General features: G+C 42.3%; 6 protein-coding genes across 7 annotated transcripts in view; 5 read left to right on the top strand and 1 right to left on the bottom strand.

The window, feature by feature from the left end:
* Nucleotides 1–4,225, top strand: part of drd4b (dopamine receptor D4b) — a 15,863-nt gene extending 11,638 nt beyond the window's left edge. The window contains exon 4 of the mRNA XM_070834113.1: nt 4,023–4,225. Within this exon, the coding sequence (XP_070690214.1) occupies nt 4,023–4,225 (203 nt within the window). The remainder of the gene's footprint in view (nt 1–4,022) is intronic.
* Nucleotides 4,226–13,669: 9,444 nt separating this feature from the next.
* On the bottom strand, nt 13,670–18,030 carry sirt3 (sirtuin 3). 2 transcript variants are annotated; one of them, XM_070828754.1, is made up of 8 exons: nt 17,609–18,030; nt 17,472–17,517; nt 16,458–16,634; nt 16,125–16,357; nt 15,923–16,023; nt 15,338–15,499; nt 15,032–15,241; nt 13,670–14,263 (listed from the first exon to the last, which is right to left on the bottom strand). In XM_070828754.1, exons 1-8 carry the CDS (start codon nt 17,685–17,687, stop codon nt 14,240–14,242), a joined length of 1,032 nt encoding a protein of 343 aa, XP_070684855.1. In that variant the 5' UTR covers nt 17,688–18,030; the 3' UTR covers nt 13,670–14,239. The 2 variants fall into 2 exon arrangements, with proteins under 2 accessions (XP_070684855.1, XP_070684864.1); XM_070828763.1 differs by having other exon boundaries at nt 17,975–17,994.
* An 82-nt stretch (nt 18,031–18,112) lies between these two features.
* Nucleotides 18,113–25,243, top strand: psmd13 (proteasome 26S subunit, non-ATPase 13). The gene is made up of 13 exons (XM_070827780.1): nt 18,113–18,291; nt 19,109–19,187; nt 19,590–19,624; nt 19,726–19,781; nt 19,964–20,007; nt 20,619–20,705; nt 22,043–22,214; nt 22,296–22,375; nt 22,465–22,590; nt 23,198–23,260; nt 23,905–23,985; nt 24,173–24,289; nt 24,899–25,243. The coding sequence occupies exons 1-13, from the start codon at nt 18,191–18,193 to the stop codon at nt 24,992–24,994; spliced, it is 1,137 nt and encodes a 378-aa protein (XP_070683881.1). The 5' UTR covers nt 18,113–18,190; the 3' UTR covers nt 24,995–25,243.
* A 3,885-nt stretch (nt 25,244–29,128) lies between these two features.
* On the top strand, nt 29,129–42,468 carry jph3a (junctophilin 3a). The gene is made up of 5 exons (XM_070832486.1): nt 29,129–29,510; nt 35,922–36,702; nt 37,960–38,084; nt 39,490–40,736; nt 42,388–42,468. The coding sequence occupies exons 1-5, from the start codon at nt 29,129–29,131 to the stop codon at nt 42,466–42,468; spliced, it is 2,616 nt and encodes an 871-aa protein (XP_070688587.1).
* Nucleotides 42,469–49,847: 7,379 nt separating this feature from the next.
* LOC139205253 (zinc finger protein 319) lies at nt 49,848–53,309 on the top strand. The gene has a single exon (XM_070835420.1). It carries the CDS (start codon nt 49,916–49,918, stop codon nt 51,692–51,694), a length of 1,779 nt encoding a protein of 592 aa, XP_070691521.1. The 5' UTR covers nt 49,848–49,915; the 3' UTR covers nt 51,695–53,309.
* A 1,226-nt stretch (nt 53,310–54,535) lies between these two features.
* On the top strand, nt 54,536–69,068 carry csnk2a2a (casein kinase 2, alpha prime polypeptide a). The gene is made up of 13 exons (XM_070846195.1): nt 54,536–54,764; nt 58,221–58,600; nt 59,483–59,594; nt 61,145–61,246; nt 61,451–61,501; nt 61,691–61,750; nt 63,320–63,403; nt 64,507–64,617; nt 64,710–64,811; nt 65,517–65,617; nt 66,433–66,581; nt 67,376–67,463; nt 68,599–69,068. Exons 2-12 carry the CDS (start codon nt 58,494–58,496, stop codon nt 67,447–67,449), a joined length of 1,053 nt encoding a protein of 350 aa, XP_070702296.1. The 5' UTR covers nt 54,536–54,764; nt 58,221–58,493; the 3' UTR covers nt 67,450–67,463; nt 68,599–69,068.
* The last annotated feature ends 1,367 nt before the right edge of the window (nt 69,069–70,435 follow it).

Here is a 70,435-nt window from a genome sequence, read left to right as displayed (position 1 = left end):
GAAACTCTCCAGTTGCGTCTCGGAGGAGAGCAGCACAGTTTGCACTCAAATATTTATCGTACACTCAGGGTCGTACTGTAGCGCTTATTTAAAGAAGAGTACATATTTATCGTACACCTAAGGTCAGAAAGCTACAGTCTTCAGTGGGAACCGCGTGGGCAAATAAGCAGCTGCGCTCTGTGTCTAAAGCAGAGAGCAAAAGGTTAATCACAGCAGGTTATTAGATGGTTAGAGTGAGGATAAGACGTCAAGTATCGGTGTAATCATGTTGAAAAAAACCACACGATTATAACAGGAATCTCCCTCAGTGAGCCGCATGTGGTGTTTCAAATATTTATCTGTGCTGCAGCTACTAATAAAGCGGTTTTAATTATAAAAAGAAACATTTATAGGTGTTGCACAGTGTGTTTCTTTAGGCTGCACGAGGCGTAAATACAGTAAATTATTCAGGTTTTCAGTGCTGTAGATAATATTTGAGATTTTGCAAACAATATTCTTATGCTAAAAGAGGCTGTTTATCCGTCCGGCTGCAACTTTAACAGTTTAGTTTACTGTCAGCGCTCTCATAGCGACGTCTTAGGCTGCAGCCGTAGCTGTTTTAGGAAAAAATATATACACACTACTCACTAAAAGTTAGGGATATTCGACTTTCAGGTGAAATATATGGAAAATGTAAACAGTGAATGCTACAGTGATATTATATCATGAAAGTAGGGCATTTAAGTAGAAGCATGCACTGGTGATTTTATTCACCTTAAACAATTTACTGAAAGAAAATCTACCAACAGTGGTAGGTATACCACAACAAAACATGTTCAGTGTCTCAATAAATTGGGACGTGGCCAAAGGACGTCCACTCCTCTCCTTTCTGTGACTCTTCCAGTCTCTGTATCACTGTTCCAACCTCCTGATGACACTCTGTGACCCTCTAAGCTCAGTGAACACCTCCGTCTGAGGACTTCCTGTTTGAAGCCTCCAGTGTTGAGGTGCTGCTGATCAACTGTTAGGTGTCGTCTTGGTCTCATGATGTCAGAATGTGAACAGCAGGATGAGGAGGACTGTTTAAATACCAATTCTAACTGAAGCAGGAAATGTATTGGTGGATTCATGGATCAAACCTGTTGTGAATGTTGCTGTGAAGCTTCTTGTTAGAGAACAGCAGCTGGTGCAGAAAGTACTGAGACACTGAACAGTTGGACATGTGCATTCAAAGGTTTAGAGAAGGTCACATTAAGTTCACCTGGAAAGGTTAGAATACATTTTAGGTTCATCCTGAAACTTCACCTGAAAGCTGAACATCCCTGACTTTTAGTGAGGAGTGTATATACATCCCACTGTACACTTCCCATTCAGCTCCCTCAGGAGTTGGAACAGACCAAAAAAATACAGGTCTTTGTCACATGAACACGACTTCATATTAATGTCAACGTGAACAAATTGATTAGGCGACACTGTGTGCACACAACACGCGCTAACGTTAAAACAAAGTTGTGGTAAACGTTACGGTAAAAGGTTGTTGAGTTGAGTTACCCTCTAATTTGTGGACGTTCACAATGTCCCACTCAGGAGCAGCTAAATTATGTGCAACACCTGATGATAAAATTTGTATTTACTACTATTTCCCAGTGTGGAGGCTTAAAAACCTTGAACACAGACAAATGAAATCTCAGAAAGAGCAGCAGAGGAGGGATCCCTCTCCAGGACTGAAAACTATCACATACAAATAAAGTTTACATTTAATTTGCCTTACTGCAGAGTTTTGAGCGCCGACACGTATCCCTACATTTAACAGCATTATCAGCGCTGGCCTGAATGCATCTTATGAATAAGAAGTGTGCGTGGCGGACTACTCACAGCAGAGCCGTGGCGTATTATGCAAAGTCCTCCAATCTCCTGGAAAGAAAGACATAAATCCCATCCATCAACCCAACACAAAGCTAATAAATCGCCCCGGATCCGGTTTTATCACCAACATGAGACGACACCTGAGACAAATGGCCTCAGTTTGATTCAGTGACACGGTTATTCATAGTCCCCACCGATCAAGGAAACTAAGCTTATTAAGGTTGGTTATCATTTCCAGCTCAACTGCCTCAACAGAGAGCTCACGGGTGTTTGTTCAGGCAGGGAAGGACCTCGGGGTAGTTAAAGGAGAGGCTCTAAATCATGTTTCCACCATGACGTCTCAAAAACCGACCAGCAAAAGCAGAATAACCTTCCTGTCTCTGTCCTTGTGTGGTCAGGCTGTGTATTAAAGTTTATGGGAGTCGCTTTCTTGTGCTTCTGCATCTTCATCCTCTCCGTGAACTTGTCTTGTGAGGGAGCAGAGCAGAGCAGAGAGTCAAAGAATCCAGAATATATCGAACCCTCCTCGGGCGGTAATGTCTTGAGTTATGAGACAGCAGGCTCGTACGTTTTCCTACTGTGTCACTAATGAGCTCGGCCTGGTCGTGAATCACTTACAGTCACAGTCACACCGCCGAGTCGCCATGAAACACGTCACGTATTTGACGCCGTCCTGCTTTTCAGTGTGGATCTTTGGACGGGACAGAGAAGTAGAAACAGATGATGATGAGCACAGGAGCTAGATTTATTTTTCTATTGGCTTTTGATGCTAAAAAAAAAAAAAAAAAGTTTAAACATTTCTGAGTTGTGGTTTTTTTCTAATAGGTTTTGTTTCAAAATGCACAAAAAAAAATCAATGAAGAACAGTTTTCTCGACAAAGTGATCCTTATAAGTACGTAACTAATTAACATGGCTGAACTTAGTTGGAGTGACGTCGTCCAAACACCTTATTTTTGTCCCCAAATCATCATTTAAAAAAGATTTTGTTCTTTAAAACAAAAATCACACTGCTGTCATTTTAAGGCTTTTAGCCCTCTGACAGGTCACGTTGCTGATTTATTTAATTTCACTGCTCCTTCTGGCAAAAACAAGTGTGATTGGCACAAAAGAAGAAATACCAGCTCCCAGATGCACACTGTCACATTTTTGTGACACATTGAGAAATATCGTGTCACAATATTTTGCTATGTCCCTGTCACTCAGAGGATGCAGGCAAGACACAAGGAGTTCTGCACAGTAGTGAATCTGTCACCAAGTGTTAAAAACAAGGGTTTTACAGTCTAAAGTTGTGATTTAGAGGATAATTCCAGTATTTTTAAACATTTTCTTTTACATATTTTGGGTTCTAAATGATTTGTAGGTACAAAAAGTGTTGGAACTGGTCCGGTAGATCACCTCAGTCAATGGCTGTAATGTCAATCCTTTGGGACAACTGCACCTGATCAAAGTAGATCCACTAAAAGTGCTTGTTTTAGCCACTCACAGGCTCAGAGTGTTATTCTAAGTGTGTGACAGCATTATGGAAAGGATCCCTACAGAGAGAGACCTGGAAGATCCTTTTGGTTTAACCACAAACAGCCGTTATATCGCTCTCGGCACACACACCAGACTCCATTGATAAAAACATTAATTTTATCTTACAGAACAGGTGCTGCACACAACTCCTTGCTAGTCTCGTTGCAGTGATTTTGGTGTTTTAAAGATTTCATTCAGATCATAAATAACTTCTAAAATCCCCCAGGTCACATAATAACCTAAACAAACTAACTGATTGAGGCAGCGGTGGACCAGCAACTCCTGTGCTCTGTGACGTAAAATTACTGTTTTTGTCAATGTAGTCTGGTGTGTGTGCAGAGAACGATATAACGGCTGTTTGTGGTTAAACCAAAAGGATCTTCCAGGTCTCTCTCTGTAGGGATCCTTTCCATAATGTTGTCACACACTTAGAATAACACTCTGAGCCTGTCAGTGGATCAAACAAGCTCTTTTAGTGGACCTACTGGTGTGGTTGTGCAGCCATTTAAGCTCTTTCATGGCTGCTGGCTGAGCCTCTACTGGACCAATTCCAACACTTTTTTACCTTCCAGTCATTTCAAAACCAAAATATATATAAAAAAAAAAAAAAACAGGGCCCTTGATGACTAATGCTCATCTCCCTCTCCATATTTCCATGCAGGCTGCTTCTTGTTCTGCTGGACGCCGTTCTTCGTCGTGCACACGACGCGAGCCGTGTGCCTGACGTGCGACATCCCTCCCAGTCTGATGAGCACCGTCACCTGGCTGGGCTACGTCAACAGTGCTCTCAACCCCATCATCTACACCATCTTCAACACCGAGTTCAAGAAATTCTTCAAGAAATGTTTCCGCAGCTGCTGCTGACACCAGATTTCACCTCCGCGGACACTTAAAGGGAGGAACTGGGGAGATGGAGCCCGCCAAAGACATTTTGGATTTGGTTGGATTAACAGCAAACAACTCTTGATTGGGGGGCGTCCAGTTTAGCCACAATCAGCTCCTCTCTGGGCTGCCAGCTGGATGTGGATGACTGATAGTATCTGGCTGAACACACTGAAATACTGAAGCAGTTACTGGGGGATGACCTGTTTGGGATAACGGCTCAAACAAAGTGATGATATTGGAAAGGAAAGCCGCATAAAGCAGTTCAACATGGAGGACACAAACTGAAGTGTCTCAAAGGAGATTTTCACCATTGACAGTCCGTCTGTGCAGCACTTTTTCTTTTCTCTTTTTTTTTTGAGCGTGCTGTACATCAGGCTGAGTTGAAGTTATGGTCTGCCAGTTCCAGTGAACGAGGTGGGATTTGTACTGAGCCTGGGCTGCCTGAAACGAATCAGGGCAAGAAACGTCCGCAGGATGCAGAACGACTAAATAAGCTTCAAAAGACCAAAATGTCAAACAGCTGAAAGCAGCTTCATAGACTCTAAAAATCCTCTGAAACACCCGCTGATCCACACTTTCTTATACAAGCTTGAAGGGAGTCTGACATTTTTGAGAAATGCCGTTATTCGCTTTCTCGCTGAGAGTTAGATGATAAGATCGACACCACTCTCATGTCCTGTGCACTAAATGTGAAGCTACAGTCAGCAGCCGGTTAGCGTAGCTTAGCATAAAGACTGGAAATGGAGGGAAACAGCTAGCCTGGTTCTGTCCAAAGGGACCGGGATATTTTTGTATTGTATAGTTTTTGTAATTTGCACAAAAAACGATGTGTAAAATCATTTTTTTTGGTGGCAACTTCCTGCAGTCTTATCATCACCTCGAGGTTGCCAAGCATCCAGTAGCCATTTTGCAAACACAAAAAGGCCAATCGTTGTGTCTGTGTACGCCATTAATCAAAACACACTCAGTCAGTCGGAGCGTACGCACAAAAAAACGTAAATAATCCTGCATATTGCCAGATCTCCTGAGAGAAAACCACCAACCAGGTGAAAGGAAACAAGCCCAAAAGATGCGAACTCGGCTCCAAAAACCCGACCTGACCTTCCACAGTGTGAGAGAAAGAGGCCACTTGCTTTATATGCAGTATATGTAAGAATTTATGTTCTATTTTACATTTTAGACACTGTAACTTATATTTTTTTTACCTCTAAACAAGACAAACAAAACCAAGTAGGCGACAAAATGCAGAAAGAATGAAGAAATAATCGCATGAAAATAAAGTGCTGCTGCTTGAAGCGCACAAATTTCACCTGCTGTACAGAATCGGACCACCAATCCGCTCTTTTTCCTACTTTTTGTTGTATTTTTATGTCTGTATTTCATCCATTTAGCTCCTTAGCATTGTTAGCAAAGTCCATCTATTATATTTTTATTTGAAACCTCACCTGTGTGTGTCTGAGGGGGACAAAATATGAAAAAAACGTGCCAAAGTTTTTTTTTTTTAAAGATTATTTCTTAAGTGTTTTTTGATTTATTAGACCGGTACAGTGGAGGAAGCCCAAATAAGCGACTACAAACCCCCCAAAAAACCTGCGAGTACCAATAATTCAACGTGAGGTTACAGGAAAAAGCCAAAAGTCGCTTATAATAAGCAGCCTTTGCAAATGTGGTCCTGAATGTCACTTCAACAGTTGTTGTTTTCAGGTAGATTAGCCGAGCGCCTCAGCTCTCCTGACTGGAGGAAGACTCCCGGCTGTACAAGAGCAATATCGATCTTTTCATCCAACTCTCAGCAAGACGGAGCGAACACAAGCGTTTCTTCGGATGCTGACCTATTCCTTTTTTTTTTTTTTAAATGCAGCACAAAAGATCACAAGTCCTGGCGCTGCTGAGGGCCAGAAGACGTCAGCATTTCATCAACGTTTCTTAAAAAACATCTGAAACATCCGACTGATCAACGAGACGGATGTGAGGCGAAGAATATCAAAACAGGATCCAGGAAGCTGGATGGTGATGTGAAGGAGAGCGAGCGGATGTGGAGGATTTCTCTCCTTTTCTGTTTTTGAAGAGGAGCAGCAGGATTTGCTGCCAAAGCGAGCTGAGAGGAACTTGACAGATCAGCTGTGTCCATTCAGCACACGCTCCGGACACGGACCACTGACTGGAACTCACACGGCACGGCTGAAACCAGCTCCCCATAGCCGCTTGAATTCATTAAAACATGTGTGCTGTTAAAAAAAACAAACAAAAAAAAACATTCATACAATACTGAGTAGGAATATGCCTTAAATTCAAAAGAAGTACTGTTTGATAGAAGTTATAGCGCTCAAACCCTCAAAATACTGAGGAAATTCCCTTAAAAATCATCTTTAGGTTCTCAAGAACATATTTTCTCTCTGATTTCACATTTCAAACTTCTGTCAGTATGTTGTGTCTGTTATTCACACAAAATGTCTCATCAACCACAAGTAAACACCGAGGGTCTCGACTCAACTCAACAATGATGCTTTCTCTGATTTAATACGAGTCATTCTAGTGCTGAGAGGACGACACGCCTACAATAATATAATATAATAATAATATAAGTTATGATTAACATATTTAGCCTCACAATTTAACTTTTATATATCAATTTATATATCAATAAAGAAAAGTCTAAGTCTATAGTGATTATTCTCCTCTGTTACTCTGGAAAGAAGAAAGTTTGTTCGTTAAAGGATAATTCTGTTATTTCTAAACCTGGTCCTTGGTTTTACATAATTATCTTAGGTTTGAAATGACTGGTAGATATAAAAAGTTTTGGAACTGGTTCAGTAGATCGCTTCAGCCAGCAGCCGCAAAACAAGCTGAAATGGCTGCAGCATAATAAGTGCTTGTTTGACAGGCCACTGACAGGCTCAGATTGTTATTCTAAGTGTCTGACAGCATCATGGAAAGGATCCCTACAGAGAGAGACCTGGAAGATCCTTTTGGTTTAACCACAAACAGCCGTTATATCGCTCTCTGCACACACCCACCAGACTCCATTGACAAAAACAGCAATTTTACCTCACAGTACACAGGAGCTGCTGGTCTGCTGCTGCCTCAATCAGTTTGTATGTTTGTATTTTTATGTGTCTTTGCTCTTTTAATGAATTAGTCGAGCTCCAAACTAATGTGTTAAAACACCAAAGTCACAGCAACAAGACCAGCAACTCCTTTGTTCTACAAAGTAAAATTACTGTTTTTGTGAATGGAGTCTGGTGGGGAGCGATATAACGGCTGTTTGTGGTTAAACCAAAAGGATCTTCCAGGTCTCTCTCTGTAGGGATCCTTTCCATGATGCTGTCACACACTTAGAATAACACTCTGAGCCTGTCAGTGGATCAAACAAGCTCTTTTAGTGGACCTACTGTGATCAGGCACAAATAGCCATTATATAGCGCTCCCTGCAAACACACCAGACTCCATTGACAAAAACAGCAATTTTACCTCACAGTACACAGGAGCTGCTGGTCAACTGCTGCCTCAATCAATTAGTTTGTTTGTATTATTGTGTGTCTTTACTCTTTTAATGAAATAGTCCAGATCCAAACTAATGTGTTAGAACACCAAAGTCACAGCAACAAGACCTGCAACTCCTTTGTTCTACAAAGTAAAATGACTGTTTTTGTGAATGGAGTCTGGTTGGGAGCGATATAACGGCTGTTTGTGGTTAAACCAAAAGGATCTTCCAGGTCTCTCTCTGTAGGGATCCTTTCCATAATGCTGTCACACACTTAGAATAACAATCTGAGCCTGTCAGTGGATCAAACGAGCACTTTTAGAGGACCTACTGTGATGATTTCAGTTGCCCCAAAGGATTATTTTGCAGCCATTTGACGGAAACAATCTACTGGACCAGCTCCAAAATTTTAGAAATATCAGATTTATGCTTCAAATCGAAAACACTAGAAAATTCTGTTAAATATCCCTTTATCACATGATAAGGATGTCTGTAAATCTAATTTCCAGCTCTGAATATCTAATTTCTTTTCTGCTACCTTAAATACATCTACTCAGACTGATCGATAACACATCAGAGGAAGCCTCATCACAAAAACATCTCAAAAAGCAGCCACACAGTTTAACAGAGTGGTGAACGTCAGATAAAAACGTATGTATGATGCTGAATGAAACCTTTAGGTTGCTATAATAGGAAAGTGAACTGAAGTGAAGTGTTTCCAGACTGTGTCTTCATAGTGTCTTTATTCTCATGTCAGGTTTTGTGAAAAAGTTGTTTTTACGCTCCAAATCTGAAAGTATTCTCGACTGCACGATGGCTTAAATTTGAGTGACATTGTCCTTTAAGCCATTACTGCCTGTCACTGCATGTGTGTGTGTGTGTGTGTGTGTGTGTGGTTACTGACTGTGCCTACTGTATGCCATATCCACGTTTTATGTGGAGACGTTTCTAATAAAGTGTGTCATCTTTCTAAAGCGGCTCAGTTTGTTGTAACAAAAGACCCCGACAGGATTTTAGATGCTTTTCATCGATAAATAAATAAATAAATAAATAAATAAGACTGAACCACAGTTTGAAGCAGGTTTAAAAATCACACTTATGCACGAACGTATTATGAGACAAAAGCCTTTTGCATCAATTTTTAGTCATTTTTAATCTCTTTTTTGGTCTTTCTATCTTTTTGTAGTCATTTTTTGTCTCTTGTTGGTCATTTTGCATCAATCTGTAGTCAGTCTGTGTCTCTGTCATCACTTTTTATCTCTCTGTAGTCATTTTCTATCTCTTTTTTGGTCATTCTGTGTTTCTTTGTAGCCACTTTGTGTCTTTGTAGTCATTTTTTTAATCTCTTTCTGGTCTTTTTGCATTTCTTTGTCGACGTTTTCTTGCCTCTGTAGTCTTTCTGTGCCTCTTTCTGGTCATTTTGTGTCTCTTTATTGTTACTTTTTCTCTTTCTGGTCATTTTTTTGTCTATATAGTAATTTTTTGTCCCTCTGCAGTCTCCTCTCATCTCTCTGTAGTCCTTTTCTATCTCTTTTTTGGTCGTTCTATGTTTCTTTGTAGCCACTTTGTGTCTTTGTCGTCATTTTGAGCATCTTTGTAGTCATTCTGTGCCTCTTTCTGGTCATTTTACATCTCCAAGTATTCATTTTTGTGTCATTTTGCATCTTTTTGCATTTCTTTGTCGACGTTTTTTTGCCTCTATTGTCTTTCTGTGCCTCTTTCTGGCAATTTTGTCTCACTTTGTAGTCATTCTTTTGTCTTTCTGGTCATTTTCTCTCTCTTCTTTGGTCATTTTGTGTCCATTTCTGGTCATTTTGCATTTCTTTGTCATCGTTTTTTGCCTCTTTGTAGTCTTTCTGTGCCTCTCTCCGGTCATTCTGCATCTCCAAGTAGTCATTTTTTACCTCTTTGTTGTCATTTCTTCTCTTTCTGTTCATCTTATGTCTTTGTAGCCATTTTGCATCTAGACACCCCTCTCCAAAACTTCCTGCTGCAGCAAACCTCTGCGCAGATATCAAACTGAATACTACAACACATAATGTACAATATGACCCCCTCAGAGACCTCCTGGGCCCACTCAGTAATCCATCCGTGCATTAAAGAAGCCGTGTAGTGCAGGATTTTCTGCCTCCCTGAGGGAAAGCTACACAGTACAAGACTTTGAGATACAGTTGTAAAGGACTAACAGTAATGCTGCTGAATTAAAAAGGGATTAATGAAGCCGGGAAACCATCTACCACTGAATGAGAGAAGTACACCTTGAATAGGCACCCAGCTGAGATGTGCAAATTGGACACGCAGGGTCTGCACAGTCTAATTACCTCCTACTCAACTGCTATTTTCATCCATCTATATTTCTACTGCTAACAGCAAGTCAGAGTGACTGTGAAATAACTAACCAGCTGCCCAGCAGCCACAGCTGTGTTACCTGTTCCCAAATTAAATTTAGAAAAAAAACACACAACCGAACAATCTAATCAAGCTCTTCTACCAGAAGAACAAAGCTGGCTTGTTTAAACGGCTCCAGAGGAAACAGCACAGCGACAGTTCTGATCAACCGAGACTTCACTCAAGGTTTGGTTGGATTCAGGACAAATAAAACCTCCTGGTTAAATTACCAAAACTACATCACCACAAGTCAGTAGCTGCAGGAGGAGTTTGTCCAGTTGTGACCGCATCATTTCTTTTTCTTTCTGTTTTTTGAGCACTTCAAAGGACGTCTCTAGTATTTTTAAACCTGTTTTTATATATTTTGGGTTTGAAATGACTGGTAGTTACAAAATGTTTTGGTCCAGTAGATCGTCTCAGTCAGCAGTCACAAATGGGCTGCAAAATAATCCTTTGGGGCAACTGCACCTGATCACAGTAGGTCCACTAAAAGAGTTTCTTTTCTCCACTGACAGGCTCAGATTGTTATTCTAAGTGAGTGACAGCATCATGGAAAGGATCCCTACAGAGAGAGACCTGGAAGATCCTTTTGGTTTAACCACAAACAGCCGTTATGTCGCTCTCTGCACACACACCAGACTACATTCACTAAAACATTAATTTTATCTCACAGAATCCAGTAGTTGCTGATCTAACGTTGCCTTGATCATTTAGTTTGTTTGTGTTATTGTGTGTTACACAAATACTGCGTTGGATTCAAACTAACTGTTTAAAACACCAAAATCACACATTAACACAAACAAACTAATTAAGTGAGGCAGCAGTAGACTAGTAACTCCTGTTTTCTTCAAGGTAAAATTACTGTTTTTCTCAATGTAGTCTGGTGTGTGTGCAGAGATCTATATATAACGGCTGTTTGTGGTTAAACCAAAAGGATCTTCCAGGTCTCTCTCTGTAGGGATCCTTTCCATAATGCTGTCACACACTTAGAATAACAATCTGAGTTAGAATCAGTGGCTAAAACAAGCACTTTTAGACTATGGTTTCCCCAAAGGAAACAGGAAATCCCTCAATCAAATCACTTGTTTAGTGTTTTTATTTTAGTGATTCAAACAAGACTAAGACCCTGCAGCCATGGCAGCAGCTCAGCGAGACTGAACTTTGGCTCCGTGGCAGTGGACCAGCATCACCACTATTAGGGTCACGCCGCTAGAGGGTCTAAAGGTCTAAAAATACAGGTTTAGATGCCGATTTAACCAGTGGATCTCATGTTCAACCCAATTCAAACAGCAGCGTGACAGTCTCAGTTATTAACATCAATAGTAATCCTTTGACAACATGAAAAGGAAAGGTGGGGCAAAAATAAGAGACAGTGACGTGGAGCGCACAGACAACAGGAACATTATCGTTTCTTTGCAGTAGATGAAATGCTGCATGTGAGAAAATAAAACTTCTTCTTGTCACAGAGATGTCAGCAGCACCCTTTAAACACCTTCCCTCCGTGACGAGGGGAAAAGCAGAGGTGAAAATTGGAGCGAGGTGTCGGCTCGGAAAAAAAACGAAGCTTCTGCAGGATCTGATTAAAACTGTAATGATGAGCTCTCAGCTATCAGGTGTCACATTTTTAACCAAACAATCAATGGATTGATGGAGAAAATGATCAGCAGATGAATCCAGAATGAGCGACTAGTACATTTTCAGTGCAGGAGTGTTTTTACTGTGTGGTTTTAGTATTTTCACATAAGTGAAGGACCTGAATACTTCCTACGTATCTATGCATAAATAGAAAGTCACTGTGGCGTCACAGGCTGCAGGAAACAATCCTCTATTTTAAAATGAACAACCAGCCCTCTACAGATGTAGGTGTGTCTTTGCTTTCTTGTTATATGTAAGCATGGAGAAATATTTCAGAGTTTGTCGTATTAATGTTGGTTTAAGTGAGAGGGACTAGCTTCACATGGCTGCACAGGCTGCCGTCTGGCTCCCTCTGCTGGTAGAGAAGTCTTCTTACAATCACCAGAAAAGAGAAAATACAAAAATGTGTGTGTTTCTTCCTCCTCTGTATCAATCGCGGTCAAAAAACTATTAAAAACACATCAGTGAGCCTCAGTGCTGCACAGGCTGACATGCTCCCTCATCACCATGAACACACACACACACACACACACACACACACACCTGTCTGTAAAAGGACTCTACACGTACAAAACAAACGCACAAAACCAAATGTTTGGAGCTTAAAATATGTTTTTGCACAATAACAGGAGACAAACCTCGTTCACAAGGAACCTGAAGTCTGTGACGACGGACATTCAACATCTTTTATAACCAACAGACAAAGAAACAACACCTTATAGCCGATCACAACAGGCCTCTGATCCATACGGCAGCATGTGACACACAGAGATCAAATACAGGTCAGACAGCAAAGCACAATAAGTGAATAAATTAGAAAACCTGATTTCTTCCTGATTTTCTTCAACATTTCTCCCCTTTTTTTATTTATTTTTTTCCTAACTGGTCACCAAAAACAGCAACATAAGTAAACCCATAATATCTGTTATTCCAATTAAGTTCACTAGTAACATCAGCATCCTGATCAATATCTGGGTAAAATAATAACAAATAAATAATAATAATAATAATAATAATAATAAAAATAGTAATCTGATCCCCAAAAGCACCTGTGGCTGCACAATCTGCCAGGATGAGTCGCTCCATATTCCACATGTTCAGCTGCATGTAGAGGTTTTCCTTCCATTATGTCCAACTACAACTACAAACACATGATGTGTGTGTGTGTGTGTGTGTGTGTGTGTGTGTGTCATACTGTGTGTTAGCTGTCACACCTGTGGGCTGCAGGTAATCCTCATCATCCGCTCCTTCTACGTCACCAGTCTTCGTTTGGTTCCAGCAACACGAATCTCCTCCCCAGAAATCCCACCGGGCTCGACTGGGTCACCTTCCCGCTGTGGTCATTTTTCTTCTTCTGATCAAACAGGCTGCAGTTCGTCTTCTTCTTCTTCTTCTTCTGCTGCTGCTTTAAATGTGTTTCTTGGATGTACTTCCTGCTTTGTTGTGCTGCAGCTAAAGTCAGAGTGTTTCTCCACATCCCAGATGAACCTCTGGTCGTCTACGGTGTTAAAAACCCTCTGACCGGCTGACGTCTGGCCTGGTGCCCCCCCCATTAGAAAACAATACTGATGTGCTGCTGGAATATACCACTGAAAGGCTGCACTGGGGCTTTTATTTTGAAAACTTGTGTGTGCTGCACCTTTAAAGATAGACTGGAAACGCATCCTTAGCGGAGCCGAGATGCTTCTGGTGGAATTTAAAGCTTCAACTAGAGCATTTACAATAAATCTTATATTTATTTGTAGCATCAGAAACTTGTCTTGGATGTTTCTCAGGTTTTTTTCTGCCATAAAGCTCCAGCAAACCAATCACTGTTTGTGTATTTGTGTTGTTCTGTGTGGTGTTTCTGTGAATGTTGCTTGTTCTCAGGTCTCTCTTTGCACGAGAGGCCTTTCATCTGAATGAGACCGCCTGAATTAAATGAAATATTTATGTTTATTTTTAAGTTTTGACTTTTAATTCCATTAAAAAGTGATTTTCAGAGGGATTAAAATGATTCTTCATACAAATAAAGGCCTTCGTCAAGGTCGTCTTTGCATTTCTTTCACAGAACTTTTACACACTGCAACAAGTTTGAGGCTAATAAATAAAATATACTATAATATCGTACATGTTTCTTATTGGCTCCACATGGTTTTCTATTGCACATATAACAAATGAACACATTAGTGTTAGTCAGTGACAATTAAGGCAACTATTTTTGACACTTTATTTTTGCGGTGACCAAAAAAACCCCTGGTTTGATTTTTCCATCACGTTTTCATGACGTGTCGTGTCACTTACCTGCGTTTTAGAGAGACATTATACTGCACATCTCCATTTTAACAGTTCCTTATTGTTGCCAGTCTGTAAGTTTCCGTTAACACAACCAGCGATCTGAGTATCGGCACAGTAACACCGAGAAAAACTGTGTGCAACAAACTCCCACAGTCCCACAGTGAGTTTAGTGAGTAAAGTCAAACCTCCAGCTCCACGTCGAGAAGTGCTCACTCTTCTTTCTTTGCTTCAACCTGCAGATGAAAATAGAAACAATAAAATCTGACTTCTTATATCCAAATGTTGATAAAGAGGTTTCAGACTCCTGATGGCATTTAATCAGAAAAAAGCTGCTCTAACTGGTATTTTTATATGAACTACGTGGTTGAAATGATAATGTGGGACTCTGCAGCGCTACTGGACGGAGCTTTTGGTGTCTTTAAGGTAACTTTAACGTTCAGGTTCAATCTCACCGCCTTTATTAAGCTGTTTCCAGAAAACAAGCTCTGATAAACAAACAGTACAGAGCCGTAAAAAAAGAGTTAAAGTTAGAAATCAGCTGGTGAATAAAGTGGAATTTCAGCAGCTAAACTTAATGATAACGTTACTCCCATCATGTAAAAAGGGAACTACTGTTTACTATGATAACACTGTAGGTCAGTGTTGTGTTTACTGCCCCCAAGTGGTCAAAAGTGGTCATTAATACTGTTTTAAACCTTCAGCAGGGGGACAGTCCACAGATACTTTACTACAAAATCACTAAAAGCAATGAGGAAAACATAATAAATAATATATAATTATATAAACAATATTATAATAAAATAAAAATGTGTATATGAATCACATTTCCCACATGTACTTTACGCCAATGATGGTTTTAACACAGAAAAGCTGGTTGTTGGATTAAATACATGCATGGACCCTCAGCGCAGAGTCTTTTTTCTCACTTTAACCACCCAAGAGGCTCATGGGAACTCTGGTGTCAATGCGTTTTAAGAACATAGATATCAGCGCACACTCACTTTCTCTGCACCAGCCTTCATCACAGCGTCCAGCTCCTGAGTCCAGCCCAGAGCGTCGACCAGGGCCTGCACGCCGCTGACCACGTCACCCAGCTGCACGACGTCCTGAGGCCGGCGGCGCCAAGCGAACGGCCCCACCGGGTCCCTGTTGATGAGCAGACGGGGGACGGAGCTGCGTACAGCTCCTGCCAGACTGGCGAAGGGCTCCACCTGCATGGCGAGGAGTTGACAGCGTGTTGTTATCGTTGTACGGTGCTGCACAAAGAAACATCCTCCTTTCGCCTTTCATATTCAAATGTCGCTCACCTCCAGCGAAGTGCCCATGACGATCAGGAGGTCGGCTAGCGGGAAGTCCGTCAGGTACTTGAAGAAGTGACGTGGAAGCTCCTCGCCGAAGAACACGATGTCGGGCTTGACCACGCCCTTACAGGTGGGACACTTCGGCACCGTCCCGCTCATCACATCCGGCTGACGAGACGAGGACACAAACCGCATAGTTACTGTCAACTGATCACTCATTCAAACCAAAAAAGAGGAACCAAAAATTCATCACCAAGTCTGGCTGATCTCAAAAACACTTATTTCCCGTTTACATCCATCTTTATATGTCTGAATCAGTGTCTGACCTGCACACTGAACCCCAATTTAAACTGTAGACTGCACCTCTTCCTGGTGTATCTTCCTCTAAATGGGACCATGATTTACTAAATGAACGTCCTGCTGTGCTGAAGAAGACTGTGAACTAGAGACTGAGAGCAGAAACTCATCAGGAAAATGTCCACTGAGCTGATAAATCAGGAGAGAAGTCGGCTCATTTTCACTACGCCCACTTCTTACATACAGTCTACGGTTGCGGACTGAGCTGGTTGTTTGTGAAGCGGTGTAACTCACTCGTAGCTGCTCTCCCTCGTATTTCCTCAGGCAGACGGTGCAGGTGGCGGTGGCGAATGTACCGTGAGCCTCCACCAACATCTCAGGAGGAATCCCTGCCACTTTATACACACACATACACACATGTGAGCAAGAGAAATGGTTTAAAATGACTCAGAGATGTGTAGCAGTTTCTTTATGGACATGAGAAGTGAAGACGCACATCTCTCCAGCCCGTCGATGTTCTGCGTGTACATCCTGAGAAGCTGACCCTTCTTGTGAAGCAGCTGCACAAAGTGATGGGTCAGATTGGGCTGATAGTTGCCTGGATACAGCTCTTTGGCCAGGGCGAAGAAGGGATTCGGGTTTTGGTGGAAAAAGCCGATCTCGAATATGGCCTCGGCATAAGGCAGGTTATACTGCTGCAGGTTGTCATAGAGACCGCTGCCTGGAGACCTGAGAGGGAATAATCTGCGGTTGGACGCCGGAACGCACCTCATATTTTCAGGTTTGGGGAAATACTAGAACACGGGAAAGCATATCTAACCTTTTTTACCTGAAATCGGGGATGCCGCTGGGCGTGCTGATCCCAGCTCCGGCCATCACCACCACCCTCTTGCACCGCCGCTCTCTGATGTTCTTGGCGATGTCCTGCAGGGTCTGCTGCTCCTCAGCTGCACCGCCGCCAGAGAAAAATCCCAGAGTCCCATTCCACCAGGGAGAACCTGATTGTCTGAAGACGCAGAACAAGGATGGAGGAGATTGTGATCAAGAATTTGGAGAAGGAGCTTTAGAGGAGACTTTGAACATCCCTCCTTTTAAAAACCCCATATTCTGCTAATTTTCAAGTACATACACGGATTTGGAGGTCTTACTAGAACAGGTTTACATGGTCATAGCACAACATGGCTGCTGCAGCTGTTTCCAAACTCTGTCTGAAACCATCTGCTGCTTCATTCTCGCCTTTGGCATCTTCGTGTTAGCATAGCGCACAATTTCACCCGTTTTATACCTGACCCTGACTGCACACTGGCCCTGGACTCCATAGAGGTGGTGGGAGAGAGGAGGACCTTGACCAAACTGTCCTCCATCATGGACAACACCTCCCACCCTCTGCATCAGACTGTGGGGGCCTTAAGCAGCTCCTTCAGTGACAGACTGATACACCCTAAATGTAAGAAGGAGCAGCTCCTTCATCCCGACTGCAGTCAGACTGTATAAAGCTGCATTATAGTCTGCTGCACCAATCACAACCACCACCTATGCACTTTATTACTATTATTATTATATAAACTGCAATAATTCACATCCCATTCCACCTCACCCTGTTGTTTTTGTAATTATTGTGTATATAATTGTTTCTTTGTGTATACAGGTTTTTCCTCTGTATATATTATATTATTGCTTTTTAATTTTCTATTTCTTTTAACTGTGTGCTTTTGTCTGTCCCCTTTGAGCTGCTGTAACAGCAAACTTTCCCCACTGAGGGATCAATAAACGATATCTAATCTGATGTGAGTGGTCATCGTGCTTGTGTCAAACACTTTGGGAGATCACAGGTGAAATGTACCTGCACAGGGCTGCAGCAGCTGGAGCTGGACTCCTTTGACCAAAGCCTGGGGGGAAAAAAACACAAGATATTTGTCACAATTATCACCCAGAAACGACAACTTCTTCTACTTTCAGCTGTCTGGTCTGTGTACTAACCGTGTGCAGAGAGTCTCCAGCTTGTTCTCCAACACAGTCGGACAGGTGACATTAACGAGGAGCTCATCACAGGAGCCATGACTTACCTAGCTTATCTAAACTGACGCTTATTTCATGACTCCCACCTTTTAACACGAGCCATTAAACACATTTTACCCACTTAAAACCAGATGGAATAGGAAACTAGCGCCTGCAGAAATGTGTTGTTGTTATTGTTGTTGTCGTCCTTTGACCTCCTGACGCACCGTAATGTACTATATAGCCTAGCTTAACTTTAGCTGCAACAAACAACTCGGTCGTTCGTAAACAAGCTTCGTCGCCTATTTTGTTCAATTATCCGCAGTTTGTTAATGAAAAATAACTTACTTGAAACTAATAGTTGAGTGTTTAGCGGTCGAGAAATTAACTTTCCTGAGTGGAAAAAAAAACTTGGCTAACATTAGCGAGCTAGCTAGCTAGCTTTAGACACGCCCCCTTCACCCCCCATCATCCTTTGCGGCAGGGTACTTGACGTTAGCTGAAAGAAAATTCAACAACACTCATCAGTCCGGGATAAAACTCAACTTCAGGTCCGCCGCGACAATGAAAGATGTTACCGGGTACCTCAAACAACAGCAGAGCAACAGCTCCACGCCGGAGATGGCGGCGGAGTGGCACACATTGGAGGATTATTACAACAAAAGGTAAAAAAAAAAAGCCAGACTTGTTAGCTAGTTAACGTGCTAATGCTAGGCTAGCTAACATTAGCTAGCTCATTCATTGGAAATGCACGCTGAGTCATGCGCGGAGCTAGCTTTAGCTTAGGCTAACCAATGTTAGCTTCAAATTACTCCTTAAAGATCACAGCGGGAGCTTGGCTTCACATATATATCTTTAAACACGTAAAGTAGACTCCCTGGACGTGTGATTAAATGTACTCAAGCTTTGATCCAAACAGCAGAAATGTATCCAGAGGAAGACAAAGTTTATCAGCCTGTCAGAAGTTTTTTTTTTAGCCGTTAGCTAGCATGAATACTATGGATGAACCCAAAGTCATGGCACTAGAAGAGTAATATAAGTTTAATTTAATGCTGTTTTGTTAGTACACATCAGTGTGAGGGTTAAACTAACCAGCATGGGATTGTGTGAAGTGTTTAGCATCATTTAGCAGGAAGAAATATTGCTTACATGGCTTCACAAACAGCCCAGAGACCCTCAGTATTCAATATAAACAGGTTAGACATATTAACATGAACACCTTGTTGGACAATAAAGTGCCTGATGAACAGTTTTTACTCCTTATGGGCGTTTTTATGTGTTTTACACCTTTTTAACCAGTTAACAACACTCACCAACCATCACTACCATTAAACACCACTCACCATTTGTTTTTATATCTTTTAATGTCTGTAATCAACATATGACTTGATTTTACTGATTTCGTGGCCAAAGCAGGAACATTTGTTTATCCTGTGTGATTCAGGTGAACTTCAACGTGTTCTTCTTGTTATTTATTGGCAGGTTGTGGCATCAGTTGACTCTGAAGCTGACAGACTTTGTTAAAGATCCTTGTTTCAAAACAGGAGATGGCCTCATACAGGTAACAGCAGGACACACACATCATGTTATTCTGCACTTGTAGCATAATGAACATTTGTGGATTAGTATGAATATGTTTTAATGTGCGTTGTCAAAGTTTTGCACCATGTTGTGGTAGCTTCTTATCGCTGTATCTTCTAGGACTGATCCAGTCTTAAGGAACTCTGTAAACTTTCTTTCCACTGTTGTGTTTATATGTGATGCGTGATGATAAAGGCTGCGAGAGTCTGGACATTTTTGCTTTAGATGCCGTGAATTTGTTTAAAAAGTCCTTTTTGACTCTGAATGACGAGCTTTCACTGTAAATGATGTCAAACATTGAAGAGGATTTGTTTCCAGTTAGGTGAACGTGGAACATTTTGAAGTTTTCTGTGATCTAACAGTTTGTTGTTTCCTCTTAAAGCTCTACGACAACTTCCTCAGCGACTTTGAGCACAGGTGAGATAAGCTTCACTCTCCGTCTTCCTGTTTTACACCTGACAGGTCGCCACTTTCTGCCTGTTTTAATGCTTAGTCTTTATTTTTATTCCCTTTATCAGAATCAACCCGTTGTCCCTCATGGAGATTATACTGTATGTTGCCAGACAGATGCAAGGTAAGAAGAACATTCTGCGTTTTAGCAGAATACACCTTTTTATCAGCGATTTTTATTGACACTCTGCATCAGACATTTACATAAATATACTTAGACGATAAATATACTAAAATGCAAAAACAAGAACAATGAAATTTACCACAATTACGGAGATTTGCACCTTTTTTTGTTTTTCTTTCCAGATCCCAAAGATGCCATCACTTTTCTTGAGAAGACCAAGGAAAAGGTAAGTTTAGCGACGTCAACCTCACTGATTTTAAAAAATACACTCGGTTTCCAGTTTATTTGGCACCTTGATGAAGGTTATAATGTTTAGAGGTGGAGCCTGTCAGATGAAGTATCTGTGTCGGGTGCCGATCCTGTCGTTATTCCCTCCTGCCACAGATCCACGTACGAGCCACATTCCACAGTCTGATGTTTTTATGATTTATGAATATTTAATAATCTAATTTTAAGCCCACAGCCAAATTGTAGAGAGATAAAGAATTAATTAGTCATTACACCGTGTCTTTCATGCTGGGGGAATAAAGTGGCTCCTCTCCCAGTCAGGACTGGAGCTCCGTCACACTCTTAACCCACAGTTCAAATAAATAGATTTGGATGACAATGGCATTTCATGCATTTCTGAAGCCTACTGTGGATGTTTATGCTCTTTCGATAAGTCGTGCTGTGTAGTTTACTGCAGCCTCTCAGCCGATGAAACTGGATCAGAACTGAAAAACGTGCATCTTTTATACGTTCAGTTTTGATTTGAACTGTTCCCTGCTTATATTAATGTGGGAGGCTGAATTGGACTAAACTTTACGTTCAAACTTTAATGTGTTTTTTCTGGTTCAGGTGAAAAGCAGCGAAGAAGCCGTCATTCTCTGCAAGACGTCTATCGGCAGCCTGAAACTAGAGATCAACGACCTTCCTGCCACGAAGGTAAAAGCTCCTAAACTCTCACCCGTCTCCCCTCTTTTCTTTCTTTTTCTTTCTGACACCAGAACATGCCTCACGCCTCGTTCAGATTTAACACGCTGTGGCACATTTCGAACCTCACACATGATGTGTCGGCGACGCCGGCAGGCGTCAGCTCACACGTGACTGTGTGTGCAGCCACATTCAGAGTACGAACAAAAACCAACAAAACCTTAAAACCAGAGGAGGAATCTCTGCTGCTTCCCTTTGAATTTACTGCTGCTCTCAAATCTTTTAACGTATTTCATCGTCATCATCATCATAACTTTATTTCAGGCACGTTAAATCATGTCAATCTGAAGAATAAGATAAAATAAAACACAAGGACAACAACAAAAAGATGTAATTATTCCACAGTGATAAAAAACCCATACAGACGCAAGGAACAATTGGGAACAATCTGGTGACAAACGTATGATAAGGACTCTGATCGCATCATTAAACGCCACCTGAAGCTTTCCCCATTTTTACTTCACTGTAACTGCACCAGTGTGTGCTGAATAGATCAGGGCGCAGTGGGCTCCAAGAAGAGAAACCTAATTTAATTTACTCCTCCACTGTGTGGTGGTAAAAGACTGCAGAAAGTATTTGGAACGAACGTATTCCAGTTTTAATTTACATAGAACTTTTTTTTTTAATTGCAGTAAAACTGTGATATGGATGCTATACTGACTGTAGAGTCCGTTACCATACACTTTCTTCAGTAACTGATTGTTACTCGCTCCAAATTCAATCCCACGTCAACAGAACCAGAGTGAAGATATCTGAATCAGCATCTGTAGACAAAAAGTCGGGGTGTTTTTTAGGAAACTGAACTAGAACATTTGAAATACCACCGATGTGACGGATGGAGGCGTTTCTAAGTATCTTATCATGAAAAATACTACAGAAATGTCAATTTATCATGTTTGATAAATACTTGAGGTCTTCTGCTGCTCTACCTTTGATAACATGTGTGAATCAACGGCTGGCCAGCTTTATAATCTTCAGTCTGTGATAAATATGCACACTATTCTTTTAATTAGCTTTGAGTCTATGATAAATGTGCGACTGCAGACCTAACAGACTTTGGGAACTCCTGTCCTGTCGAATCCTTTAATAAAATTCACAAAGGCCACTTGATTTGTTGAACATCCTTATTTCGGTCATCTCTCACCAAGAGAGGCTGCACCAGCTGTAGAGTTTCCAGCACAAAATCAGCGGAGGATTCAAAGAGGTTTTAAAAAAGTGAAATGACTGTTTAATGCGGAGGAGGAGGAATGATCCACGTGAAACACTCACCGCCTCCTTTTCTTTTCCAGAAACTCACCGAAGAAGTTGAAGAAATGTTGAACAACTTGCCCGGCGTGACGTCGGTCCACGGCCGGTTTTACGACCTCTCCAGCAAATATTACCGCATCATCGGGAACCACGCCTCCTACTACAAGGACGCCCTGCGCTACCTCGGCTGTGTGGACATCAAAGACCTTCCAGGTGAGCAAAGGATGCTGGGAAGGAAACGGGCAGGTTGGCTTGAGAACGTTTCTGAACGATGTGACGCTGTTCGCTCCACAGAGACGGAGAAGCAGGAGAGGGCGTTCACGCTGGGACTGGCTGGACTCTTAGGAGAGGGAGTTTACAACTTTGGAGAGCTGGTGGGTTGTTTTGCTCGTCCTCATCAGCGTCTTTTTAAAGCCTTTCAGCTTGTTGACGGTGGCCCACGTCTGCTGTCGTGTCTTTGCAGCTGATGCATCCTGTGCTGGAGTCGCTGAGGAACACGGACAAACAGTGGCTCATCGATACGCTTTACGCCTTCAACGGAGGCAACGTGGAGAAGTTCCAGAGCTTCAAGTCCGCCTGGGGCCAACAGGTGATCCCTCCCTCTGTTCGCTTAACAGAAACCAAAGATCTAAAACGAAAACACTCTGAATATCAAGCTGTTTGTGTATCGCATTGAATCAGAACGTGTCGAGTCGCACTGCATCACAGGCGTTCAGGTGGAGCATGAATCTATTCATGAATCTTCAAATAGTTCACACTGAACGGTGAATACTGTTTTTTAGTGTTTAATATGTGTTTTCTGAGCCAGAAGTGACGCTGTTTTTTTGTTTTTTCTGGGTTTTTTCCTCAAAGACGGATTGGTTAGGTTTAGACTTGACCTGCCTCTTGTTGGTTTGTCACAAGACGACTGAGACCTTAAACTCATCAGGAAAATGTTGACTGAGCTGAAAAGTCGGCTCATTTCCTCACTGGCTTCTGATGCAGTTCGGACCCAGAAGATACAAACACTTTCTTTATACGTCAGAGTCAGTGATGGAGGATGTAAAATAATAATAATGATAAATTAAAAGCCACTAATACGCCGGCCTCAGGAGGAAACGCACAGCTCACCAGATCTGAATGTTCAGAACCTGCTCAGAGGCTCGTCACTCGTTCATGATCACTGTTTAATGTATTTTTGTGTCTCTTGGTTACAGCCTGACCTCGCTGCACACGAAGCTAAACTGATGCAGAAGATCCAGCTGCTCTGCGTGATGGAGGTGAGACACACACACACACACACATACACACACACACACACACACCAGCTGTCTAATAGCTCTAATATATAATTAAATGAATTTACATTCTCTCTAAAACTAAAGGTCTGATCACTCCAGCATTGAAAACAGTGACATTTCAGAGCTAAACCGTTTTAATTGGAACAGAATCTCTCTGATCTGTGACAGTGAATCTATCCTGTTGATCCTTTTTCGAACCAACATGATGGCGCCGAAGTTTGAGAACAGAAAGAACCAGAAAATGGAGGAAACTAAACATCCGCACGTTGGTTCTGAAATGAATTAAGGCGATAGAGAAACATCATTATACCTCATGTCACTGATGCTGCTTCTTATTTCCTGCTGATTTTGTGTTGATTTTTTATCTTTTGTATGTTTTTTGGCTATCACAGGTTTCTGTTTTCTTTCCTGTGTTTTGTGTCTATTTGGGTTAAATAGTCACATAAAATAAGCCCTCTGTGACTCCCGCAGCGCCTCCCTCTGGTCCGACCGGCTCATAACAGCTTTGTCGGACGCCAGCAGACCAAACCTGCAAAGAGAGTCCGACACCGACGGTCTTCTTGCACTTCACACGGCACAAAACAAGATTATTGAATTAATAAAATGTCCTCTCTCCCTTCCAGATGACTTTCACTCGCCCTGCAAACCACAGACAGCTCACCTTCACCGAGATCGCCCAGAGTGCCAAAATCCCCGTCAATGAGGTCAGTCGGATGCCGAGTGCATTTAATCAGCCGTCGGTACTCGTCAATAAAAAAACCTTCTGGCAGCATTTAACACGATCGACTTCAGTTTCTCCATTTTACACACACACACACAGAGCGTTTCGTTTTGTCCGATGGCCTCAGGTTTTGTCAGTGTGGAGATGAACTGGATGTTTGCCTCCTGCAGGTGGAGCTCCTGGTGATGAAGGCTCTGTCTGTGGGTCTGATCAAAGGGAACATCGACGAGGTGGACCAGAAGGTGCAGATGACCTGGGTGCAGCCCAGAGTCCTGGACCTGCAGCAGGTTAGTCCCTCATACTGTAATAATATTAATGTCAGCTCTTTCAGTCGACATACTTTGATCAGGCACAGGTTGCCTAAAGGATCAAATCGTAGCCTGTTGCTGACTTTAGGTGTTCTGCTGGACCACTATGTAAAATAGGGCCCAGGTTTAAAAACACCACTTATCCTTTTAACAGAAGCTCAGTAAGAAAGTTTCCATTCATTTCTAATTCGACAGTTTTTACCAGTTTCATCTTTCACTCTCTTCAAACACACCAGACTCCATTCAAAAAAACAGGGATTTTACCACACAGAACTTTATATAGCTCAAACTGAGGCAACAGTACCGCAGCAACTCCTGCGTTCTGCGAGGTAAAATTACTGCTTTTTCCAATGGAGTCTGGTGGTTTTGAGGAGAGCGTCACAACAGCCAAACGCAGCTTTCTCATTGTGTCAGGAGGAAGAAATAATAATAACAATACACTTTGAAAAACTTCTAATTATAGATGCAGAAGTTGCTTTTAAGTTTGAGAAAGACTTGATATGTTTGTAAGACCAAAATGAAGGAAAACAAACTAGTGACATTATCACACCTGCTGCTTCGGCTCTCACCTGTCGTCCGCTGTTTCAGATCAAAGGGATGAAGGAGCGTCTGGATTTCTGGTGCGGCGACGTGAAGAACATGGCGATGCTGGTGGAGCAGCAGGCCCACGACATCCTCACCTAAAGCACCGTCAGGCCATGGAGGGAAAACTCCTCCTCCTCCTCCTCCTCTTCCTCCTCCTCCTCATCCTCCTCCTCTTTCCTCCTCTTCTTCTGTTTTGTACTGTTTTCTTTTTATCGGATGTTTCCATCGCTGTTTATTACCGACCTGTAAATTACACTGTGGTATTTTACAAATAAACAACTGGTAACATTATTCACAACTTATGACCTGAAAATATTGTTTAAAACATGAATAAAAATGACCTGGAAAAAAAAAAGTTAACGAGCGTCCAGCTTTGGTTTTATTTATTTTATTTTAACTTCTTAAGCAAATGTTTTTGTTTTATTAAGTCTGACATTAATATCAGTTAATCCAACCAAGTGCTTCAACTAAAGTACATTTTTTTTAGGTATTTTCTTCTTATGCCGCTTTCTACTTCTTTTGCGTTACATTTAAATATGTAAATATTGTACTTTCACTTCACCACATTTATCTGACGGCTTTAGTTACTTTACAAATCAAGTTTTTTTGCACAAAACATGAGTTTATAAAATCTGAAGTACAGCTGAAACAGTGATTAGTTCTTTTTAGTACGTACACAAATACGTCCTGTGTGTAATTAACAGCTGAGTGTGTGTGTTGTCGTCGTTTTGTCTTCACACTTCAGGTAAAAGAAACATCCCGTGATCGAGAACAAAGATTGTGACTAAATGACGGCGGCTCATTATTTTCTGATGTCGTCACTTGGAGCTGTGAGATAACGCCGCAGGGGAAACAGGTACTCACATCCTCAACCAAGAAAACCAGTAACACAGTGTAGAAATACTCCAAGTAAAAGTCCTGCATTCAAAACTTCAAAATGAAAGTTACAGAAGTATTTAGTTTATTTTTTCAGTTTATTTCTCGTGTAAGCATGAAAATACACTGAATATTTTAATTATTTACACAATAGTGGGGATACAAATACAGTCAGTAGAAAATAGAGACACTAGAGTGCAGCAAAGGAAGGAAGAACAAAAGTCTGTGCTTTTTTTATTTAAGAAAATAAATAACATTACTACTCTTCTAAAGCAAACATCGTTTTAAAACATAAAACACAAACAAAACTAATAAAAGAAAAGATTTATGTGCAAAGTTTTTTTTAGTTTTTAGCTTAACTTCAGTCACATGTACAGGACTGTGCAAATGTTTGAGGCAGGTGTGGAGAAATACTGTAAAGATCTAATAAAATAATCTTAATTGTTTATCAGTTTACAAAATGCAAAGTGAGCGAACAGAAGAGAAATCTAAATCACATCAGTATTTGGTGTGACCGCCCTTTGTCTTTCTTCTAGTTAGTCACAGATTGTGTAGGATCATATTCAGGAGTATGATTAACCAATTATACCAAACAGGTGCAACTGATCCTCAGTTTCATATGTAGGTTTAAACACAGTCATTAACTGTAGGAGGAGTAAAACTGGGGGAGGAACAGCCAGACTGGTTCAGCCTGAACACACGGTGGTTTTACTGCAGTTATGCTTCTACCAGGCAAAGATTTCAGAGCAGACTCTGTCAACGTTGCTGTTCAAGCTCTTCTGAAGAAGCACAAGACGCTGTGGACACTTGGTGCAGAAGAAATGAGACCAGTGGGGCCGGGGTAGAACTGTGATCTAAAAGCCAAACCTCCAACGTGGAAACACGACCAAGCAACTCAACTATTTCATGAAAACAGCAGAAAACATGGCTGCCGGAGCTCTGGATGGATCAAAATTTAAAATATTTGTCTGCAGCAGAACAATACTGAGAGTCTGCAGGCAGCGGTGAAGCTGGTGGAGGTTCCTTGTAAGTTTGGAGCTGCATTTCTGCAAATGGAGTCGGTGGTTTGGTGAGTTAATGATGTCCTCAATGCTGAGAAACACAAGCAGATACTTACCCATCATGCAACACCATCAGGGAGGCGTCTGATTGGCCCCAAATTTATTCTGCAGCAGGACGACGACCCCGAACATACAGCCAACGTCATTAGGAGCCTGGAAGTCTTTATTTAAAAATGATATATATGTATGTAAATACATTTAGAAAAATCAAGAATGTTTATTTTATTTTGCAATATCTAATATTGGATTTATCAAGTTAATTCAATTTTATTTTTATTTTTCTTTATCATCTATTTATCTATATAGCAAAAATGTAACATTTAGTTTTTTAAATGTATTTAAATGATATATTTTTTAAACATTGTTTATTCTTCAATTAAAGTGTGTTTAGTTTTTATATTTTTCTATGTATTTATTCATGTTTTTTTACTTTATTTTAATTTTCTATTTTTCTATTTTTAATATCAAAAAGAGGAGAAAGGACGCAGTAAAAGTGTAAAGCAGTTGTTTCATACAGTTTATTAATAATGCAGGTTTTCCCCCCCGTCAGGCTGCTGTTTGTCCTTTTTAAAAAAAAAAAAAAAAAAAATCATTTTCTGGTAACCATATGATCCAGCAGATGGTGCGTTCAGTGACAGGAAGATCTCCAATACCATCATGCTCCAGTTATTGATTAGAAAACCATTCACCACACTCTGCGATGATGATGCTCTAGTATCTTGGTGCGGACAGACGTTAGGGGATCATCTGAGGGTTTGTGGCTGAGGTCACTCTAGGTCCTCCTCAGGTGACAGCTTACAGTTCATCAGTTCACCTGCGAGACAAACAGCGAGAAAGACTAACGACAATTAGCCTGGAGACAGCGGCGTGGGATCAATGGGCTCACAGCCGTCCAGTTATCAGGAAAACAGATTGCTGACTGACCAGATTTCAGTCTGGGAGGAGGAGTGAGAGCGAAATGAGGCTGGATAATTAGGAAAAGCAGCCTGTATTCCCCAAAGGGAGAGAGAGCAGCGAGCTCCGTGCATGCAGCTATTGGTACCATCCCTCCGTCTCTATCTCTTTAAGAGCCGAGGGAAGGAGTGTGTGTTCAGTGTGTGTGTGTGTGTGTGTGTGTGAGTGTACGTGGGGGAGGGGTATTGGCTGGGGTGGAACAGTCCTGTAATGAGCAGATTTTAGAGAGAGAGAGGGAGAGAGAGAGGGAGGGAGAGATAGAAAGAGAAAGAGCAAGGCCGAAAAACAAGCGGGGACAGATGACTTGGTGGAATTGGGATACAACAACAATCCAGGTTTAGACGATGGAGATGGAGAGGACAAAGGGATAAAGGAGAGGAATAATAATTTCTTCTTCTTTTTTTTTTTTCTTCTCTCTCTCTCCCTTCTTCTGCTGCTTTTTCTCCTCACATCTTCTTCAGGAGGGGAGAGAGCCTCATCTTCACATCACAGCAGAAGCAGAGAGCAGAGAGCAGAGAGCAGAGAGAGGAGGAAGAGGAGGGAAGGAATAAGAGGAGAGATATTCACTCTCCGTTATGTCTGCCGGGCTGAGGCTGTGTGTCTGTGTGTTAGCCTGGATTGCTTGTTTCCAGGCCATGTTATAGAGAAATACCTCCAACTTCTCTGCTCCTCTGATTTTTTTTTTTTTTTTTTTTTTTTTTAATGGCGTACCAGTGCAGCAGCATCCCTGTCCTGTATCCCTCTCTGAGTGCCGGTGCGGCAGGGATGTGGAGATGCTCTAACGTCTGATTGAGCTCAGCTCGGTCGCTGCTGCTGCTGCTGCTGCTGCCACCACCACCACCACCACCACCGCCGCCGCCACCGCCGCCGCCGCTCTGTGGGCCTCTGGGACTGCTGGAAAAGCCTAGGCCTCGCTTGTCTGGAGCGCCCGCTTGCACGGCTGAGGCGACGGGCCGGCGAGCTCCCCGGCTGTGAGGCTGCGCGGAGCAGGAAGGTGGAGGAGGAAGTGGAGGAGGAGGAGGATGAGAAGCACTCTGAGCCTGCATGCCCATGGGAAGCAGCATGCACAGCAGCTGCGTTCGTCACTCCAGACCCGTCGCTGAGGCTTAGACTGCTTCTCCATCGTCAGGTGATGCTCTTCGGGCCGCGTCCTGCTGCTTTTAAAACGAGGAGCTGGTGTTTTACATCCTAAACTAACGGGAGCGGGAGAGTCGAGGCCCTGCACCTCCATGCTACCAGCTTCAAACGAGGCCTCCTCCCTCTTTGCTCCTTCTGAGTGAACCAGGCCCTTGATTTTTCGTTTTCTTGACGTTCTAAGGATTTGCCTAAACCTGTTTCATGCATGTCCACTGGAGGCAGGTTTGACTTTGATGACGGGGGGTCGTACTGCGGGGGGTGGGAGCAGGGTAAAGCCCACGGCCGAGGGGTCTGCACTGGGCCCCAGGGTCAGGGCGAGTATGCCGGTGCCTGGAGCCACGGCTTCGAGGTCCTGGGCGTGTACACGTGGCCCAGCGGGAACAGCTACCAGGGCACCTGGGCGCAGGGCAAGCGGCATGGCATTGGAGTGGAGAGCAAGGGCCGCTGGGAGTACAGAGGGGAGTGGACGCAGGGGTTCAAAGGTCGCTATGGGCAGCTGGAGAGCACGGCCAGCGGGGCCCGGTACGAGGGGACGTGGAGCAACGGGCTGCAGGATGGATACGGCACTGAAACCTACTCGGATGGAGGTAAGGCTGCTAAAAGTCACACAACAGGAAAGCTCACATCAGAGCCACCTCGCCCTCCACGTACCAGCTTTGGTTTCCACACCAAACACCAGTTTAGAGATCAGATTTAGTCCAGTTTGACTTCTCTGGATGAAATGTCTCTACTCTTGTTCCACAAACTGATTTTCAGGCTGAAAGTGGAGCGACTTGCTTACTTAGCCCGCTGCTAAAGTCCACTGTAACACATCTCCAATGTAGGTTACATAAATAACATGTAGGTCACATCCACAAGCACGGATGGATTACTGAGCAGGCCTACCAGGCACAGGCCCAGAGGGCTCGGGGGGCTCTGGGGGGGCAATATTTTGTTTGGTGTGCAGTAGTTTTTAGTGGTATAACTGTGCAGAGGAGATCTGCTGTGGCAGGAAGTGTTAGACAGGAGTCAGACTCTTCGCCTGAAGTTCAGCAGCAGCAGAGAGTTGAGCTTCAACAGCAAAATGTCATCGAAAGAGACAAAAAAATGACTTCAAGGAGATCCATGACTACAAAGAGACATAAAAAACACAAGGAGACACAAAACTACTACAGAAAGAAACAGAATGACCACAAAGAAACATCAAGACAACAAAGAGACACTAATGACGACAACAAGACACAAAACCACTACACCAGGAAACAAAATGACCACATAGAAGCACAAAATGACTACAAAGAGACACAAAACAACTAGAATGAGACACGAAATGACTACAATGAAACATGAAACAGCTACACCAGGAAAAATGACCACATAGAAGCACAAAATGACTACAAGGAGATAAAAAAACGAAGAGACAAAAATGACAACAGGGAGATTCAAAACTACAACAAGAGTCAACAAGTCTACAATGAGACACAACAAAACCACAAAGAGACACTAAACAACTAAACCAGGAAATAAGATGACCACATAGAAAGGAAAAATGACTACAACTACAAAGAGACATAAAACATCTACAGAGAAACATAAAATTACCAAAAAGAGACGAAAATGGCTACAAAGAGACACAAAACTTCTACAAAGACACACAAGACAACTACAAAGAGACATGAAATGACAACATAGAAGCACAAAATGACCAAATAGAGACACAAACGACTACAACGATACACAAAACAACTTCACAGGAAACAAAATGACTACAAGGAGACAAGAAGCCACAAAGAGACACAAAATAATTGACTACAAAGAAACAAAACTGAAGAGACGAAATGACTCAAAGGAGATTCACAACCAGAACAATGTTCAACAAGACACAAAACACAAAACAACCACACCGGGACACAAAATGACCACATCGAAGCACAAAATGACTACAAGGAGACGCAACACGACTACAAGGAGACGCAACACGACTACAAAGACACACAAATTGACTACAAACATGGCAGCCATGTGTCTTTCAGTCTGGGGGTGTTGCTCCAGTGTAGGGGTCTTCTGTCGTCTGATAATCCGTCCACGTCCACCTGCACTCGTCAGGAGGCCTGTGGGGCCGTGTCCTCGTGGTCGTGTCCTCGTGGTCGTCTCCACGCGGTCGTCTCCATGGCGACCGGCCTTCGGGATGAGCTGATCAGGAAACACCGGAGACAGAAACGAGGACGAGTGTCCAATATTAGAGATCAAACCTCGTTGTGTTTAGATGTACAGAAACCCACCTTCACCCCTCTTCCCCTCCACATCACACCCTCTGTCGCCATGGTGACGCGGAGACAGCAGGTCAGCGTGTCACTGGAGACCAGCTCGCGGCTCTCCTGCTCTCCCATTGGCTCTCTGCTCCGTCAGTCAGGGTTTGTAATCTAGGCCGTTTGATAACCGACGCTGCCCCGCCTCTGAGCACCGCACGGGACCCGGATGATGGAAGCCAGGTCAATAAGTGATGCAGGTGGAATGAAAACACTGTGTGTGTGTGTGTGTGTGTGTGTGTGTGTGTGTGTGTGTGTGTGTGTGTGTGTGTGTGTGCGCGTGCTGCATTGAAGGCGGTGGCCTGCTTTTAAACGGCCCTCGTCCTCACACACCTGCTGTTTCAAGTAAGAAAACAAAGATGGTGAGAGAGAGAGAAAACATGTCATTAAAGAATAAAAAATAAAAAGACTGCGTCACTCCTCTCTTCCGCTCACGTGGGAGACCGCCGACAGATGAATATAGCACGCACGAGCTGACACATTTTCCACAACCCAGTAAATGTGCAGGACACACACGCCGACAGGCCTGTCAACAGAGCGCCTGCTTATTATAAACGATAATTGCCTAATAATTATAAACCACATTACAGGCCCCCGTGTGCACCTACAGACGAGCTCGGCCGAGCGCCATGGACGGCTCCTGATGGGGCACATGTGTTTTTAGTTTGTTTTAAAAAGCAGCAGAAAACACTGAAAATAACTAAGATGGTACCTGAAGGCAACAGGGGCAAATATCTAATTAACAGAAACACAGAGGGATGCCGGGAAAATAAAATTAGTCATTTTTTGACTTAAGTTTGGTTAGTCAGTAGAATGCTGATTCATTTTCCAACAGTAAATGAGTCCAGTACCAGACTACATGTTGTACTTGTATTAAGTTTATAGACTAATCTTTACAGCAACTATTAGACGAGAAAAATGTACTTTACTGGACACAATTTTGAGGTACTTGTACTTTACTTGAGTATTTCCATTTTATGCTACTTCATACTTCTACTCCACTGCAGTTATTTTACAGCTGTAGTTAAATCAAATTAACATCACTAATACACAATATAATCAATTAGGTTAGTTATGAGTTAGTATGTAAGTAAGTTACCCAGCTGTGGGCTTTATTACACATAAATGTATCAACAAATGAATATACATATATATGTTTTATCATTAATATATATATTTTTATTATTCAATATCTTATCTCTTCAATATTTTCCGCTTTCTTTGAGAACATTTTGATGCAAATATGTTTGATTTTTACTTGTTACAGAGTATTTCTACCCTGTTGTCCTGTGCTACTTTTACCTGGTACAGCTAGTTAGTAGCTGCTAGCTGTTACCGGATGTTCAAACAAGCTAACGCTGGCTAACACACTTAGCATAACAGCTTTATGAGGTGATGATGTGTCATTAGTTCGCTCTGAAAGTGAAAGATGAGTTAATGAATGGTGTCTGTGGATGGTGGTGAACACTTCAGACACAGTTAATGGCTCCTGTTTTTGGGCTCTTATATGTTGTTGCTAATGAAGGGATTAAAAAAACATGCATTTAAAATAATTACATACATTATTTTAGGCAGATATTCACTGAGATGATACACATTTAAATACAATAAGGAAAATAGTCTGGAAATCGTGAACCTTTGAGGCTTCGGTGTGTTTATGAGGGTTTTATTTCAGCACCACGGACAGCTCCGGCCCCTCACACATACTAACCACTGTGGGGAAGGTTGTTCTTACAGAAACCTAATCATTAATGGAACTATTATATTTACTAAAGTAATGCAACTTATTACAATTTAAACTTTTTGATTACTCTTCTAACAAATGTTTAAAACTGGACGATAAAGCTAAGGACATAAATTTAAGTAGAACTCACAACACTGATTACTGTCAAACTTTTATTAAAACCTTTACAATGTAACTTGAATCAAGATTGAGGAAAATATTGCTGAATTTCCAGTTCTTGTCCTACGACACGACCTCCCGCTGTTAGTGAGGTGGCGGACTCTGGTTGTATGTCAGTAATTATGACAGGTGACGTAGTTAAAGAGTAATAAAGTCTGTTAGAGAAACCAAAAGTCAACATTGAGTTATTTTAAGCGACAGAAGACTGAAGTTATGCTGCGCACAAGATGTAACTTGTCCCAAATCTAAAGTATTTATTTAACCCAAACCACCATCTTTTTTCTAAACATAACCTAAAGTAGTTTTGGTGCCTAAACCTAACCAAACTGCAACAGTTTCACAACATTAGATTAACAAGTTAACATAATTTATTTGTCTCTAGCTGGCCGTCATCTCATTTTACCAAAGCAAATAATTAAATAGAGCGTTGGTCTGTATTTGTCCATGTGTGACGATGAAGCTCATAATATATGTTTTCCACCTGAAGACGTCCACAGAGGTCTGCACTCTTTGAGAATTGATTTTACTGGATTCTGTTCTTCAAATAATTTACTATTCGACTTGATAATTTCAGTGTAACATCAGAAGTTCTCAGCTGCTAGTGAGGAAATGTGAGTAAATGTAACTTTAAGATGGCTCTAGCACATTTGTAGTAATCAAAGTAGGTCAAACTTCAAGTAAATAATGTGGAAATAAAACAGAAAATAGACATTTGAAACTCTTAAAGTTGAATATTTCACACTCACAGCACAGAAATGCTCAAATTAAGCTGATTGTACTTAGAAATGCGCTTTTAGCATCAGATCAAGCAGGATCATTTTATCAGGGATAGAGACTCAATGTATTGATTAACCGGCTAGTTTCAGTCACTGTGCTTGACGGATCACTTTTCCTGAAGCTGAGCTCAGACGCCTCTTCCTGACATGCAGCTCTCCGGCTTCGTCAGCAGCTGTCGAGCTCTCCTCTAAATGAATCTGACAAACGAGCGGGTCGAACGGGAGGCTGTCGGGTTTCCTGCCCAGAAATATGAAACTCTGGATCAGCTTCACCTCGCGCTCCGACCGCCTCGGGGACTTGAGGAGACGCTGACCTCTCCTTACAGCAGGCCTGCTTTGTTTTTAAGCTCCTCCGGGGAGCTCCACTCCTCCTTCCAGGAGGCCCGGCTGTTGTTTATTTTTTCATAGGTGTAGATTTAAGAGGAGGGTGGAGGAGAGGACATGACATGTGGGAAGCTCTGCGGTTGAATAAAAGATTTCGTTCCCGGTAAATTTCAGCAAAAACAAGCCTGTTCTTCTGTTTTACAAATAATGAAAGTGTCAGAGTGTCGGCTCCTGCTTCAACACATCACTTTACTCAAGTACTGAAGAACAAATGTGAAGTACTTTTACGTCACTTGAGTCTTTTCTCTTTCCACTTCTACTCCACTGCATTTATCTGCTTCACAAATTAAGATTTTACACAAAAACAAACAAATGAAGAGATCAGAAAATGTGTTTTTTTTGTCATGAATTAAACTACCTTAGCTATCATTAGTGGTTTTCTGGGAATTTGAGGCTTTGGCAGCTAGTTTGAAGGTTTTATTATACAACTAACAACTTAAACATAGTTGTTATCTCGATGACAATATTAACAGATTCATTATGTTTAAGTTTGACTACTTTTAGGCTGCTGGATTGTAGATTTAACTGAATTTATTCCAGGCAATTTGCCACTATAATGAGCTATAAGATATGATTGGATCAATTGGCGTTGAGACAAAAAAAATCACAAGACCACAAATGCCGACCTTCAGCGGTGTAGCCTCAGCTTACAGCAAACATACATCTGTGCACCAATGGGGGAAAAACTCTCATGATTTTATTCCGACAGTGAAAATTTGTCTCCGAATGTAAAATTCCTTGAAATGTTGTTTGGTTTAAGGACACAAAGGTAGTTTATTACAGGCAGAACCCCCCTGATTCAGCACCACGGACAGGACCGACAGTCACTAGAGGGAATTTTCAGGATAACAGCCATTTTTCCGACAATTGGGATTTTGGAATAATGGTCTGTTGGAACTATTGCCAGTCCCTGAAAGGTAACGTGGCTGAACACAAGGAGTAAATTCTCATCAGTGGCTGTATGAAGGAAGCGGACGCAGCCGCCGTGGCTTGTGGACCGCCGTTTTGAAGCCTCCAGTTGGGCTTTACGGTCGTCGCCATCTTGGTTTTTCAGAGCCAGAAGTGACGTTCCTGATCTATCCTCCTCTAAATGGGACCATAATTGACTAAACGAACATCCGGCTGTGTTGAAGAAGACTGTAAACTAGAGACTGAGACCAGAAACTCATCAGGAGAAGTCGGCTAATTTTCTTCCATCCAGTCAGACTTCTGTTTGGAGCCAGTGGAGTCGCCCCCTTGCTGGACATTAGAGAGAATTAAGCATCTCTTCAGCATCGGCTTCACTGTTCAGACCCAGAAGCTACGTCCACTTCTTTTAGACATCCATGATTTTAAGGTTTTACTACTAGATGGCCTCCAGCCTCCCTCTGACCTCTTAGAACTCCACGTCCCATCAAGGTCACTCAGATCCGCTGACCAGCGTCTTCTGGTTGTCCCAAGATTTAAGGTTTGAAGCTCCGGGGAGGCCGTTGTAGCCCCTAAACTCTGGGATGAGTTTGGCTTTTAACTCAGTATGAACGTCTTCTTCTTGTCCTGTTTATGTCTTATTGTGTTTCTACTGTGTTGTCTGGTGGGTTTTGCTGTTTGATTGCTTTATAAATAAAGTTGGATTGACTGACTCTCACTGTGTCTCTTTTTGTCTTACAGGAACCTACCAGGGCCAGTGGCTGGGTGGGATGCGTCATGGCTATGGCGTGCGGCAGAGTGTACCGTACGGCATGGCGGCCGTCATCCTCTTCCCCCTGCGAACATCCATAAACTCCCTCCGCTCCGAGCACAGCCACGGCCCCCCGGCTGTGCTGGAGGACGGCAGCGCCACCACGCCCACAGACGGGGTGGTGGCCGGGCTGGCCGGGAGCCCCGTGGGCCGAGGTGGGTTCGCTCTGACAGCTCCAAGTGAAGCTGAGCGCCAGAGGAAGAGGAAAGGCCGCTTCCGCCAGTCCATCCTGAGCGGGCTGAAGCTGCGGCGCTCTGAGTCCAAAAGCTCTCTGGCCAGTCAGCTCAGCAAGCAGAGCTCCTTCTGCAGCGAGGCCGGCATGAGCACCGTCAGCTCTGCAGCATCAGACATCCACTCCAACGCCAGCGAGAGCGAACAGGGCGCCCCAGTGGACGCCACTGTCACAGAAATGTACGCTGGCGAGTGGCGGAGCGACCAGAGGGCCGGCTGGGGCGTGAGCCGGCGCTCGGACGGCCTCCATTATGAAGGCGAATGGTCGGGCAACAAGAGGCACGGATACGGATGCACCACCTTCCCCGATGGCACCAAGGAGGAAGGAAAGTACAAGCAGAACGTGCTGGTCAGCGGCAAACGCAAGAACCTGATCCCGCTGAGGGCCAGTAAGATCAGAGAGAAGGTGGACCGCGCCGTGGAAGCTGCTGAGAAGGCCGCGGACATCGCCAAGCAGAAAGCAGAGATCGCCATGTCGAGGTAAGATGTTCGGTTGTGTGTAGATGGCAGCCGCAGACTTGGGTTTTTACTCATTGTTTCGTCAGTGGACCACAAACCTTCTCCCTAAGCCTCACTCTAAAGGCTTAACTCCCACCGGGAGTCGAGCACGCCTACTGAAGTTAAGGCTTCGATTCCTAGACCTGGTCTAGCACAGAGCAGAGGAAGCAGACAGGAAGTCAGACAAACAAACGGCAAAGAGATTCTGGACAGTTTTCAAAATAAAGCACCCGGTGCATTCAGTGATCAGTTCCAACATCAAATCAATATTGTATATACTGAGAGCAAGTGGAGAATTACTTTCACTTTCACTTTCACTTTCACCACAGTGCAACAGAGCAGTAAACTGATGCAAGAAACACATTTAAACCAGACAGAATACTAAACGAAGCCCGTCAAGGAAATCAAGGATGACCAAGTAAACTAAATTTGAGCGAGTCAGTCGATCAGCCAGACGAAAAGCTCCCAGTGGGGCGTGAAGCAGCATTGAGGACGAAGTAAAACCTGGAAAGTAATGCAATCGAGCCCGGTGGGATTTCGGGGTAGGCCTCACCTCTAACCTCTGAATCTTCAAAACATCTTGGGTTCAAATGTAGAATGAACACCAAAAAACTTCAAATATAACCAACAAACATTGCTGCTAGAAGCCACGATCGGTCGATTTATTGTTGGATTGTGGCACAGAAGGTTTTACCAACATCTGGCTTCAACTGAAAATGTGACTGATTTCAGCATCTGACTGATAATTAAACAGATAATCAAACAAAAAAGCCTGATTAACACGTGACAGGCCGCCTCTGAATTAAACCACATTGATTCTACATGAAGGTTGACCGAGTCTCCACTTCCTGCTGCCATCTTGGTCGTCATTGGACATGATTTGGAGTCTGTAGTGTCAGTAGTGATTGGGGCGGAGCTGTGTAGCGAGGTCCCGCCCCTTACACCCACCCCACCCAATCACAGGTCAGGATTAGCTGCCAATCATGATGTCTCACCTTCTTTTTTAACTGATCGCACTTGAATATACATCAGCATGATCAGAAATACCTAAAATAACATCGTTCTTCTGTGTTACACAAAAATCCTAAAAAACTAAATCAGTAGAATAAATGCTGTAAATTGCCATTAACACAATATCTAAGCTTTGATGCGTTAAGAATATTTAATGGATGCAGAGTTGAGTTTAACCTTTATAGCTCCAGCCGGTTTGACTGCAGTGTTTCCACCTGTGCTGCCCAGGATGAGCCACGCTCGTGGGAAGGCGGAGGCGGCTGAAGGAGTGGCGCAGAAGGCCATGGAGGAGTGTCGACTGGCCCGGATAGCTGCCAAAGAGCTCTCTCCCTCCTTCCACATCTACGGGAACGGTGAGTGGACGCTCAAGGGTCTCCAGTTTCAGGCCCAGTAAAACCAGAGATGACTCCAATGCAGAATTACATTAAGATTTTTAGCGTTTTAAGGATTTCATGTTTCACTGTAGGCACGGACTTGTTCTTGTGTTATATTCTTATATATTGTATCATCAGACAGATTAATTTGTATAAATTGGATATTATTTACCTTATGTGTGATAAAACTATTTTTTACATTAGTTGACTAATCATTAAAATTATAGACAGAACTTCTATTTTATATATCTTTTAATCATTTCTGTTGATATTTGCTAGTTCCAGTTTCTCAAAAGTGAAAATTCACTGCTTTTCTTTGTCCTGAGCGACAGTAAACTAAATATTTTGGGCTGTGGGAAGTACTTTACAGTACTTTCTCACTATTTATGACATTTATGAACAAAATGATTTATTGATTAAACCAGAAAATAATTGTTAGTTGCACTCCGACCTCATTGACTGGCAGGGTGTAGAGGACATGAAGCCCTTAGATGGAAATCTATTTACAAATTTAAAGTCATAGAATAGAAATATTATTATTATTGTCATCATTTTTCTTATTATTAGTATTATTACTATTATCATTAGTAGTAGTTTTAGTATTAGTGTTACTAGTGTGGATTTAAACCTGCAGGGTGATTTAAAGCTGCATTAACTTAATTTTTGGGCCACTTGTGGGCAGCAAAACAAGCTGCAAACACAATGCTGTCGTATTATTACCTCAGACAATTATTAATTAAAGCATTCATTTAGATTCATCTTTAGGGTCACCAGATGAATGCAAATCAAACATTCCTTCTACTTTTAGCTCCACTTTTTAGCAGAAAATAGAAATAGTACCACTGAGTGCAAGTCTTTCCCATTAAAACGTGATGGCTCCAGTAACTTTTACAATCACTGTGCTTATGAATGTCAAAATAAACAGCTACCTGCTGTGAAACTAAATTGTTGTTTTTTCCACTTTACGTTGCTTCATTTCCCCACAGAGAGACCTGCTTGTGACGAGTAGTCATTAAAAAAGGCAGCACATAACTGCACCCTCATTTAAAAATCCACATAAACACACATATAAAGTACCTGGACTTTTAATAAAAGAGATATCAAATATGTGGATTAGTGTTTGAATGCATATCTTGATGTGATGATAAACTACAACGGATTAGTTTGAGAATTCAAACTGAATCAAGTGTATTTTAGCACCATAATCCCCTTTAAGCCAGCAGTGATTGCCAACACAAGATCCAGTTTGTATGCAGCTTTTCTCTCTTTTTGTTACCCTGAATGCTAATAACACACACACACACACACACACACACACACACACACACTGTGGATTGGTGCCAATTCACCTCACTGGTGCTATTTTCTCCGACTGTTTTCATAGGGCTCGAATGTCAGCGGCCCAAGCACCAGGACGCCAAGGACAAAGACCATGAGGTGATCTCCACGGGAACAGACAGTCCGGAGCTGTGCACTCCGGACACCACGCCGCCTGTGATAACGCCCGATCTCAGCCCCGTGCTGAGCGTGCCCACCTCGCCCCCCCACAGCCCGCCCAAGCACGGCCATCGCCCCAGAAATGCTTGCTTCATGCGCCAGAGCGCCGTGGACGATCAGGGCGGGGCCGAGATCCAGGTGCTGGTGGAGGGGCGGGGGATGGATCTGCCGAGAGGCGGCGCCAACAATTGGACCGATGACATGTACCCAGACCGAGGAGGCAGCAGCCGCTCCACCACGCCCTCCCTCCTGGAGGAACAGGAGGGCCAAATCAACGGCCACGAGCAAGCCCCCCTGTCCAACCACAAACCACGGGAGAAATCCTTGTCCAATCACAAGTCGCGGGAGCATGCTTCCTCCTACAGAGCGTGGGAGCACTCCCTGTCCAACCAAAAGCCCTCCAAGCATGCCTCTTCCAATCACAAGTCGAGGGAGTACTCGTCGTCCAATCACAAAACATGGGATCACTCTTCCACCAATCACAAGGCCTGCGAGCATGCCTCTTCCAACTACAAGCCGCAGGTGCACATTTTATCCAATCACAAGGCCTTGGAACATAACATGTCCAATCACAAGACTTCTGAGCATGCTTCCTCCAATCACAAGTCCCAAGATTATATCTCCTCCAATCACAATGCAAAGGACCACGTCTCCTCTAGTTACAACCCTCGAGAGCATGTCTACTCCAACCACCATCCAAAGCAGCACAACCCCTCCAACCACAAGCTTAACGAGCATGCTGTAATCGACCAAAGGCTAGACGGCCCCACCGGGGGCTGGACTGCTGAGAGCACCCTTAGGTGGAGCCCGGCCCACTCACGCCTCACGGAGCAGGACGAGGAGCGGATGAATGACTATACGGTGGACATGAGGCTTCAGTGTCCGGACTCGCAGACGTCTCGGGGGCTGGGCCAGGAGTCGCCGGCCCCCAAAAACAACAGGCTGCGATCCCGAGGCCTCCGGCCGGTCAGAGAGGGATCCATGGACTCTGTACAGATGCTGGACAACCTGAATGTGGGGGCGGAGCTGGAGGAGTGGCCGCTGCACAGGGACCTCACCCTCTCCCCACCCCTAAAGTCTCAGCCCATCACTCTGGAGCAGGAAGGAGAGCATCTCACCCTCAAATCAAACTCAGTGAGTCACTCCAGCCTCAGTTTGTCTGTTTCTGTGTGTCAAACTCACTTTAGTTCAGGGCTCCAGTGTGAAATCGCAGCGTAATAACCTTTAAATAACGACAACTCCAAACTTTTCCCTTTGTTTTAGTGCAAAAAAGTACAGGAACATTCAGAAAATGTTCACATTTAATGAACTATCTTTTTACAAAACATTATGAGCGACCTGAAATTTGTCTTCTCTGTCGTTTTTACACTTTGCAAAGTCGTCCAGCGGGCCGGAGTGGACCCTCTGACGGGCCGGGTTTTGGCCCGCGGGCCGTATGTTTGACACCCCTGGTGTCAGAACCCACGGTGACGCAGGTGTCACAGACCTTTTAGATATTCTGGAAATGTCCCTTTACAGCTTCATCCTTGAATTTAACCCCAGAAGTCCCTCAGTGACGGCTGCTAAACTTCCTGGTGCAGTCATGTGACCCAGTGACCATTTCCAAAATGGCGGTCTTGCCTGATTAAAACCTTGTTTTTGTTATTAAAAGGTACATTTCAAACAGTTTAACAGCTCTAATCCCGTCCTAGATTATATTAGCCTGTCCTGACTGTATTTTATGAGAAAGTTAATATGAAACAGCTTCTAAAAATAACACTGTGACATATTTAACATCTCAGATCTTGGACAGTAGAGGTAATATCTCATAAATAAGTTCAGAAATGTGTTCCTTATCGTCCATTTAGTCTGTTTTATATCCCCCATAATTTTACTGAAAGGAGAAAAGGGTTCTTATGGGATAATTAATTTAATGGCTGATGCTTAATTATTATAACAACTGAATAAATTGATATTTTCAGCACAACTCCTCCAAAAACAACAACCTTTTGTGTGCAATTCAAGGTGAGACGCTGCTAAAACAAACAAACTGACAAATATCAGTTGATTACTTACTTTAGGATGATTATTTTTTGTACTGCAAGTTTTCTGAAATGTCAAATGTGGCATTATCCAATTAAAAATACGCTAATTTGCAGATATTTTCAATACAGAAACCTGAACATTGGACACAGTCAGGTTCAAAACTCTTGTTTCATTTTGTTGACACACTACAGCCAAAGGTTTTAATATTTCTTATCACTCCATAAGTCAGAAAATACTGTCAACAGCCATAAAAAACAAACACATTTCCACCATGTTTTAGGAATAAGATGTTCTATAAATCTGGCTGTGAGTGATATATGACCAAAGCCCTCGATAGAAACCTTCAGACTATTAAAGGGAGGAATAAAACCGGAGAGTTTGGTGTTGGTAAGAGCTGCTGAAGTGGAGATTTCTGACTCAGATTGAGAGAAAGAGGTCATTTTGAGTAAATAGCCTTTAAAGATGTGAACTTAAAAGAACTCTAGAGAGAAAGTGAAGTAACACAAACACCTAAATGTGTATTTTGGATGTTTATCTTTACCAACTAGTCGTGTTGAAATTGTACTTGATTAACGTACTTTCCACCGACGGACAGCTGGATGTTGAAGTTTAACATTTCCAAAAACGTTCTGCTGGTCTGATGTGATCATTAAATTATTACAACCAGTACTTGATCAGACTTTAGCTGAACTGGATGTTTGTATATTACAGTGAAGAGCTTTCTAACTAACCTCCTCTTCTCTCCTCTCTTGTCTTTCAGGGCTCCAGCTCTATTCTGGTGGTTATGGTCATTTTACTCAATATTGGAGTAGCCATTCTTTTCATTCACTTCTTTATTTAAGCTTATACAGGTATGATCTACTAAGACTTATTGATAACTACGGTATATTATATTATTACTTACTGAGACGGACATTCTGCCTATTCGACTGGAGCCCGCAGCCCGAGTGACGGACACAGCAGAGCCTTTCTATTGTTGCTACTGGTCTTTTCACCTCTGTTGAAGCCCGTTTGAGTTTCTACGAAAGCAACCGTTCCTTTTCAAATGCTTATTTTGAGCTTGCAACCAACCATAGAAAAGAAAGTAAGGAAGCGACGAGCGCAGCTTTAAACTAGAGCGGTGTATCGGGGACACACGTGCATGGGTGTCCAAACGGACTGGAGATGGCACAGGCAGTTTTGCCCATTTTTCCATCACTCTAGACGAGAATATAGCAACACTCGTGTCCTGGTTATCATGAGAAACATGCTAACCAAGAACACGGCACACACACTCCATCCTGAACCCCACAGGCATCAACCCCCTTTTGCCTTTTATCCCTCCCACCCCCCATTTTCAGCCGCAACCACCAGTCACCGACTCCTATTCGCACTATGCGCTACATACAGAACTATGCTGCAAGAGTAGATCCATTTTAAAGGGCTCCGTCATTATTCTTTTCTTTTTTCCACTACGAACTACACAAACGCACACAACCATTGCATGAGGCTGTGTGGGGTTTTAAAAGTGCATTTTCTATCCCTTTAACATCACCGTCCTGTGTCCTCACTTGTGCGCACTCCATCCCGGTTATCATCACTTCCTGTCAGCAGAGATTTGGGAAATCAGCGCCGCCGCCACTTCCACATCCAGATCCCTCAAAACAAAACAAAAATAATAATAAATAAATAAAAAAAGGGAAAAAACAAACAAACAAACAAAAAAAACAACAAAGATTCACATTCGAGTCACATTTGTCGGCGACCAACACACATCCCGAGACCTGCGAGAGTTTAAATCTCGAGGAACTTCCTGAATTTATCGTTAAGTGAAGCCACATGAACACACACATTTCGCACGCAAAAAAACCCCACGTACACATTTAACAGCTGACATACTGAGGAGGAATCAGCCTTGCCCCTTTGTACAGCCTTGAGACTGTTATGTTATAACCACTAATTCTACTATATACGTGTATGTGTCATTATTATTCCAAGTTTGTTACTTTTTGCAGTTTGCAAGACAGAGAGAATGCTGAGTGCCTCGTATTTATTCATTTTCCGTCTCTAATTTATTTAAAACCCCCCCCCCAAGATAAAACACCCCACGTGGGCAGGCTAAGAGGAGACGGATAACCTTCAGCATTAAGAAAGGTGACCCTCCACCCCCTCCCCCCACCTCCCTACCCGCCCTTCCACCCTCCCGCCCTCACCCCTTCCCACAAACCTCCCCCCTTTTCACCCTGAAATGGCATGCACTGTTTTGTCTCTCTCTCTCCCAGTCCCCCTTTTGGACCAGTCAAAAAGGGGAAAAATGGGGTTTCTACGGTGTCATTTCCAGACACTCTTTTTGGGCCGGATGAGATTTTTTTCAGCATGTTTGTTCAGCCTGCTCAATCTGGTGTCAGTTTGTGAGTTTCTCCCTCTCGTCTCTCTTTTATCCAGCAACACAAGGCTACGTGAGACTACGGAGAGCAGTGTAAAATAAACGCTAGCTTTTAACTCTCAGTGGATACCGAAATGTCCTGAGTTTATGAATGATATAAAAAGAAACTCTCTGCTACTGTATGTTTTATACTTCGCACCCAGTGGCATCATCATGTTGTGACATCATTGCATGCCCGAGCATGCTCTTTCTTACTCTTTGGTTTATGAGGTTGTTTCGAAGTTAATGTGGAGAAAATAATGAAATGTTTCAAATTAATGAGTTTGGTGTGGTTATTACTTCTGTCTCACCTTTTCAGTCTAATGGTTCAGTTTTCATGAAGGTGATGAAGATCAACGACCAAGAAGGATTTACGGCCACACTGGATTTTTTTTTTTTTTTTATGAGTGTTGTTCCAAAGTACTTTGTATTAGTTTATATTAAAGGGTAATTCTCGTGTTTTTAAACCTGAGCCCTATTTTTGCATATTTTCGTGTCCAAATGAGGGGTAGGTACAACGTGGAATTGGTCCAGTAGATCGCTGTAGCCGTTATACAGCTGTTATATCGCTCTCTTCAAAAGCCACCAGACTCCATTGACAAAAACAGTAATTTTACCTCACGGTACACAGAGGTTGCATGATTGCTTGATTGGTGTTATTGTATGACTTTGGTGTTTTAAAATGTTTGTTTGGATCCAACATGATATGTGTGTAACACACAATAACACAGACAAACTAAACGATTGATGCAGCGGTAGACCAGCAACTTCTGTGTTCTGTGAGCTAAAATGACTGTTTTTGTGAATGTAGTCTGGTGTGTGTGCAGAGAGCGATGTAACGGCGGTTTGTGGTTAAACCAAAAGGATCTTCCAGGTCTCTCTCTGTAGGGATCCTTTCCATGAAGCTGTCAGACACTTAGAATAACACTCTGAGCCTGTCAGTGGATCAAACAAGCACTTTTAGTGGACCTGCTGTGATACAGGCCCAATTCCTAAACCTTTTGTACCTGCCAGTCATTTTAAACCAAAAATATGCACACAAAAAAAAAAAATAGGGCCCAGGTTTAAAAATACTGGAATCATCCTTTAACCAAATTTCTGAAGACAACATGCAAAATGTCCCACTAATGAATATTGTGGCTATTCAAGGTTACTGCAGGTGATAATATTACTACTGTTAGAGGGTTTCTGGTTGCAAAGAGAGCGATATAAGGTCTGTGTGTGGTTAAACCAAAAGGATCTCACACATACGGTATATTATTACTATTGGTGGTTGTGATTAAATCTTAATGTTAAGTGAGTCTCATCTGCTGCAAAGCTGCAAAGCACTCTGGGAAGAGGCGACAGTAGGAGGGGGCGCTCTATTATACATCTACTGCTCAAATATTTGAAAGCTCTACTTTGTTTCAGCGTTCTGCACTGAAATATAAGAAAGTCAGACGCTTAGCGAGGTGAGTGAAGGCAGCTCGGTCACATCAGCAGAAAACACTCAATACATTTACATAGTTAAGTCCTGTACTTAAATACATTCTGAGGTACTTGTTCTTCAGTGCAGTATTTCTATTTGAAGCTACTTCAGACTTCTACTCTACATTTCAAATGAAAATATTGTACTTTTTTTTACTGCTCTACATTTATCTGACGGCTGTAGTTAAAACTCAAGTTTTTACATGCATTATAGATTATGTATGAATTATTTGTAATAGATTAAAATTCCCAACAGTATAAAACTTATTCAAAATTAATTCTCACAAGCTACAACATTAAAATCTGCTTAAATTCATAACAATAATAATACAATGAAATAATCCCCTGCTGCTTGTACTTGTAGGACTTTTACTTTTGATCATTTAAATACATTATGCTGCTAATACTTCTGTACTCGAGTACTTTTACACTGTGGTGTTGTTACTTTTACTTAAGGAAAAGATGTGAACACGTCTTCCACTGCTGGTTTTCTGAGTTTGGAAACATCTCAAGGAATAAAATGCATAAAGTCTCGTTCAGCACGAGTTACTTCCACTGGTGCATCAACATATTTATTACTTAACTGTTGCAGCTGGTAAAGTTGGAGCTCTTTTTAACTACTTTATATACTGCTGAGTATCTTAAGTCATAGTTGAAGCAGGCAGGCTAGCAGTGGGCAGCGTCACTGTGCACATTTATTACTGACAAACGTTTTGATGCTACTTGGATGTGTTTAGCCATCTGAAACACTCACATAGTGATAAACATCTAAAATCATCATTGGTGAGGCAGTGAAGGGCATAAAAGCAGGTGTGTGGAGAGAAACAACATTAAAAAGCTTCAAAACAACAAAGCTGCATCTTCAATATGAAGACAAAACTTCAGGTACATGCAGTGGAGTAAAAGTCTAAAGTTATACAACATAAGAATACTCATGTAAAGTACAAGTACTTCAAAACTGACAAACTATTATCTGACAGCTTTAAACACTCAAATTAAAGTTTCTAAATATAAATTAAGTAATCAAATATGACGTATTACTATAAATTATTAGATTTATATTGTATTCTATTCTAATTTCCCACTATTTCCTTATAAAGTAGGTAGTTTGTTTTACATTACACGAGATGATGTATGAAAAACAGCCGCTGACAAATATTTTAAATACTACAGTACAAGTATCATCAGCTAAATGTGCTGATAGTATAAAAAAGTAAAATATGCATAATGCAGAAACACCTGTGAGCAATACTGTTTAATATTATAATATTAGATTATCATTATGTCTAATATCATTCATGTCTAAGCTGTATTGTAATGTTGTAAGTATACTTTTGGGTATTTGCATTTAAAAAAAGCATTATAATTTAATTTCTTATCAGTAAGTAAGTAAGAGGAAACTTAAACTGTCAAAGAAATTAGAAGTACAGCATTTGTCTCTTAAAAAGTAGCAGAGAGCATAAAATGTATTTAAAAAAACTACTATAGTACAAGTACCTCAAAACTGAGTAAATGTATTTGCTTACTTTCCATCACAGCTTTTATAATACAAACTACTACTATAATATAAATGTTATGTGTAATTATAGGAAGCAGCAGCTCCCACAAATGATATATAACGATCATTAATATGTAAACACTCTTTATAAAGTGCTTATTCTGTATATTTAGCTCAGCAGCAAGGCGGTGCTTATTGATTGGCCAAAACAAACCCAATTATCCACAGCTCCACATCAAAGTGGAGTGGCCTCGGAGGCCGTCGCTCTTTGGAATCATAATGGAGAGAGTTCACACTTCACTTCAAGGTGTGTGGAAAACAAACAGCAGAATACACTTTGAGCGCAGGAGAGCGGCTGTAACTGTGAAAATAAGAGGGACTGAGATGATGTATTCCAGACACATCATCAAATAATGAGATCATCAGCAGTGGAGAGTAACTAGGTACAAACTGAACGTACTATCCACTATTGTTCCACTGCTTTTCTGGAGCACATAATGTACTTTTTACTCCGCTGCATTCGTCTGACAGCAGTTACTTTCCAGATCCAAGATTTTAAACATTAAACATGTGTCACATTTATAAAATATTCATTGTTATAGATGAAACCACCCAGCAGTATCCAGCAGTGGTTATACAGTAGTTTAAATGAGCCCCACCGTAACAAGATGCTGCCTAGACAATAATAAATCAGGAATAAAATGTTTACTGAAGCAAATTTAGTAATAACACGATGTAGAAATATCAAAATATACTTCTGTGCTTACTTAGGCTGTGAGAAATGATTGATTCATTACAGTTTTGCATTCAGTTATTTCATAGACTGCTGAGCAGCTTATGAATTTACCACCAGGGGTCAATGAAGTTTTAATAAGACATCATTTGCATACTTAATTTATCAGCCGATGATATTTTGTTTTGATAATCTGAATCTGTAAAGTCACTGAAGCTCAAAATCGATGTAGAGAAGAAGAAAGTACATTATTACCCTGTGAAATAGAAACACCACGTCAAAGTACAAGTACTACAAACTTGTACTTGAGTTAAAGTACGTACAGAAGAGGTTTGTAGCCTCATTAAAGAAAAGAAAAAAAAGACTTAACTTTTTAGAATTTAGAATTCTGAGGAGACGTCATCACTCGGACAGCTTAGAATTCTGACCATTCTTAGAATTCTGAGAACGAACTCAGAACTGTGACGTCAAAGTCAGAACTCTGTATCCACCCTGAAACTCTCCCTGTGTCAGGGTGCTGCTGCTGCTTCGGCCTCAGTGAAACATCTGAGAGCTTGTTTTTACTTTTAGAAAGATGTTTTTTTTAACCTCTGAATGGGTGAAAATAACGGAATCAGATGAGAGAAGTGTGTAACAGTGAAACACTCCCCCCTACTGACACACTAAAGAAATATATTTACTTATATCTTAACAAGCTCGTATCGGCCCTTTTCTGTTTGTTTGACTGCTCTTGAGACAAACAGCACTTTATCTCCGGCTCGGCTCACTTCGGGGCTCCTGGTCGCACCTCCGCCGGCATGGAGCGGCTGTAGCGGCAGCAGCTCCCCGGCGACAGCTCACTGCGTGGCGGTTTCCGGTGTCCGTCCGTCTGCAGGAGGATGGCGTCCGGCTTCGACCGCATCCCCTCCACCGCCGGTCCTCCGAGCCCCAAATACACCGAAGGCTGTCGACCTCAGACTGAAGACGGCTGCGAAAACCACCGATAAGCCGCTCGGGTGAGCTTATCATGGTTTTATTTCCTGTGAATGGTGTGTTTTAGTTTTTTTTTTGCAGATGTGTGAGGCTGCAGCAGGAGGATTTTCCCCTGCAGCAGCTGCGGCGGGGAGGCCTAGTCTGACTCGGGGTCCGTTTTCAGCGAAGCCTCGTATCAAACGTTAGACCAGCTAACGTTATTGTGGCCTTTCACACAGCGAAGCGACGGTAGCTACCAGGCTGCCCTTTAGTCGCTTTTATTTCCCCCAACTTGAGCTATTTTGTGCAGCTTCAAGCCCCGCGATGAATATGTTTAATGGTGATAAAAGTCTGGCGATCACCTCAAAGGAGGTCCACTTATTTAGCTAGCTAGCGTTAGCTTTAGCGGTTAGCCGTTAGCCGTTAGCTAGCCGCTGGCTAACGTCGGGTAGCTACATCCTGGACCCTAATTCACTGAATTCCCTTTAGATTTTAACATGTATCTCCAGCTAAACGGGCAGCACACACCAGACTTTACATCTTAAAGGCGTTTGCATCACGTAACGTTTAAAACACACGTTAAACGGAGAAATGGGAGCATTACGTGCCCGAGTCGCTTTTCAGGAAATAGACCGAGCCCGACTCTGGCTTTGATGAAGCTCCAAGCGCTAACTGTTGTTATTTTCCCCTTCGGTTTATCTTTTAGGGAAGCAGCTCTGGTCTGCGCTTGTCCTCATATCACCTGTCCGAGAGATAACAGTGTTTGGATGCTAACGTGCTCGCAGATTTGTTTCCTGAATAAGCGCCGGGCTAGTTTCAGGCCTTCATGCTAGCTGGTTTGTTTCAGGTTTGCCCAAAAAACAAGACCTTAAATCCCACCAGACACACTCATTGTTCGGACGCTGGAAACTTGCTGAGATGTACCCATTAAATACAAGTCCTATAAGCTAATGTTGTGTCTTATGTTGCTATTTCTGCTGGATAATCATGCTGGAAGCAGCTCAGCACCTCCAATATTAACATCCTGTAACACATTTACTCAGTGCAATGATATTTCATGTGTGTGCTTTTGTTTTGTTCCCGCTAGGTTTTCTCACCCATCGCAAAGGACGTGTGTGAACACAGATACAGCACTCGGCTGCTCTCACTGTGCTGGGGACCCTTTCTTAAATCACGTCCACCCTCTCAGCCCTGGCCCAGAAAGCCCCCACATCTACTGAGCTCTGAATCCCTGCATGCGAAGTGGAAGGATGACGGAGGCGTGGCAGCAGCAGCAGCAACATGCAGTGGCTCCACCCTCGGTCGTGCACACGCTCCCCCAGGGAGCTGACAACCCTCTGGGCTGCACCGTGTACGGAGTCGTCCTGCAGCCGGATGCCTCCCTGCAGCAGCCCCAACACGGCCAGCAGCACTCGGTTCAAGCCCAGCAGCCCTCCTTGCAGGTAGGGGGCGAGAGAGGCCACAAGTGCGGAGCCTGTGGCCATGACATATCTCACCTGGCCAACCCTCATGAACACCAGTGCATGGTGAGCCAAGACCGATCCTTCCAGTGTACTCAGTGCATGAAGATCTTCAGCCAGGCGACGGACCTGCTGGAGCATCAGTGTGTGCAGGTGGAGCAGAAGCCTTTTGTGTGTGGGGTGTGTAAGATGGGCTTCTCTCTGCTCACTTCCTTGGCGCAGCATCACAACTCGCACGGCAACGGAAACAACCCAATGAAGTGCTCCATCTGCGAGAAAACGTACCGGCCGGGTTCTGGAAACGTCACCCCAACCTCGTCAGCTGCCAACCCCCAGCAGCCCTCCACTGGTGAGACGTCCAGTGGCGGCGCAGCGATCAGTGCCTCGTCTCCACCTGCGTTTGAGGCCTCTGCACCAGACAGGCCATATAAGTGCTCAGTGTGCCATAAGTCCTTCCGGCATTTGTCAGAGCTGACGCGCCACGAGAGAGTACACACTGGTGAAAAGCCATACAAATGTGACACGTGTGACAAAAGCTTCAGCCAGTCTTCACATCTGGCGCACCACCAGCGTACGCACAGCTCTGAGCGGCCGTATAAATGTGCCGTGTGCGAGAAGAGCTTTAAGCACCGCTCTCACCTCGTGCGGCACATGTACGCTCACTCGGGCGAGCACCTTTTCAAGTGCAATTTGTGTGAGATGCACTTTAAGGAGTCGTCTGAGCTCCTGCACCATCAGTGCCAGCCAGAGGGGGAGAGACCTTTCCGCTGCGGCTCGTGTGGAAAGAGCTTCAAGCGCCCGTCTGACCTGCGGCAGCACGAACGCACCCACTCGGAGGAGCGACCTTTCCAGTGCGAGGAGTGCCAGATGAGCTTCAAACAGCAGTACGCTCTCGTACGCCACCGCCGCACCCACAAAAATCCAGCAGATCGCCCTTTCAAGTGTAACCTGTGCGATAAGGGCTTCCTTCAGCCCTCCCACCTGCTTTACCACCAGCAGGTTCACGGCATGGAGAGTCTGTTTAAGTGTGCGTCCTGCCAGAAGTCTTTCAGCCAATCAGGGGAACTGCTGCGGCACAAATGTGGCGGCGAAGTGGAGAAGCCCTACAAGTGCGACGTGTGCGGTAAGGGTTACAAAAAGAATTCGACACTGCAGCGCCACCAGAACTCTCACTGCACAGAGAAGCCGCTGAAGTGCTCCCTGTGCGACAAGCGCTTCGTGTCGTCCTCCGAGTTTGTTCAGCACCGCTGCGACCCGACCCGCGAGAAGCCGCTGAAATGCCCCGACTGTGAAAAGCGTTTCAGGTACTCGTCCGAGCTGCAGCGCCATCGGCGAGTCCACACCGGGGAGAAGCCTTTCAAGTGTGCCAGCTGCGACAAGAGCTTCAAGCAGCGCGAGCACCTGGCCAAGCACCAGAGCGTGCACTCACGGGAGACGCAGTTTAAGTGCGTGTGGTGCGGAGAGCGTTTCGTTGACCTCACAGCGCTGCAGGAGCACACGGTCCAGCACACCGCCGAGGGCGAGAGTTTCCCGGAAGCTCCCTGTATCCCATGAACCGAACTGCTCTTCAGTCCTGGGTAGCAAACATGACATTGACCCACAAAGCGACGTGTGCCAGCCTCCGCTCTCCCATTTGTAGTTTATAACGCGCACCCATTAATTATGTTTTAACGATTTTTACTATCAGTGATGTTAAGACTCGATTCACCCTCACCCTTTTGTAGAGTAAATGGAAAACACACCCTCAACTGACAGGCGATTAGGACCCCTTGTCTTATTTTGGAACACATGGAGAGAAAAACAAACAAAAAAAAAACTTGAACCGAGTGAAAAAAGGCGTGAAATGTAAAATGTGGGAAGGTTTTTTTGTTTAGCACAGAGTGTGGGACCCTTTATTCTGTGGTTGCATGTGATCGTCTGTTTCGTAGCTGTTGTCGAGAAAGATGGCGAGAACTTCCAGACAGTCGTCAAGATGTGTGTGTGTGTGTGTGTGTGTGTGTGTGTGTGTGTGTGTGTGCTCATGTGGAAGCTCCTCTGAAATCCATGTGCCTTTTTTTTTTTTTTTGTTTTGTTTTGTTCCTGTTTTCGTTTACCGATCACTCATGTTGTGTTTGTTAATTTTCATGTCCAGTTACAGCCGAAAACCTCCCATCCGTACACAGGGGCTGGCTTTGTGCAGCAGTATCTTTTCACATTACTAGATTTTAGGTAGGTATCATCTGTTTGTGCATGAGTATTTATCACACTTTAATATCACTGTTGTATTATAGGTTTGGTTTATTTAGGAAAACATCCTAAGAAGAAAAAAAAAGTGGATTTGTGAAAATGTATAGCCTGTGTCCTATGAAATCTGTGTTGTTGCATCTTTGTATTGAAACAAATGACATCTAGGTAACTAACCCATACCTATCATGTCATACAAACACTTGACATGTGCAATAGAACATGCACAATGTAATATTTATGACTACTGATTCATGGCATAGTCTACTCTGTTATATTAGAGATTGTGTGTATACGCTTATGTAAACATTGAAAACTGTATAGTGCTTATGTTACCTGCTTTTGTATTCACCATGAATGAGCTTGCAGTATTTCGCAAGCACTCCTAGTTTCAGTTCCAGGCGGATTATCACAGCGTTTTAACCCGACGAGGCTCCGCGGCGTCGTGTCGCTCACTCGCCACAAACTAGCAGCATTAGTCATCGTGCGATAGATCTAACAAAAGTAATATTTTTTATTTTATGTGAAGAAATCGGCCTTGTAACATCCTCACGGGATTCTAGCCTCCTCCTGGTCCGGTCCGGTCCGGTCCGGTCCAGTTCAGCAGATTAATCCGAGTAGCCTCAAAGTTGCGATTTATGTATTGGTTTATGCCGGGCATAAAGTAAAATATTTGTGTACTTTAGTTAACTGTGTGGATTTCTATATTCTGTACAATCTTTGCAGTATATTTAAAAGAAGGTTTTTGGAGTTTAAAAATCCTGAGCAAAGGGAATCAGAGAAACGGGGCGGACGGGACGGAGACTGTGGCGGTTTAAGTCCTGGTGAGTCTGCATCAGGTGGACGAGTGTAAAGTGGCGTTGGATTCACACACATGGATATCAATATAGACTCCTGTTCATACTGTATACAGACAATTAAAATAAACCACCCTTATGAAAATAAAGGTGTACATTGTTTTCATCCCCGCTGTAAATAAAAAAAAAAAAGAAGGAAAATTTAAATTTTTGAGTTTTAACCCAAAGAAAAAATTTGTTGAGGTAATTTATTTTTTAGAAAACCTAAATGTTTTGAGTTCTAGAAACAAAAATGCTCATAAAGTGAAGCACAGTTAACGATTAATTTGGTTCAAAGTCAAAAACTTAATTTCCAAGCACCCAAATAATAAAATCATGTCCACAGCTCAGTATAGATGTTTATTTTTACTGTAGAACAGCAATTGATTGCCTTTTAATTCTGTCTCGTACATTCAAGGTTACATTAATGTAAAGTTTAAAATACAAAGCTTCAGTTTGTCGACCAAACTCTTCAAGATAAAGGTCAATTCCAATCAAACCAAAAGCACCAAACATTTCTCTGTTCACGTAAAACTGGGATAAAGTACTCAGATCCGCTATTATAGTAAAAGTACTAATCCAACACTGAAAATACTCTAAAAAAAAGTCCTCCTTAAGCAGTAAAACGTCCTCTGTCTATCTTCCGATCTGAAAAAATGGAACCAGGAAATGTTTTAATATGAAAAATGACTTAAACCATTATCAAAAAAGCTGCCTTGGTGTGTTGGCACAAACATTAAACAGAGAAAATAGAAAATACAGATAAAAAAAGTCACATATAATAGAAAAATGTTCACTACAAAATATAGAAAACTATAATAAAAGGTGCAAAATATATAATTCTTTTAAAGCGGAATGAAAAATCAGTGCACTTAATGCAGAAATATGCAAAAGTATGAAGTGGGGAAAATATATTTACTATATTTTTACAGTTTCCTTAAAGATTAATGTGACAGGAAGTGGTTATTGATCCTGGAGCGAAATCCACCAGCTACCCAACAGTACAGACAATAATTGTATAATGATTCTATGTCCTATGAATAATTATATATTATATATTTCTATATGAAATAACTAAAACAGTTCAAACGAGCTCCACCTTTAGCAGCTGCTGCATCATCAAAACTATAATCCAATAATACCAAATACATTAATCTGAAACGGGGTGTAAATATTCTATAATTTTAACATATTTTAATACAATAACTAAATAAATTTTCACTGATATTTTAGCGCGTTTTTATTTATTATTTCACTCAGTTGTTCAGATTTCGGGCCGCTGAGCTTCTGCATTTACTTCCGGGTGATGTTTACCGCAAAAGGGAAGCTCATCCTGGTTCTGCTAACGAGCCGCTGCTGGATGAAGCACCGCCACCCATCCGAGGAAACCACTACACCGCCGATAGCCGCTCACATTGCACACTTTCCCAGCCGCTCCCAGCCTGGTGGAGCCGCGCTGCTCCGCGGAGAACAACGGTGCCGCTAACTGGATGCTAACTGGATGCTAACAGGCTAACGTTCATGTCGGGCGGACTTCCTCTGAGCTGCGGTGTTTCTGCGACGAGGTTAGCCGGCTAACTTTAGCCTCCTTATTGATCTCGCATTTCACAAATATCGACACTAATGCACAGCCTGCACCCTATAAATGTTTATTTTATTTAAAACACACCGATTTCGGGTCTATGTTGGCATGTGTGTGCGCATTTAAGAGTCAGATTTTGTGATTTTTGTGTTTTGCTAACTAAGCTAGGTCACCGTAACTAGCCTTAGCTAGCTGGTTAGAGGAAATGATCGTAAATGGTGCTAGCCCTCCCAAACCGCTTTGAATGTTAATATAACCTGGTTTTAACCAGCCAGACTAACGCTAACTCGACTCTCCCACGGGAGTTGGGGGTAGTGGGTTTGGGTATGTGGTGGAAAAGGCCCCGGACGTGTCGTGACGGGCTCCACACACAGTTTGGGGATCATGTTAAAACGGGCTGTGGGTTTGTGGAGGAGATGCACCATCACACGGAGCACCTGAGGGTCTGCACGGTGCTCTGGCCCAGGTGTGTCTGGTCCAAGTCCAGAGGGTTTTGCCCCAGGCCTGGGCTAATGTGGTCCGGATGGAGGAAATGCTGTAAAATCACCATTTACCTGTTTTTATACTGACTGAATAAATCTTTTACAAGCCTGAAACTGTGTTTTTTTTAGAGGATCCATGTGGATCTGGTCCAGGTTTCCACTGTGGTATTTGCTCTACACCCTGTCTGTTGTGGTCCAGATGGAGAACAAAATAATCATAAAGATGGGGATTAAGCTTTAGAGCATTGATGTAGGTGTGACAAGTGTAAATGACCAAACCAGCCTGACCTGAAACAGGGTTTTTTAGGTAGTCCATGTGAATCTGGTTTAGGTTTCCTCAGTCGTATTTGGTCGACACCCTTTCTGTGGTAGTCTGGATGGAGAACAAGCTGCGGAATTGCCCTTCTATACATTTATTTATTTATTTTTTAATTAATGAATATAGCAGAAAACCCAAAACCTGTTTTTAAACAGTCTCCATGTGAATCTGATCCAGGTTTGTCAAGTCTAACTACGGTGGTATTGGTCTGTTGTGGTCTGGATGGAGGGTAAAAACTGTGGAGTTGTTCCTTTTTGCGGTCTACAAATCTGGATCTGACCGCTAAATAAAGGTTTCACAGATCTGAAAACAGGCTGTGGCGTCTTAATTTGTAGCCATGTGCCAAATTTACAAGAGTAAATATGGTGGTATTTGAAATAGATTAAGTCAAATGTTGTTTGGTTGGATGAAAAGCAGTGAAATTTCCCTTTTTTAATCCCTTTTCTTTAATAGGATAATTATGAAACTGGGGTTTAAAAACCCTTTAGATCATTTGTGTGTCATGTCTGACAGGTGTAGATGCAGTGGTGTTTGGTTTTCTCCTGGTCTGTTGTGGTATGGATGCAAAAAAATGCAGTGAAATCACCATTTTGTCTGTTTTCACAGAACAAATAAAGGTTTTTACAAGACTGAAAGTGGGTTTTTAGGGTATCCATGTGGATCTGGTCCAGGTTTCCACTGTGGTATTTGCTCTACACCCTTTCTGTTGTGGTCCAGATGGAGGACAAGCTGTGAAATTCCCCTTCTAATAATAGAATAATTATAAAACTGGGGTTTAAAAACTCTTTAGAGCATTTGTGTGAATCTGAGACAGGTGTGACAGGTGTGAATGGTCTTTGGGTCTGCACCTGGTCTGTTGTGATCTGGATGGAGAAAACATGTAGCCATGTTCAGGTTTAAAAACTAAGGTGGCGTTTGATCTAGATTAAGTCAGATGTTTTCTAGATGGGGAAAAACAGTGGAATTGCCCTTTTTTATCCATTTTCCAGGAATAAATTAAGCTGAGACCTAAAATGGGGTTTTATAGTCTTTATAGTCCAGGTTTGCCTTTTTTAAATACCGTGGTTCTGGTCTGTTGTGGTCTGGATGGAAGAGGGAAAAGATTAGCAGCAACCTGAAACAGGATTTTTAGAGTATTCATGATCGTCAAGTTCGGGTTTAAAAGGTGTAAATGCCGTTGTATTTGGTTTCCACGTTGTTTGGTGTCATCTGGATGGAAAAAATGCAGCGAAACGCTCAATAAAAAATGGTTTCACAAATCTGTACAGTTGTAAACACAGTGTTATTTGATCTGGATCAATTTAAATATTGTCTGGATGGCAGAAAAAGCTGTGAGACTGCCCCTTTATCTCTTCTCAGTAACAGAATAATTCTGATACAAGTCTCTAGAGTGTCCAAGTTTACCCACATATGGTTTTAAATCAGATGAAGTCCAATAAAATAAATAAATGAATGGTTTAGGGGAGCTGGTTCTGACAGGGTTACGGGCTGATTGACAGGACTCCAGCACACCTGTCACCAGCTGTTTGTCCTGTGTGACAGGTGTGGTGTTTATCTAGCTCAGCTTTGACATGTTGAAGACCAGTGGTTATTCTGGTCGACCCAGTCCAAGGAGAAAAATCAGCGCCATCTCATTCTTTGGAAGAGTGGTTCCCCATAGTAGGTGTTTTACCCACATTAGTACTCTATAGTGCTATGTGAACTCTGTACTAAGAATATTTTTACTGCTTTACTTTAGATGGAGAATTGAAACCGTTCTTTCTTTCTACCAGACTCCATTGACAAAAACAGTAATTTTGCCTTGCAGAGCACGGGAGTTTGTTCTGCTACAGACGCCTCAACCAGGGAACCAACATGACATTTTGATCTAGTCTAATAATTTAAAACACCAAAATCACACAATAATGCAAACAAACTAACCAATCAAGTCAGCGGTAAACCAGCAACTCCTGTGCTCTGTTAAAATTACTGTCTGGTAAAATTATGGTTTTTGTGAATGGAGTCTGGTGGCTTCGACAAAGAGAGAACGTCTACTGTTGCCCATCTAAAGGGCTTTCTGACAGCAACTTGAAGCGGTCAAAATATTCAAAATATGGCACTTGATGAACTGATGTTAACCTTTTAGGTAGATAAAATCAGTTTGTTTTTATGCTGCCTTCATCCACAGCAATACCTTCCTTAGCATCTGTGTTGGGGCTCCTGCATGCTCCTCCAAGTCGACCCCCACTGACTGTGAATACCTCATACAACCCCACTTCAAATAATCTGAAATGGTCCTTTAAAACGGCAACAGAGACTCATATAAGCTGAGCCGCATTGATTACTGGTGGGAGATGAATCAGCAACTATTTGTAAAATAGTGTTTGATGCTTTTTTTTTTGTCAAATATGACGGTAATTTAAATATCTTTTGTGCTGATGGTCAAAAAAACAAGGAATTTGAATGTATCACTTTGGGCTGAGGGAGCTTATATTTTTTAGTACACCATACAGAATATGGAGAAAATAATCTTCAGTTGAGTCAGTAATGGAATGGCTCATTAGTTTCTGCCCTCCATCAGAAGCCAGCTTCAGCCTCATTGTTAAGGCATCCTTTAATCTGAATTTCTGTCCCCTGCCTCCTCTCTCTCCTCCTGCAGCTGGCGGGTCTTCGTCCCATCCTGCCCATCAACTTCCTGCTCAGGGGCTTCACGCACTCAGTCATCGTAGCTCTGTCCGTCTGCACAACAGCTGCGTCAGACCAGCCTGACGCCTTTCATCAGAGGGCGCAAGCAGCCAAAGCCCATGGTAAGCGCAGCACGGGGATCATAGAGCCGCGTGTTCTGCAGAGTCGGTGTGCTGCCTTCCAGTATCGAGCCAAGAAGTATTCAGAGGGGGGTGACGGTCCTCGACACGGAGCCGCAAAGCTAGCGATGCCCGGATCCACGCCGGCCAGCAGCAAGGCTCGGGTGTACACCGATGTCAACACACAGAAGAACAGAGAGTACTGGGACTACGATGCACACGTGCCAAACTGGAGGTACAGTTGTTCTACATCAGCGTGGCTCGTTGGTCTCTGCAGTTTTAATTTGTAAAACTGTTCTAAAAGAGGACTACAGAATTTCTAAACCTGGGCCCTATTCCATTTTTACATTTTTTTGGGTTAAAAATGACTAGAAAGTACAAAAAGTTTTGGAATTGTGAAACAGGCTGTAATATAATCCTTAGGGGCAGCCTCACCTGATCAAAGTAGATCCACTAAAAGAGCTTGTTTGATCCACTGACAGGCTCAGAGTGTTATTCTAAGTGTGTGACAGCATTATGGAAAGGATCCCTACAGAGAGAGACCTGGAAGATCCTTTTGGTTTAATAACAAACAGCCGTTAAATCGCTCTCTGCACACACACCAGACTACATTGATTAAAAGAGGAATTTTATTTGGAGTCACTGGTCTGCTGCTGCCTCAATCGTTTAGTTTGTTTGTGTTGCTTGTGTGACTCTGGTGTTTTTAAAGGGTTATTTTGGATTCAAAAGAATATTTGTCTAACACACACTAACGCAAACAAACTAACTGATTGAAGCAGCAGTAGACCAGCAACTCCTGTGTACTGTGAGGTAAAATCACTGTTTTAGTGAATGGAGTCTGGTGTGTGTGCAGAGAGCGATATAACGGCTGTTTGTGGTTAAACCAAAAGGATCTTCCAGGTCTCTCTCTGTAGGGATCCTTTCCATAATGCTGTCAACACTCTGAGTTAGAATCAGTGGCTAAAACAAGCACTTGAAAATATGAAAAAATAAGAACCCAGGTTTAAAAAAAATACCAAACTTATCCTTTAACATGTAAAACATAAAATGACACCATACTCAGTCAAATTGATTCCCCTTGTTTAATTACCGCTAAATCTTTCCTCTCTTTTCTCAGCAATCAAGACAACTATCAGCTGGTGCGTAAACTGGGCAGAGGGAAGTACAGTGAAGTATTCGAGGCCATAAATGTGACCAACAATGAAAAGGTGGTGGTGAAAATCCTCAAGGTAATCCTCATATACTTCTTCTGTTGCTTGTTGTTGCCTTCCTTCGTGTCGTATATGTTTATTATTATTATTTACTGTATTTATCTTTCAAATTTTTTTACATTTCTTAACAAGATGAATTGAGTTCAAGGAAATCCACTATTAAAAAGACAGGCTTTATTTAAAAGTTTCAAAGTCAGCGAGTGACCATTTTAAATAATACATATATATTTGTGGTGTTTGCCACAGTGGAGCAGCCCCACTGGTGACCGAGCTCTGCTTTTATTTCCTCTCAAAGCTGGTTGAGTCGGACACCATGAAGTGTGTCTCAGATTTGGGTGTGTTGACTCACCAGCAGGAGTTCATCTCATCTCTCCAGTGTAAATACTCTTGTTTCCAGCGCTGCATTCGTCTGTGACACTTTTCACGACGCTGCTGTCCAAGACAAGCCGTTGTCAGTCGTCACTTTCTTTATGAATTAAAGCTCTGCAGTCCCACATCACACCGTGGGGACATCTGCTGGTCTAATGCTGGTAAATGCAAAGGGACAATAGAAAAGCAGCTACAGTTATTTACTATTAGAACAACAGATAAATGATTTTGATTTTCTCCAAATCAACAGAATCTCTCTGAATATTGCAGAAAATGTCATGAAAGCCCACAAACTTGCAATTTTGCAATCACCGTTATCATAAATATTATTATTAAGATAATATTATTGTCTGTAAAGTGTGACACAATTTAAGCCTTAACTCAAACATAGCCCTTTTTAAAATGACGTTTTCAAGCCTCTGTGAAACGACTCACATTAAGTTTTTGTTTTGAAAAGGATCCCTACAGAGAGAAACCTGGAAGATCCTCTTAGTTTAACCACAAACAGCCGTTATATTGCTCTGTTCAAACACACCAGACTCCATTGACAAAAACAGTATTTTTACCTCTCAGAACACAGGAGTTGCTGCTCGACCTGATGCCTCGATCAGTTGGTTTATTTGTGCTATTTTGTGACTTTGGCGTTTTAATGGATTAGTTTGGCTCCAACACAATATTTGTGTAACACACATTAACAGAAATAAACTCACCAATCGAAGCAGCAGCAGACCAGCAACTCCTGTGTTCTGTGAGGTAAAATTGCTGTTTTTCTGAATGGAGTCTGGTGTGTGTGCAGAGAGCGATATAACGGCTGTTTGTGGTTAAACCAAAAGGATCTTCCAGGTCTCTCTCTGTAGGGATCCTTTCCATAATGCTGTCACACACTTAGAATAACACTCTGAGCCTGTCAGTGGATCAAACAAGCACTTTAAGTGGACCTACTGTGATGATTTCAATCGACTAAAAGGATTATAGAACGGCCATTGTAATCTGCTTGGAAACTGTCCACAGGTGCCGACTGAGGTGATCTACTGGATCACTTTTTGAGCTCACAATATGTAAAAAAAATACAGCCAGAGTTTATAAATGCCTTAGTTATCCTTTTAAAATACTCTTTTTATGTGTTTAGGTGTCGAAAGCTTGGTTCTTACTTAATTTTATGTGAATTGCGGTTAAATTGAATGTGTTTGAAACCACAGCCCGTCAAGAAGAAGAAGATCAAACGTGAAATCAAAATCCTTGAAAACCTCCGCGGGGGAACCAACATCATCCGCCTGGTTGACACGGTCAAAGACCCGGTGGTGAGTTCGAGTCCCGCCGTCACTTTGCTGCATGTCGGCATGTCAGCAGCAGTAATCCAGTCATCTCTGTGTGTGTGTGTGTGTGTGTGTGTGTGTGAGAGAGTGAGAGTACAGTGTGTGTGTGTGTCCACGCAGTGATAATGATCTCCACCTACCTGCTGTTCCCCTCCGTTAAGCCTTGTGTTGTCCCTCCTCTCTTTGCAGTCCAGAACACCAGCGCTTGTCTTTGAGTGCATCAATAACACAGATTTTAAGGTACTTGAGTTTGGCCGACATCATACATGCTGAACTAGCAGCAGAGTTACCATTCATGCCCAAAGCCATTGATTATCCATTATTAATAACACGCATAACCCTGCAGCTAATGTATACGTGTGTAGACATCATGCAGCTGATGATTCTTCTGGATGTTTTATACACGGACGTCTTCATGTTGTTCCACAGGAGCTTTACCAGAAGCTGACAGACTACGATATCCGTTACTACATGTATGAGCTGCTCAAGGTAAAAACATCTTTTAATTATTTGTTCGGTCACCGTTCTTAAAATAAAAAGCATCGCAGTGCTGCGTCTTTGTGATTGACAGGCGGCAGAAGTGTGACGTTAATGCTCAGAAAGTTGGAAATGGATCATTTATAGGTTTGAAGATGTAAAGTCAGATAATTTTATGTCGTAAAGAAAAAAAATAGATAAATAAAACTTGTTTATTCTCCAAACCAACATTTTTTAATGTTGTTAATTCTCTTCTTTGTTGGTTTCACGTGCGTTTTGATTGGTTACTTATTACTCAGGTTTGTTTAATACTCGATTCTGATTGGTTAGTTAAAGTTAATCTACAGTTATTTCAGTATAACAGTTATGGGAGGAAGCGACGAAATCATTTATAAATCAATGTTTTGTCTCAAGTTATTGATTTCTACAGTAAGCTGACGTGTAATGAGCAGGATAACTTACAGCGAGTCGGTCGTTCGTGTAAAGCGAACGCCATCGTGGTGATTTCTAGACCTTCATCCTGTCAGGGTCGCTGGACGTTACCACGTACATGAAACCTCGAGGACTGGAGTCTGAGATCCCTGATCTGAACGTGCTCTACTTACAGGTCGTGGAAACGTTTGTCGTGGAAAAGTCAGGACTTAAGCCGACAAACCGAACCAGCTAAGCGTATATTCGCCTCCTGGTTAAACCCGATCGCAGCAGAGCGCCTGATGGTCCCATCGCACCATCAGAGTCCGTCAAATATGTGTTTCTGCTGTCGTCGCCGTGGAAACAAACCCCGTAGCTACCAGCTGATCAGACTGTTTTATGTTGTTGATATTCAGTCGTTTCTCTACAGGAAATGAGCCGATCCAGCCGACACGATGTGACATGATGGATATCTGCTCTCTGTGAGCTCCATCCAACGAGGAGCTGTCGTACAGAAAACTCCTCATTTCAACGTCACAATCAGCTGATCCTCGTCTATTACGGCACCTTCAGAGCGACAGAAACCGGAAAAGTTCGGCTCAAAACGAGCAGAAGCTTTGGACACAACTAAATTTGTCAGCTGATGCTCGTTTGAGTTTCTTGCTCTTAGGACGCCGTGTTTTGCTTCTGCGAACTTCCTTCATAGAAAAATGCAACGGACGCACATTTTCAGGATTTAACAAGTAGCCCAACTGTTCTCCTGCCCGCTCCTCTCCTGTCCGTCTGTCTTTAGTGTGTCGACTTGTGTCACAGAGCTCCGGCTCGGCTCCATGTTTGATTTAACATCAGGACGTCCAATCAGCGCCGTCTCTCTCTTTCGCGTCACCTGCCGAAATTGCGTAATTCCCCCGTGAGAAAAATTCGCTCTGCGTTTGAGGGAAACAGGCCTTTAAAGTGGGAACTCTGCGCTGCATAGTTAATAAAACAGACGATTAATCAGGTCAAAAAATACAATCAAGGGATTTATTGATAATGAAAATAGTCTGGAGGTCGTGTCCTTGTTGGCGACGAAATGAGAAGAGGAAACTGGAGCAGCGCCACAGAACAGATGATGGTTAGACAGTATAGTCTGGCTGTGGAGCTTAACCACGTGTCTGTGTCCTCTTTAAGGCTCTGGACTACTGTCACAGTATGGGGATCATGCACCGGGACGTGAAGCCCCACAACGTGATGATCGACCACCAGCTCAGAAAGGTTTGTTTGTTTTGAATTACACAGCACACGAGTAAGAAGATTATTTTGTTTGTACTTATGATCAACCCTAATACACAGTAGGAACGGGTGAGCAAGTTTAAAGGAGAACTTTTAAAGCTCGGCCCTGTTGTATTTATTTATTTATTTATTTTATTGGCGGAGCTGCTGAACTGCCTGCAGCTGCAAAACGAGCTACAATGGCAGTAATTTAATCCTTTGGGGCAACTGCACCTGATCAAAGTAGGTCCACTAAAAGTGCTTGTTTGATCCACTGACAGGCTCAGAGTGTTATTCTAAGTGTGTGACAGCATCATGGAAAGGATCCCTACAGAGAGAGACCTGGAAGATCCTTTTGGTTTAACCACAAACAGCCGTTATATCGCTCTCTGCACACACACCAGACTCCATTCACAAAAACAGTGATTTTACCTCATAGAACACAGGAGCTGCTTCCTCGATCAGTTAGTTTCTTTGTGTTATTGTGTGACTTTGACATTTAGAAAAAGGTTAGTTTGGATCCGACACTATTTTTGTAACACACAATAACACCAAAAAAAACTAACTGATCGTGGAAGCAGCTCCTGTGTTCTATGAGGTAAAATTACTATTTTTGTCAATGGAGTCTGGTGGCTTTGAAGAGAGCAAGTTAACGACTGTTTCTGGTCGTGTTATTTACACTTTGTGACTTTTCATAAGATCCTGAATCAGCGGCATCAATAATTTGATTCATAATATTATTCTGATGTATTAAAGTGGCTCTTCTCTTTGTTTTTAATGAACAGGAACAAAGTGGATGATCATGTTTCTATTTTAGAGAAAAGCTCCTGAAGGCTCTTCCCTATTTAATCCATGTTTAAACTGATAAAATAAAAGTCTGAGACCATCGAGTACTTTTTTTTTTTAAGGGTCTTTGGTGATTTGCAGGTCGTAGATGTTAGCATTTACTAACTTAGTGTTTGGGTCCATATTCTCAGGCTTCCTGTAAGCTGAAACTGAAGTAATATTTCTTAATTCTTTGTGTTTAGGGGATTTTCCAGCCGTCAGTTTGGGCTGTAATATTTCACATAAACCAGATTAATGAGTGTTTTCTCTCCGTGTCACAGCTGCGTCTTATAGATTGGGGTTTGGCAGAATTTTACCATCCCGCTCAGGAATACAACGTCAGGGTGGCCTCCCGCTATTTCAAAGGCCCTGAGCTGCTAGTGGACTATCAGGTACTTATTTGGAGATGAAAAAGAAACAGCACAGTCTCTGACTTTGTTTGAATATTTCTTCATGTGTGACTATTTTCTCCTGTTTTCCTCAGATGTATGACTATAGTTTGGACATGTGGAGTCTAGGCTGCATGTTGGCCAGCATGATCTTTCTGAAGGAACCGTTTTTTCACGGCCAGGACAACTACGACCAGGTAAGTCAGCCAGATAAACATCTGCATCCTCCGCAAATTAACAGCCGTGATATCGCTCTCTTCAAGGCCACCAGACTCCATTGACAAAAACAGTATTTTTAACTCACAGAAAATTGAGGTTTGCTGGTCTACTGCTGCCTCTATTAGTTAGTCAGTTTGTGTTATTGTGCAGATTTGGATGTTTGAAATCTAACACAATAGTTTTGAAAGACACAATAACACAAAATAAATTCACCCACCAAGGCAGCAGCATACCAGCAGCTCCTGTTTTCTGTGAGGTAAAATTGCTGTTTTTCTGAATGGAGTCTGGTGTGTCAATATAACAATCATAAAAAAATAGACACAAAATATTGCTTATTTGTTCATAATGACCAAACCATGGTCATTATATCAAAATGTATCCTCTGTATGTAACTTTACAGGGTTCATACGAAGTCTTTAAAGTGTGGAACATGCTTGATTCGCTCATGTAAACCTTAGCAGTAATTAAATAATCAAACAATTTATTATCTCAATTAATTTACTGTACCAGCTGTTAGTATTATTATTTAATTCTTTATCTTTCACAGTTCTAGATGTGACAATAAAGGCTTCAGGAGTCTGGAAATAATTTGGTTTACCTTTAGAAATGCTTGTATTTTGCTCTTAAAAAGCTTTCTGAACCCTGAACTAATGTATTAAACGTGCGTGCATGTTGTTTTCCAGCTGGTCCGCATCGCGAAGGTTCTCGGCACAGACGAGCTCTTCGGCTACCTGCACAAGTATCACATAGAGCTGGACACTCGCTTCAAAGACCTGCTGGGACAGTGAGTATCAGGAAACTCACTCGGATATTTTCAAAACGCTTGAAACTGAAGACTAAACCTATTTTATATATATTGGTCTGCAATGGCTGCCCCTCATCCACTAGTTTATCCTCTAAAAGTGCTTCTTTTCTCCACTGACAGGCTCAGAGTGTTATTCTAAGTGTGTGGCAGCATTATGGAAAGGATCCCTACAGAGAGAGACCTGGAAGATCCTTTTGGTTTAACCACAAACAGACTTTATATCGCTCTCTGCACACACACCAGACTCCATTGACAAAAACAGGAATTTTACCTTGTAGTACACTGAAGCAGCTGGTGTACTGCTGCCTCAATCTGTTAATTTGTTTGTGTTATTGTGTGTTACAAAAATACTATGTTGGATAAGAACTAACCCTTTAAAACATTAAAGTCACATAATAACACAAACAAACTAACCAAGCGAAGCAGCTGTAGAAAAGCAACTCCTGTGTAAAATTACTGTTTTTTTCAATGAAGTCTGGTGTGTTTGAAGAAAGCGATAAAACGACTGTTTGTTGCTAGACCTGAGAGATAATTTTGTTAATCTCTTTAGAGGTCCTTTCAATAATGTTGTCACACACTCAGAATAACACTCTGAGCCTGTCGGTGACAAAAACAAGCACTTTTAGTGGACCTACTTTAATCAGGTGCAATCACCTTTTCTTTTATCAGTTATTTCCTCATTTAAAGCTTCATTCATTGATCCAAAGCTGAGCATTCAGCCATCACTTTAATTCAATAGAAATAAGAGTAAGTTCCAGGTTCAGTCGTATTGATCGTTGGCGGTTTGCGTCCAGGCAAACGCGGAAGCGTTGGGAGCAGTTCATCCAGTCGGAGAACCAGCACCTGGTGAGTCCGGAGGCTCTGGACCTGCTGGACAAGCTGCTGCGCTACGACCACCAGCAGAGGCTGACAGCAGCCGAGGCCATGCAGCACCCATACTTCTGTGAGTATCGCCTGCCAAAACCACCGGGGCTCATTAAATAAACAGAAAAATAGGGTGCTGGTCGTCACTCAGTCTGAGTAAAGGTTCATATTTAGAGAAAAGGATCTATATTTTTAAGGTTAAAGTCGGAAATTTGAGTTTTGTTTTCGTACATTTTTGACTTTATAATTTGAGAAGAAACTCTGAGCTAAAATCACTAATATTTCCTTATTTCTATATGATCAAAGTATTATTTGTTGTTGTCATCCAGGGCGAGCAGCGCGGTCATGTGGTTCCTTAAACAAAAAACCAAGTGTTTTGTTTTTTTTCCTCCTAAATTTGTGAGTTAATAATCTCAGAGACTATTCAAGTTTTTGTTTTTTTTTCTTGTAAGTTTGTGAGTTTTATCTTGCAAATTTACCATTTTAATCTCAGAAAATATGTGAGTTTTTCTCATTTACCCCCCTGACAACGTCATTATTGTATTTTTTAAATATTTTATATGCAGATGTAAATGTCAGTGGATTAACAGGTAAACTGAGTCTTTAAACATTCTTGAGAGAAGAACAGCAGCTCCTTTTCAGTATTAACATCATGACAAATGACACATAATTATAACCAGTACATCTTTTTAAATGTCTTGTCTCGTTCTGGCTGCTTAAATATAAACTTAACTCTCAGTCTCAGTTAAAACCAGTCGTTTCATCACTTCAGGCGGCAGAACGAAGACGTACCTGTGTTCATTTCCTGTTTTTGTTTCCCGTTTTCTTTGTGTTCGTTTGTTTTGTGGTTGACGTGTCGTCTTCGCCCCTCAGATCCTGTGGTGAAGGAACACGCAAACGCCAACACAGACGGCACAAAGGCCATAAGCAGCTCCAATGCAACATGATAACCAGAGAGCAGGTAACGCCGGCGGCAAAACAAGATGCACTCTGCCGGTTCTGAACATTTTTGTAGCGTTTCTTTAGTGACGTGTTCTTTGTAAAGTGATGCTTAAATAACTTTGACATACCAGGTTACTTCAGAGCTTTTTTGTACAAATAAAATCCATCTGAAAATGAATTGCAGCAGAATTATGCTAATGTTCCTGACGCCCCTCTGCTAAAGCCACGCCCCCACAGGCTCTCAGGACTGATTTCATTGGCCGATTCAAAGCTTTGTTGTTTTCCACATCCACTGAAAAGATCGAGAAAACCAAACTAACATTAACTAGCTTCCACACTTCCAGTCAGGATAAATTACCCAAGAATCAGTGCAGCCATTAGCGCGCTAGCTAGCTAACAACGCTGCTAACCAGTAAACTTGTGCGGTGCATGTGTTCATTTGACTGGTACAGAATCAGACTGTATGAAAGAAGTGGACCTAGAAAAGTGAAGCCGATGCTGAAGAGCATCCTGCGACTCCACTGGCTCCAAACAGAAGTATGATTGGATGGAAGTCAATGAGAAAATGAGCCTCAGTCTCTAGTTTTCAGTCTTCTTCAGCACAGCAGGATGTTCATTTAGGAAATTATGGTCCATTTAGAGGAAGATGGACCAGGAAGAGGTGGAGGGGCTTTAGGGCGGGGCTACCTGCTCACAAAACCAAGATGGTAAAGACCACAAATCCAGCAGCAAACGTCATGGTGGCTTCGTCCACTTCTTCCGTACAGTCTGTTCATGGCCGATACGTTCTCTACCGAGTTCACTGCATCTCCTGTGTTATACTGACATTTCTATCGGAGGCTAAGAAAGGCGAGAACGCACAGCGAGTGCCGCCATTACTGCAAATCGAACCCTGACCCGGTGACGCCGGACGCTCTGGAATCGTCCTGCAGGGGTTTGTTTTGCGATAACGACGCCGCTCGCTGTGTGTTCATCCTGCTCGTCACACGGCGTCATACTGAAGAAATCAATTTCACACACAACTGACTTAAAACCGATTTTCATCCCCTTCATGATGTGTTACACTCCTAATATCTTTACAGTGAGGAAATCTACCACTTGATCAGTATCTCACCTGTGTTTTTGGTTTTTTTTTTGCTCCTCTGTCCAATCAGGAAGAATCTTTGTTACCTCAACTTGTGACCTTTTTCGTGGCAGAACCCTCTGCCTCCACATCAACAGCCATACTGGAGCAAGATGTCAACTTTGCAGCAAACACAACACAAACACGCACGGATTAAACTTCTCCCAACAAAGCCCGGGAATCTGCGCGGCTTGGTCTGAGTCGCAGATAAACCGGATCTGAGGTCAGATCTGATCCCCCTCCTCCCCCCTTCCTCTTCCTCTCCCTCCTCCTCCTCCTCCTCCCCCTCCCCCTCGGCCTGTTTTTAAAATGAGCAAAGTGACTGTCGTTGGATCAGTATCAAGCCGGTGTTGTGCTGTAAAGACGTTATTATTCATTACGATGCTGTGGTGACCTGAGATCCGGTTCCAGGTTTTAGCACTGAGTGGCATGGAGGCTCTTTTCTGCTATGGATAGAACAAAAGCTATATTGAAAGAGAATAAACCATTTTTATTTAAAGACGCCTGCGTGTCCGACTTTTATTGAAGAAACTCTACTAACGATCACTTACATCGTGGATTATTTTCTCCTTTAATCGATTTACTCGTTCAGTCCATCAAACAGTCAAACGGCTGGAAAACACCAAGATGGCGTCCTCAAAGTGTTTTGTTAACAATCCAAAGAAATTCAGTTTACTGTCACAGGAGGAACGAAGATTTGAGAAGCTGCCACAGAGTCAAAGTTCTGATTCCAAAGTTGCCAACTATTGATTAAAAAAATCTTAATTATTAAATAAAAAATTTATCTGTTAATTTAAGAAAAAAGTCAAAGTACTTTTCATGTCATGTTACTTTTGACTGGACTTATTTATCTGACAGCTTAAGTTACTTTATGAAACTAAAAAACTAAATTTAAAGTACATTTTGTTTTAAATTAAACTACTCAACAGTTTATAAAAGTAATTTGTCAGTTTAATAATTGTTTGTCATTTTTCACATAAATACATTTACTGGTTCCAGCTTCTTCAATGTGAACATTTGCTGCTTTTCTCTCTAATTATTTAAGCGACAACCTCTGAATCTGGTGTCACTACAGAAGAGGATTTGGGAGTTCTGACTTTAATTCCTGAATTCTGATTGAAGTTAAAATTCTTTTATCTCAGAACTGTAACGGAATTTTGGCTCCCGTCAACATTCTGAGACGGAATTCTGAGGTGAAGTCAACATTCTGAAAATGAAGTCAGAACACTCGTCACTAATCCTCCCGCGTACGAGAGCGACAGGCGCTACGCAGCAAAACGTTTTCCAGGTGAATGAAGTTTGTTTTGCTGCCTCATGAAACAGACCAGAGAGCTCGTGAAGTTTGTGTATGTGCACTTTTTAATAAATAAACTGGAAATTCAAGGTGTCTTCCAGAACATAAAACACTTGTGCAACATTCGTGCGTTATAAATAGGTGCATTCGTTTAGGTGAATCCAGGCCGACGCTCGGTGAGGTCAGCGGACGACGACCTGCTCGAATTTAAAACGTCATCCGCTTACCAGATGGCTGAAAGTGTAAACTCAGCAGAATAAATGTCAATCGCATGTTAAACTTCAAATCCGTGTATTTAAAATGCATCATAGAAGTAGAATTAAGTAGAATTCACATTTTGTTTTGTTTTTTTTTTCTATGTGGTTTAGCCCACATCCTTTTTGTCGGCTTGGCCCAAAATGAATGCCCTGACTGACATCCAAAGTTTTATAAGTGTGAAACACAGTAAAAAGCAGCCTACAAACACACGGCTAGCTACAGCAGATGAGCTCTACACCCATCGAAGGCACGCCCACGACACCCCCGCTTCCTCCACAGCCAGCGACTCGAGTCTGAACGAGGGACCACGAAGACC

Source organism: Pempheris klunzingeri, chromosome 1, assembly GCF_042242105.1.
Source record: "Pempheris klunzingeri isolate RE-2024b chromosome 1, fPemKlu1.hap1, whole genome shotgun sequence".
Lineage (NCBI taxonomy): Eukaryota > Metazoa > Chordata > Actinopteri > Acropomatiformes > Pempheridae > Pempheris > Pempheris klunzingeri.
Note: the sequence above shows the minus strand (reverse complement) of the source record. Positions and strands in the feature narration are given on the sequence as shown.

What these genes read in the sequence shown, in the direction of transcription:
- psmd13 (XM_070827780.1), top strand. Translation starts at nt 18,191, where the DNA reads ATGAAAGATGTTACCGGGTACCTCAAACAACAGCAGAGCAACAGCTCC. An exon ending in CAGGAGATGGCCTCATACAG is followed by an intron (nt 19,188 to 19,589) that starts GTAACAGCAGGA and finishes TTCCTCTTAAAG; the next exon opens with CTCTACGACAACTTCCTCAG. An exon ending in ACGACCTTCCTGCCACGAAG is followed by an intron (nt 20,706 to 22,042) that starts GTAAAAGCTCCT and finishes TTTCTTTTCCAG; the next exon opens with AAACTCACCGAAGAAGTTGA.
- csnk2a2a (XM_070846195.1), top strand. Translation starts at nt 58,494, where the DNA reads ATGCCCGGATCCACGCCGGCCAGCAGCAAGGCTCGGGTGTACACCGAT. An exon ending in GCCAGGACAACTACGACCAG is followed by an intron (nt 64,812 to 65,516) that starts GTAAGTCAGCCA and finishes GTTGTTTTCCAG; the next exon opens with CTGGTCCGCATCGCGAAGGT. An exon ending in TTCAAAGACCTGCTGGGACA is followed by an intron (nt 65,618 to 66,432) that starts GTGAGTATCAGG and finishes GTTTGCGTCCAG; the next exon opens with GCAAACGCGGAAGCGTTGGG.
- jph3a (XM_070832486.1), top strand. Translation starts at nt 29,129, where the DNA reads ATGTCCACTGGAGGCAGGTTTGACTTTGATGACGGGGGGTCGTACTGC. An exon ending in TGAAACCTACTCGGATGGAG is followed by an intron (nt 29,511 to 35,921) that starts GTAAGGCTGCTA and finishes TTTGTCTTACAG; the next exon opens with GAACCTACCAGGGCCAGTGG. An exon ending in TCACCCTCAAATCAAACTCA is followed by an intron (nt 40,737 to 42,387) that starts GTGAGTCACTCC and finishes CTTGTCTTTCAG; the next exon opens with GGCTCCAGCTCTATTCTGGT.
- sirt3 (XM_070828754.1), bottom strand. Translation starts at nt 17,687, where the DNA reads ATGGCTCCTGTGATGAGCTCCTCGTTAATGTCACCTGTCCGACTGTGT. An exon ending in CATCGACGGGCTGGAGAGAT is followed by an intron (nt 16,024 to 16,124) that starts GTGCGTCTTCAC and finishes GTGTGTATAAAG; the next exon opens with TGGCAGGGATTCCTCCTGAG. An exon ending in ACGAGGGAGAGCAGCTACGA is followed by an intron (nt 15,500 to 15,922) that starts GTGAGTTACACC and finishes TCGTCTCGTCAG; the next exon opens with CCGGATGTGATGAGCGGGAC.
- LOC139205253 (XM_070835420.1), top strand. Translation starts at nt 49,916, where the DNA reads ATGCGAAGTGGAAGGATGACGGAGGCGTGGCAGCAGCAGCAGCAACAT.